Source organism: Lytechinus variegatus, chromosome 10 (assembly GCF_018143015.1).
Source record: "Lytechinus variegatus isolate NC3 chromosome 10, Lvar_3.0, whole genome shotgun sequence".
NCBI lineage: Eukaryota > Metazoa > Echinodermata > Echinoidea > Temnopleuroida > Toxopneustidae > Lytechinus > Lytechinus variegatus.
The window spans coordinates 17,486,908-17,551,721 of NC_054749.1; the positions used below are offsets into that span (position 1 = coordinate 17,486,908).

A 64,814-nucleotide genomic window follows, 5' to 3' on the forward strand; every position below is an offset into this window, starting at 1 on the left:
GCTCTTCGGATTGCGTCAAAAAGCTTGGCTCGTTGGGCAGTAATAGGTGTTCCTCAATGTAGACCCATCTTACTTGGCCGTTCTCTCTTAAGCGTCGCTTACTCCTCAGTAGCTCAACTTTTCCGCTCCCGTCTGACAAACTTCACGATAATGTCGCTCTTGCTTGTTAGAGTTGGGAGTAGAAGGTCCTCGTCGCTTCGTTGTGGGCAGACGATGATTCACACTGATGTCGTCTGTGAGATATTAACGTTGATCTTCTTCGCCAAAGCTACTATCTTCTTGGTGGTATTTTCCCGATCTGTTTGTTTCCGGCAAGCCTAAACCTGTACATTTTCCCGCTGATCGTACTGCTCTAAGCGTTCGATGTCATTTCCCTGCTTCACCTGTTGAAGTCGGTGAGATAACAGGGTGTTGGTTTCATCTGTTCTATGACAGTTGTCACGGCTACCTTGACAGCTTGCGTCACTTCCTGTATGATGACCGGTTGTGTGGCCATCAAACCCTTCGTGATGATTTTTTTTGGGGCACATCGCTATCAGAAAGATCAGAGCATTTCCACAATGGCCTCTCCTAACCATCAGTGGTGGCAGCTTCTGCATAAGTGACGGTCCCCTCTATATTTGGGGACGATGCTTTCATAGTGGAGCGTTGTGGCCCAGTGGATTAGTCTTCGGACTTTGAAACAGAGGGTCGTGGGTTCGAATCCAAGCCATAGCGTAATTTCCTTCAGCAAGAAATTTATCCACACTGTGCTGCGCTCAACGCAGGTGAGATGAATGGGTACCCGGTAGGAAGAAATTCCTTGAATGCTTTGAGCGCCTAGGCAGCCCACCTAAAGCCGGGGTAATAATAATAGCAGGGCCCGCAGGGAGAACAGTTTTCGGAACTGAAGCGGCTTCCCTGGGTAAATATACCTATATTATTATTATTATTATAGCCACTTGACGATTGATGCACCTGTTGCTGTGACTTGTCAGTATTCTTTTGCTGTCCAAATTTTAGATGAAAAATCGATAAAAGAAGGTGGTAATTCAGAAGTAAATCCAGTATTCACAGGAGATTATATGTATTTAGCTCATGAAGATGATATGAGTATGACGTAAAAGAAGTCTCAGAAAATAAGTGAATGATCTGTGTTTCTGGGATGTACCCTACCAACACACGTCATGTCATATGGTGGATGGTTCAAAAGTTCTTAAAATACGCAAGCAAGCTCAATGAATATTCAGAAAAAAAATATAATTCACTCTTTCCCTACCTCTTCTTTCTTTTTCCTCCTTTTTTTTATTTGCGTGAAACTTTATATTTTTTGGAGGGGGGGCATCTGTATAGCGCAAATTAAGGTCATACCATCAGCTGTTGAGCGAAACAAATATGGATTTACTTTATCGAAATATGATCTAATTGCTCCCTCCATTGAAGTTGCTGCTGTTGGCAGTCTTTATGTCCGTCTGTGTCCGGTTGATGTGTAGGTGTCTTTTGTGGTGCTACAAAATGTCTGACCATTGATTGGTACTATACTCGGTTCGATATCATCCTTTAATAGCGTTATTACAAGTCTTGACAGGATTACATATTCCTTTCCCGCAGAGTGGACACGTGTAGGCTCTTAGTATTGGGCAGGTAGTGATGCCTGTCTTCTTCGTCCTGGTGGCTGCCATGGATCACCTTGCTTTCCTCCCCGATAAAATTTTAATTTGTGTAGCAGATATCGTGATTTTGTTTGGATTACAAGTCTTGACAGGATTACATATTCCCTTCCTGCAGAGTGGACACGTGTACGCTCTTAGCATTGGGCAGGTAGTGATGCCTGTCTTCTTCGTCCTGGTGGCTGCCATGGATCACCTTGCTTTCCTCCCCGATAAAATTTCATTTTGTGTAGCAGATATCGTGATTTTGTTTGGATGTTGAGGTCCCTAGAAGGCGAATAATTAATTTGTAAAATATTCCGAGGCTTATTATTTTTTTTTTTTTTAGCTCAACAGACAAAATCTGCTACACTGTATTACGGTACCGTTTACGATGGACCAATTGGTAATTTCAAGGAATCTTTGTTTTCCAGTTTCATGGCTCTTTAGAGACATTTCGGAGGCAACTTATAGCCCCGAGACCATTTTCAGGCACCTCGGCAAGTAAAGGCATCCTCCCATTTATCCATTAAAAGTTTGCACAAATTGCCATCTCTCCTCATCAATCTGGCTAGCTTACAGATATCGCCACCTCACGTTTTTCGCATGAGACTTGATAGAATGCATTGAAATTACAGTACCAGACCCCTTTGTATTTGGTTGGTTTAACTTTCCTAATAAAATTCTTTGCGTCTCTTCTAAAACGAGTATAAATGTACATCATCTTTTAATGACCAGAGCCTACACAGATAACCAACAAAATACGTGATGAATTTTATTTGTATTTTTTTGGGTTAGATCCTGAATTAGGAATGACAGTTTTGCCGTTCGCCATCAGTCTCTTCGTCTCTTCTTTGCTTCAGATATCTTCAGGTAGGTCCTTGTCAATAATGATAATAATAATAATGATAATAATGATAATAATAATAATGAGAAAGAAAGTTCAAATTGAAAATCACCTCCCTCTGAAGATTATAGCAATCCTCAAGATCGACGTACTTTCATGATTATATATACACGTGTACAGGATTAACCTACATGTATAATTCTAGGCCTGCCCTTGATTTACTACTAGTAGGCCTACATGTATACTGTATGCCATTTTTTTAAATATGAAAATGATATGTTTTATTTCAAGCAGTGTTGTTGCTATAGGAGAGGGGAAAGGGAATTGAAGTTGTAAAATATAGATTTTATAATGCTATTCATTGGTGATAACCAGGAACCGATGTTGCTAGTAGTACACCTCTACTTTACGATGCGGGTGGACCAAGAATGGAAAGCGCCCTCCTACTCCTGAAATCTCAAGAAAGGGATGACTTCTCTGCCAAGTGCATGACTCCTGAAAAGCTATGCTCAAGAGAAGAGGTAGCAGATTTTATATGGCACACCGAACACGCAAAAAGTATTGGAGAGGTGAGGACAAAATTTATAGAGGCACATTGCATTCTCTTAAATTTTCTTAATTGTTTATATTATTATCATCATACAAATTCTTATTACTATAATTCTTGTTACTGTTATCATCAATATATTTGTATTTTTTCAAAACTTTCCTTAATTATATGTAATATACAATATATGTAAATTGAAATTTCTTGATTTATTTCACCAGTAGTATTGCAATGTACATGTATGATTTACAAGTATTTGATGAAACGTGTGTATTTGAATTACAATTTCTGGTGGGGGTGGGGGGGGGGGGTAAATGAGGGAGTAGAACTACCAAAGCATATTCCAAAATTGTAGAATTATCATTCATTTTGAAAAAAAAATCAAGAACGGGAAAAAAAACAACCAGCTTACCCCAAGATAAAAAAAAGTTGGAATAATCAAATTTTACCCTGTGACTAGACACTCTCCAATTTTCTTTCAGGAATGGTTCTGGCATACGTACGTGTGTCTAAGACGAGAAGATGCCCAGCTTTGTCCAGGTTTGTAATATGATATGATATCAGTAAATATTAGACTGCTTAAAGACTTGCTGATTGCTTTATTAGTTAATTTGTAACTTTCCTAAAAAGAAAGAATGAAAAAGAAATTGCAAAAATTGTGAGGCCATTTTATTTTCCCTTTCCTTCTTTCTTCCTCCTCTTGATCAATAGCCATATCGTATTATATTATTATCATATAGCCATGTATATCTGTTGCCAGTCTTACAAAGAATTGCGATTGATCTTTATATCAATCGTAACTAATCGCAACTATGGATGGCCAGCAACGTCAACATATAAAATGCATGTTTGTTCAAAATTATTTTCTAGATATGATGCATATCTATAAATTCATCGATTTCTTGACAATTTGGTGTGTTCTCTTTTGTAACTTACAAAGGACATATTGCAAATTTCCTGTAGAATATTAAGACACTTTTGGATTTCCTTAGAGCTACGATTAATTGGATCAATCGTATCACTTTGTAAGCTGGAGCCAAGGAATGTTTCACATAACTAGGTATGACAACGATTATGATATTCATGCATGATGTATGTCTTATAATCAATACACCGTTCTGAATGGATAAAAAAGGATTAATATTTCCCGAGTAGTATGCGCAATATAAACTTGATGGTAAAATCACATTCACCATGATATACCGACCACTCTCTTTTATGTGCCTATACAGTTGACGGTGGTTGGGCCTCGTGGGGAGCATGGGGCAACTGCTCGGCTAGCTGTGGGAGGGGTACCATGTCCCGTCATCGACACTGTTCCCACCCCACCCCTCAGCATGGTGGGAGGGGGTGCAGTGGGACTTCGGCACAGGTATCCGACTGCGAAACTCACCTACCATGTTTGCACGACCGTGAGTGTTATTTCATGTATCTTTATGTCACTATAGCAGTCCATGATAAAGATGAAATGTCATACACCTAGTTAGTTCCTTCCAACATTAAAAAAAACAGGCGCATTTACTTCCACTTTTTGGTTACAGTCACCTCAGCGAAATATACTCTAGAATGACACAAGGTATTTACGTAAAGTGTAGTACCAAATTATAACATACCGTCGGACGTTTTGGAGTCATACCAGGTATTCGTTGGTGTGACTACATTACGTGATGAAAAGTAGGCAAAACGGGAATATGTACCGGTATTACCATCGATCTCTCCTTTGTTTCGAGTTCTCTCTTTCTTTCGAGTTCTCATTTATAAAGACAGTTCCGTTCAGGAAATACTTAACACGTGGTGCCCCACCAGTAAATGCTGTGATTCTCTTGGAATTCAGTTACCAAAAATATGTGATGTCGTCGACAAAATAGAGGAGAAAGACTAGCCGACTAAGGTGATTGATTCAAATTAACCCATAAATTTTGTATTCCTTTTTTGGTAGAAGTGGACAAAATATTTTCGATGTACATGCATTATTATTTCTTTCATCGATAGATGAAGCATCAACCAACGTAACAGAGACACTTCTCATGGACATGTTGGCCTTTCTTCGACCATTTCATCAGGAAGATCTTCATCTTGAGAGGGCGTGCTTGAGAGGCCATTGCAGTTATCAGCAAGTTCTGGACATGATACAACCTGTTGAGCTTGCGGTATGAACATATGTTGTCGATTGGAGATTTCCTTTGGTGTGTGTGTGTTGGGGCGTGTGGGTGTGTGTGTTTTATAGTTATAAAGTCAACATCGTATATTTCACTCCTTACCGTATATCTTGAAGTAAAAACTGACTTGCCTATTAAAAGTGAGAATCCTTTGCTACGATGTCCAAAGGCCAATCATCAAGACATTTATTTTGTTTAATAATCTAGTTCTGGTGCCATATTTTTTAATTCAGAGAAATATTGATTCAAAGGGCAACCATCAAATCTAACCAATCCAAATGTAAGGAACTGTAAATGGTTCCGTATTCCGAAAACTTTCTGTACTCTGTACAGTTGTCGAACCTTTCTTACCATTATTATCCTCTTAGACATAAGTATACCATTTCTGCGCCGGGATGCAGATATTTAAACACACAGGTGGGCAAAATTTTAGAGTCTCTATAAGGGGAAGGTAGACGCATACATCTCTAAGAAAAAATCTTTGTTTTGAAACAAACATTTTTTTCTCTCCCTTTAATTTCACAACAGAATCGTTATTGGTCACGTCTGAATTGCTACAAATACTTTGAAGGATGCCCAGGTAATGTTTGCTTTATAAATAATGTTTCATAAAAACTTGTTTTCTCCAGGAACACCGTCATTCAGCATACATGTACAGTACATATATTCACTTTAAATCTGATCTTAATATGAATACCCACATGTGTCGCTTTTTCGAGAAATAAGCATCCTTGTGAATTTTAAAGGCCCAATGAACACGAACATCTCCATTATATGAAAATAAAGATGAGCACTAAACAGAGGTTGGTATGTTTTAAAAATTAAGGTCGTCTGGATCAAGTGCAAATCTTTGAAAGATGGGGCCCGCCACTGAAATGCATGTAGGTCATAAGTAATCAAAAAAATAAGCTTCGTTTTCGTTAGTCTAGGTATAGAACCTTTCTACACTATTACTTTATTATGAGCTGACAGCAGAATGTGCTCTCATTCTTTAAAAGCCTTTTGAAAAGTGTTATTTCATATCACCATCTAATGTTTATCCTAACAAAATATCATATATTTGGAATTTTCATTTACCTTAAGGAAATTAAAAAAAACTCACCTCTAAAGATTCGTAAATGTACTTGCTTATGTATGGCGCAGGACATTACTTTGTAAGAAGTCTCTAGCGCTAATCAGTAATGCAGCACAATCACCCTGGCTTTAGCAGAGCAACTGTTACGTAGGATGTTGCGTCACATCTTATTTTGTTTCACAAGTTATACATTAGATTTGGCGACCAATTTGTCCCCCAAATTAAATAAAACAATGAAGGAAAACTAAATGGGGTGTGTGTATGGGGGGGGGGGGTCAGCGAATATCAATGCATTCGTTATAAAAGTTAAAGACAAACTTACTTTGGAAAAAAATCAAGTGTTCCTTGATATTCTTTCAGTGACTGGTGGATGGTCATCGTGGGGTGAATGGAGTCCGTGTACCTCACAGTGCGGTACAGGTCAGTCCTTCCGTACCCGACATTGTAATAATCCATATCCCAGCAACGATGGTCAACCATGCCTTGGGCAGCCGGTGGAAGAGAAGGACTGTTTTCAAGATATCTGTACCAGTGCAAGTATGTAACACCCGTTGCATAAAAACAGTCAACAAATTTAAAGTTTCTGATACTACATGTTCATAGTTAGCATCTGGAAGTAATACATATAGAGGTAGTAGTGTAGAGGTAGTAGTAGAAGTGTAGTAGACATATAAATCATCATCATAAAAGCATCAGCATGATCTACTACAACTTGTATTCTACTGCTGTATAATAAAAACTAACCTATCTCAAACTACTGCTACTGCTGCTCCTACCACAACTATCACTACTACTTCTGCTTTTCTACTTTTATTTTACAAACGCAAATTGACATGATTGATGCAGATTGATGGAGTCCCTTAGGAGGCCTTTGGATAAACAAAGTATACTCTTTTTATGCATTCATAGTAGACATTGTGGTTCTTGAATTGGGAAGGGGAGGAGGTGCCTGATACCCAAAGAAAAATTTCTACAAAAAATAGATATATAAAGGAAGTGTAAATTTTTATTTCGATTTGTCTGTGCTCCTTCGGAATCATCCTTTCATCCATTTAAGATGGAAAAACTCGGTCTTCAGAACGGTTATTCTTTTTATAAGGATCACGACGGTTGACACATTTACCTGCTTGTTAATTCCTTCTTTAAAGTTGGTACATTCCTAACGCCCTGGTCGCCCTGGTCTTCGTGTTCTGATGGATGTGGTCAAGGAACGAAAGTATCGACCCGACGTTGCCATGGCAGCGATACTTGTACCGTTGGGTTGGAAGATAAAAAGCGAGATGTACGGACTCTGACGAGACGGGCGCCCTGTATGCTAAAGGAGTGCCCAAGTAAGTTGATGAAATAATTCTAGCATTTATCCATTTAGTTGTTCCTTTCATCTAATTTGCATTTGTTAAACAGGGTACTCCCATCAGTAGTAAGGCAAAGCTCGCAACTTTGCGTAAAGATGACTTTTACAAATGACTGCGCATTTTAATTATATAGCAAACAGTTGTACTAGTATTTGTAGGCCTTATAGCTAAACTCAATTAAATCTTTTTTAGCTTATTCCCCAAACGACGACAAAGGTTTCAACAGTTGAATATGCTACTTTTTAAAACTTTTTGTTTTACACAATTATCCACTTGATAATGTAACAAACGTTGTATTGCGATGGTGATTGAAATGTGATTTTTTTTTTTTTTTGGGGGGGGGTGTATATAAATAAACTTGAAGCTTGAAACCTGTCATGTAGATTTAAATGATCTCTATTTCAGTTCTCGGTGGGTGGAATGCTTGGGGTGAATGGAGTACGTGCAGTACCGTCTGCGGCGCCGGATATCACATACGGGTACGTGCGTGCAGCAATCCTTTACCCATCGGCCCACAGAACGAGTGTCCTGGCGATAGGTACGAAAAAGAGGCGTGCGTGCATGAATCGGACGATTGTGACCAGGCACCGGAAGTTCGAGGTATTATTGACCACCATCTCTCATACTGCTATCTACGGTAGATATGAAAATGTTATAGAAGTTTTGAGTTAATAGTCATTAAAATATTTTGTTTGTGACTACATGGTTGAATTGGATGGCACATTTATATTCACATAAAGAAATGTTGGAAATCATTTTTTAGCATTCAACTGGCCATTTTCCCAGTTTACTATCTACGGAAGATGTGAAGATGCTATAGGTGAGATCATTATTGTTTAAATCAAATCAGTTTCCATCTTCATTAATCATGTATTATTGTAGTATCATCATTTTAAAATCCAAGTCCATAATGTGCACATTTGATTGATTTAAATACTTTCTGCAGCGTACGGGCCCCTGCTATTGGAATGTATCCCATACCAACAATTTCATCATATAATTTTTCCTTGGAAGGGACAGAATATGGATTGTGTGAAACGATTAAAGTGCCATGGAGGATGTTAAAAATGTGTTATTTCTGATAAACTGGCATCGTTCTTTATCTGTACTTCGATTCGTTTTTCAAATCCTAATTTCTTGTAATGAATCGACAGAGTATGGATTGTGGAGTACGTGGTCTCAATGTAGCGCATCATGTGGAGCTGGGACTAAGATGAGACACCGGTCGTGCTCGGATCATCAGACCATTGAATGCACTGGACCTGTCTATAACACCTGGCCATGTAATATGAAATTGCCATGTCCAGGTATGGATCCTATCGAAGATTGGCCCTGTAGTTATACACACTTTACACATATACTACTACTACTACTACTACTTCTACTACTACTTCTACTACTATGGCTTCTTCTTCTACTACTACTACTAATACTACATGTAGTACTGCTACTACTACTTTTTACTACTACTACTACTTTTACTACTACTACTACTACTACTTCTACTATTACTACTACTGCTACTACTACTACTACTACTACTTCTACTACTACTGCTACTGCCATCACTACTACTATTACTGCTACTCCTATTTCTACTACTACTACTACTACTACTACTACTACTACTACTACTACTAAGTGTACCTACATCTTCTACTACCAGTACTTTTAAAAAATGACGAATTTGAAATTGCAAAGATGAAATAAATATCCATTTTTTGTTTTCAACATTTCACGTTGCATTTATGTCTTCAAAATATGATAATAAATTGACAATAGCCAAATGAATGTTGATAATCAATGATAAAGAGAACAAACATGTGAATAATGCCTAAGTTTCTTGGCAAAAAGTACTTGAGCAATCAATTGATTTGCAGAAGTAGTACATTTGAGTGGACAATACATATAGCTGACCTTTTTTTTCGTGTGTTACTTCCTTTGCTTGAAAGTGGACGGTGATTGGTCAGAATGGTCTTCTTGGACCACGTGCTCGGTCACATGTGGTGTCGGTGAGACAGTGAGGTACAGGTTATGTGCTAACCCGTCACCAAGTCATGGAGGAAAGGAATGCGAGGGAGACAACCAGGAAGCCAAGAAGTGTAGAATTGTCAAATGCCCACGTAAGTATCTCCCTATTATTACCTATATTTGAATATACAGTCCTATATCAAAGATGCATTGTCATGAAACCTGCAAGCAGGATCACATGTCGTATTCACAGGAGCAAAATATATAGGCCTACATATTATAAAACAGCCTATACATGATAGTAAACTCGAACTAAGTAGAAAAATAAAATAGCCTAGTTACTTAATGAATATACCCTTTTGCGCTAAATATGGTTAAACATTGTTACTGTATAGATACACATGATATAAAGTGTGTATGTCTTCAAGAAGTAAATACAATTCCACAAAGGAGAGCATGCGTGAGCAAAGTAGCATAAATGCAGATCCATAATAGCTTCCAGAATAACAAAATAGTATAATTACCCTCTTCACTTTCCCGTTGGCAGCATTGACCCCTCTATGGGGTTCATGGGGAGCGTGGAGTGAGTGTTCCGAGTCTTGTGAAGGTGGGACCAGGTCCCGACAGCGATGGTGTCTGGTCCGTAAACCGGCATTAAAACGGATGGTTAGGGTCAAGATGACTAACAAATGTGCCGGAGAGTTTCAGCAGTTTGCGGTCTGCAATGCACAAACATGCCCAGGTGAGCTTGTACATTAAAGTAGACCTTCATCTCAAATTCATGAAATCCTTTTCTTTTTTTTCTTTTGTATTGCCGTGAATCAATTTGGGATCTATTAAAACCAATAAAAATGATTGTTAGGGTACAATATTCGAAGCGGCAAGGAAACTGCGTAAAAAATGACATTTTGATGACTGAGATTTTCTTTGAAAATGCATAACCTCAGAAATTTATAAAGGAACGCGCGCAATGTTCTTCTTATCCTCAATTTCTTTGGAGGTTATTCCGTTTTCATTTTTTTGTCAATAATAGTTCTAATCAGTCATAGGGGGTGTTGCAAGAAAATATTTGCAATCAATCGCAAATATTCTGTTTCAATTTTACAGTTGATTGATCACTTTTAACTTAAGCAAATCAGATTACGCTTCTTGTTTCATGGAGCAGATTAGCAATTAATTGCATAGCATATGCTTGATTTTGGGAGCGAAAATAGACTTGCAATTGATCGCAAGTTTCTTGCAACGCCCCAATAGAGTAGGACGAGCTTACTTTTACCCATTGCTTACAAAAAAAAAACATGGTCTTTGTATTAAGCTGATGGGAATTAGTGAATTGAGAAGTTAATATTTCGGTTACATTTCGTAATTCCGAAGGTTCTTAATTCCGAAACACGTAAATTGCCGTTACCTCGCTGTTCGTTAATCCGAAAACGTAAAAGGGTTCGTTAATCCGAGCATTTGTGGCGTTATTCCGAAGGTTCGATAATCCGAAAACGAAATAAGGTTCGTTGATCCGAAGGTTTGTTAGTCCGAAAACGAAATAAAGTTCGTTAATCGAACTATAACGACTAACGAACCTTCGGAATTACGAACCTCACTTTGTTTTCGGAATTACGAACCTCATTTCGTTTTCGGACTTATGAACCTTCGGAATTATGAGCCTTCGGAATATCCGAACCTTCGGAATAACGAAGCTTCGGAATTACGAATGTATGCGACTTTTCTATGTTCTCCACAGTTGACGGTTCTTGGGCCAACTGGGGAGCGTGGACATCTTGTTCATCTACCTGCGGGGAGGGTGTGATGAGAAGAGACCGTAGCTGTACCGACCCCGCTCCCGTGGGCAAGGGAGACGTCTGCGGTGGATACGGCACCGAGACCAGGCACTGCTTTTATAGACCTTGTGCAAGTACGAAATAATTGTATAGTGACACCCACGTCCCAAAACGAATATTGAATTGAACTGAGTTTATTACATTTAAATGTCAATTGATGTTTCATTTTCTAAAGGTGTTGACGTTGTATATATTCAATACACTACTCGGACTACATGTATATCATATCGTAGAATTAAATTTTCATAACATAATCGTCGTAACACAATTTCGCAATCTACATTTTATCCCAAAAGTTTTATTGCTCCGATTCCATACGCTCTCAATACGTTTTACCGTATCAGGTTCCCAGGTTCTCATCAATGAACATACCAACAGAGTAGTATTGATTGATTCCACAGTATCTAATACGGTTTCGTAAAGTGACAATTGTCCTAATATGAAATGATTTTTCGCATATTTTTAACAAATTAATTCAGTTTTATATACAGTCAGTGGGCATTGTAGCATGCTATTATATATAATGCTGATTATTTGTATACATCAAGATATTCCCACATAACCTTATCCTGTTGATGCAGTCGTCATATTCTCCAAGTACTGACAAGATAGAATCAAGAAGGCATAAGTTTCGAAGTTCTATACCAGACGATGTCAAAAGCATTCTGTAAACCAGTGGTACCAATGTCAAATTCGTTGTCTTTTTATTTTTAATTTGCGTTTTCAAAGAACGAGGCAAAGTCCTACTACGATTCGATGGCTCCTCTTTCTTGATCTACCGTCGTGCGGCTCATCCCGCCCGTCATCTTCTCGTGTTCCTTTCATTTATTCCCGCTGATCCCCATGGCCTTCTCGTACTTCGTCGTGAAGAGGAATGGACACAAGTGATTCTGATGGCTCGCTTGATCGATGCCCGTGTACAGCTCTATGCCGAGATCGGACCTGAGATCGTAGTCCAGTTCGAAGGTGATGCGGTCAAGGTAGGTAGGCAGGCTTGAATTTGGATCACATTGAAATGTCTAAACTAAGAGTTAATGTATCAAATTTACAAGATTGATAAAGCTCTTATTACATGTAACAATTACATTTTACCTATACTATACGACAAGAGAGTAGCGGCACCCAAAACGAAATTACCCAAAGTCAAATGTGATGTCACTTTGTACATTGCAATAACAAGCATTGGCATCGGAAACAGGGGGGGGGGGGGGTGCACACTGCGCCAACCTTTTCATAACTCGGTTGTTGCCACCTTAAGGGCTTAGCTATGATAATGAGGATAATGATAATTGAGTGTATGGGAAATGCAAATTTATGTCAGATAAATTAAAACAACAAAGATACTGCAAACTATTCCAGATTTATCACTATTCAACTTGAAAATAGAATGTGTCAAACAAATTTATTTAAAAATATATATATCTGACTACATTAATGCACAGCTTGATAAGTGGAATACATTGGAAATCGGATTTGACGGAAGGGATGCGTGGCTTCGTGTCAATGATGGTGACGTCACAGTATACGAGGTTGACGGACCAATTCCAGACGACTTGGACTGGGACCTGCCCATGTATGTCGGCGGGGCTTTACCAAATCTCTTTCCTGGGCATTTCGATAAAATAGGAGGTGAGGAGAATCCCCTAAACATATTATTTTGTTTTTCTCATGCTTTAGACTACCTGGTTTGCATAAAGATGATCAACATGGTAGAAGCTTTTGAATTTAATGCAATGAGAGATAGAAAAAGATTTTATCTCTTCCACTTTGAAATTTCTCAGCCAACGAGAATGAGCCTACGGCGCACGGATTAATTAATGCTATTCGTTCATGTCGCTGTACGTACTTTACCGTTTGTTTTGTTTTATCGGCAGGTTTTACGGGTAAAATCGCAAAGCTGCGAGTAAACTACCGTGAATACAGCTTGCATGAGTCAGACGAATGGGTAGGCGGTGGATTGCCCTATGTTAGCCTGAACGTAGAAGAGGAACAAGTCACAGGTATTATTCTTTGGAATGCATCCTTTGAAATTTTCGTCTTTCATCTATCGAACAGCTGGAATGTTTTGATATTGTTGTGTGAATCATATTTTGTAAAGGAGCTTAAGTACATAGGACCAACATCCCCTATGTCAACATTTTATTTTTAACTATATTTTATTTTCTCCCTTTCTGTGGTTAGCAGGGAGGAGGGGGGGGGGGGTGGGTAATGTAATATTTCCCAATAATATTATATAAGAAGAACTCATATTCGTATTAACCGACATTTTTAGCTGGGCTGTTGAACATTTCATTTTATTTGAAATGCAAAATATCGACTTACATATAGTTTTTTAAATTTCTTTCATTAGACATCGACTCCGATGTTCCAGCTTTCACGGGGAAGGAGTACGCCCTTCTCCCAATCCCGCCCTCTTTAAACATGAGCGATTCAACAAACCATTTACTGCTTAGTATGACTGTGCGCGCTGCTGAAGGGGAAGGTATTCTCCTGTACGTCCAAGGCAGATTCCCCGGGTCTTTCTTCGCTCTTAGCCTCGAAGATGACAAACTCCTGATCACGCTGTGTCTAGGGCATGACCAAGAGGTCTTTCAGCGGCTTGCCGATCCAGTTGAGGTCAGTCAATTTACCAAGTCTTCTAAAACATCTATTCTTATTTTTTTGTACATAATTTGATTAATGTACATCTAGGAAGTGTTTCATGAAAATATTAATATTTGGTGCGAATTTACTTTGAAAACAAATGCTTTCGTTTAAGAGCTTTGGAATATTAGGAATACCGGTAGTGTTCATTGCCTTTCGTTACTTTGAAGTTTAACTGTCTGTAGACTTAATTCATAAAGCTGAATGAAATCATGTGTATCAAAATCTAAGAATACATCTATGCATATATTATCTATTGCAAGATCCCTTGGAATTGATGCCCCAGAAATGTATTTTGATTTGTTTTGAACAGTTTGGAAAGTGGTCATTGCTCGACGTCAAAGTCACAGATTTCAACGTCGAGTTGCGTGTTGGAAAAGGTCCTGCAACACAACTTACCTCCATTGGACATGCCCCTTTCAAGCCGACCTCAGAACTATATGTAGGCGGGGTCAGTCAGCTAGACCAGCTGGATGTTGAATTGAATACGGGGGCCAAGCATGGGTTCTGTGGCGAGATCTTGGAGGTGTCGGTCAATTGGGTAGATTTTGAGATGTACGAGACTGCCCTCTCTACCGACGTATTGGTCAACTCAGCGTCAGCTACTGTTGGAGGTAGGCTAACACCCAATCCTTCCCTTTCAACCGAAACTTGAAAGTAACTATTATGATTTTACCGAGACATTTCTTAGGAGTATCATAATGTCGAGTGTAGTGGGTTCACGGTAGACCACATTATTTCGAGGGCATATGTTGGTCCTGAAAATGACACGCAAACTCGACGTTTCGACAAGTGTGTTCTTGTCTTCAGGACCAACATATGCTCACGAAAGAAAACACAGTGTACCACTACACTCTTCTTGTTCGCTATGGGAATCCTTTATCATCATGTAATATAGAAAGTGTAGGTAGACGAGGTGACAAGGTACCTTCCCAATATTTCATCTGAGAACTAGACTTCTTAAGATTATGTCATCAATTCATGGCGATATAAGGTAGTTGGCCAAGTTGCCACGAGAACATGTAACTTTTGGGTAGTCGAATCGGCAAGTACCTTTGCTCGTGTTATCGACTCAGAAAATTATAAATCGACTTGACATGACGTAATATTTAAGAATTGTAGACCAAGAAACATAAAAAAAGAGCAAAAGGGTGACATTTTATATCCATGTGTAAACGCGGCCCAACAATTCGAATTGATTTACTTGACATCTACATTAAAAAAAAATTGTTTAACTTTACCTCGAGTCCTACATGTACATGTAAGTGCACAAGCATGGGAACATCCATCATACTGTATAGTAGGTCAAGTTACATCTATAGACCTATGATGTATCAATTAAATTCTGATCAATCAAAGTTACCTTCTTCTTCGCTTCAGATAACCTTATGTTATCTCGAATAATATGAACGTTTCTCCTTCTCCAGCACACTTTCGTGACATCCATGCACCCGCCGAAGCGTCACTCCTCTTACGATGTCAATTCGGCCATCTTTTAGACCAGGTCGAGGAAGCCTACCGATGGACCCACGCGACGTGGCTCTACAAAGGAGATAGGCTCCTTGAGTTTACCCCACATTGCAAGATAGTCCCGAGTGTACGTTAAAAAATATCCATTGGTGTGACGATTCAATCGTATCACTGAAACGGACTCCTGGGCCCCGTTGCATAAAACTTTTGCCATAAAAAACTCTTTTTAATGTGACTTTTAATGTGTAATTTTCAATGATGTAATTTGTTTGCCAGAGTTTTTTGTTTATTTGCCAGACAGTGACAGAGTTGTTTTTTTATGGCAAAAGTTTTATGCTACGGGCCCTTGGGGAGAGTTTCATGAAAGGACTCGTCGAAGGTTTTATCCGACCAATCCCGTTTTTATGTGACAGTTACCATTGTAACAGTGACTCACAGCCAATCAATATCAAGGAAAGTTATCAGATCTTACAACTTGTCAGACGAAAATGTTGATGAAATGATCCCCAGACCGACCAAATCTGTTGCAATATTTCCAAAGTCAGACTAACAAACAGTCGATTTTGAGTCTCTTTTGTTATTGCGATTGCAGCGTTATCAATAAAAAAAACAAGTTGATTTTGGCAATGGCAATAGTCATGGTGGCACCTGAATTGGAAACCTTAAATTCCAGAAGGGGGCTGAAATTTCTGTTTAACTCTAGATTTTCGAAGTTAAATCTGGGGATTACCATCCGAAATCTTTTATTCTGGCTATAGGATCCGGATTATCCCTACAGTGCCTCTCTCTTGTTGAGCTCAATATCCAAGGAAACGGAAGGCTTCTACGCATGTCAGGTGCACTTTAGAGGTCTGAGTGTCATTACGCATGCGTTCTCCGTCACTGTCAATGAAACATACGGTGAGTCTACAATTTTTCGGACCGTCGGTTAACACCTAAAGAAATCTTCAGGGAAAAAAGATGTTACATAATATAGGCCTGCATGTATACGCCGTATACAAACTGTTTATAGAAACCATGTTTAAATTGTACAGTATGCTTTTGCTGTACATGTAGGCTTATATGACGAACTGAGGTCGAAACGTGCTTTTTCCCTGAAAAAGTTTTAATCCATTTCGCAAAAGCAGCAAGGACTAATGAGGTTGAATGAGAAAAATTAATCTCTCCCTTTCCTTTTCAAACTTTTAATCTCTTTGTCAGGATTGGATAAAGGAATGAAATACATATACATGTATAACATATTGAGAGCATCTGACATTGTTATTTGAATATCCAATTTTATATATTCCCTCTATCATGTCCATGTAAAAAAAAAACACGAAAACATAAAAAATTATTCTAAATATACGATTGGTGAACATTAATAATTAAATACGCACCCCTCATACTAAGTGTAAGAGCTAGGGTGTTCGAATTACACTCCCAACACCAACAATAGAAGATATTTCGAAGCTGAAATAACTGTAAATAAGTTGTATGTCTTTATATTATCTTTTACGTAATACCTATGAACGTAATGGATACTACAATTATCAACAGAATTTCGCTTAATGATAACGAAGAATTTGATCCATTTCAAATAACAACAGCATCACTTTCTCCTGAAAATTTTTCCTCGACAAAAGCTCTTTCTCAGTCATTCTCCATTTCGCACGTGAATGTGAGATCTTTGAATCGCAATTTTGAAATGTTGAAAGAAGTATATGAAGATGAATTTAAATCATTTTTTGATATAGTCGCATTATCAGAAGTTTGGAATGTTAAAGACATAAATCAGTTTTCAATGCCAGGGTATAATCTTGAATTACAATGTAGAAATATTACAAGAGGAGGAGGAGTTGGTGCCTATATTCATTCAGGACTTAATTACAAATGAATGCCTAATTTGTCCTTGCACAATGCTGAATCATTATGGCTGAAAATTCTCATTCAGGATGTATCATATTTGGGGTACTTTATAGGAAACCAGACAGTAACTTTGAAGAATTTAGTCTTGATCTCGATGAGCAATTGCACAACTTGAATCTAGACAGAAACCATTGCATTATTGTAGGAGATTTCAATATAAATCTTTTATCTCCAACTGAAAGTTGTCGTGATTTTATTCACATGACAGAATGTTATGGATTACGTCAGTTGATAACAAGTCCAACAAGAATAACAAGTTCTAGCATATCTCTCATTGACCATTTTATACTAATATATATGCCTATCCTATTCAAGCAGGGTGTATTGACGTAGATATTTCTGACCATCTGCCAGTTTACTCCATTTTTAAGAACTTCAAGTGTGTTAAACAAAGAAAAAATAGTGTAACACGGAGAAACTTTCATAATTTTTCAATAGATTCATTTTGTAATGATCTTTATGTCACTACTGATTTTTGGAAAAGCGTTTTAGAATGTATGGATCCTAATGAAGCTTATAATATTTTCCAAAGACAGTTCTTATTTGTTTGTAATAAACATGCTCCTATTGAGACAAAATGTGTTAAACAGAAAAAGAAAAATAAACCCTGGATAACACGATGTATTAAGCGTTCAATATCGACAAAGCACAAACTTTTTTCTAAAGTTATAAAATCAAATTATAATAAAGATTGTTTGAATAAATATAAAAAATATAGAAATCAGTTAACAACCGTCTTAAGGAAAGCAAAGCAAATGCATTATGAACATAAGTTTGAAGCAGACAAAAAAGATTCAAAGAAAACTTGGAGTCATATCAATGAACTTTTGAATAAAAATAGTGGCTCGAATCTGAAATCAAAAATTAACAAATTAGTTGTAAACCAAGAAAATGAACCTTCCGAGATTACTTCATCTGTTGATATAGCAAATTCACTCAACAATTATTTCTCTACTATTGGGAAAAATCTAGCTGAGAAAATTGAGGAGCCAAATGTTAATTACCGAGAGTTCATGGGTCCATACATTAGTGAAACATTTTTCTTCCTACCAATAACAAGTTCAGAAGTTAAAGAAATGTTATATACGCTTGATCAATCTCAAGCAAGTGGCTATGATGATATATCAGTTCGACTGTTGATATACGCTATGAATTGTATTTGCAAACCTCTTTCGCATATATTCAATCTATCATTTACCACAGGCATTTTTCCAGATAAATTAAAAGTTGCAAGAGTTATACCAGTTTTCAAAAAGGGAGATAAAGAATTACCTGGAAATTATAGACCAATATCAATTTTACCAGCGATTAGCAAAATATTTGAAAAACTAGTGAATGCACGATTGATGAAATTCATAGAAAATAATGAAATATTATATGAACACCAATATGGTTTTAGAAATGGATACAGTACGAAACTTTCACTGATAAATCTTATTAATCAAATTACAAGATATACTGATGAAGGAAAGGTGACAGTAGGAATATTCATCGATTTTGCTAAAGCTTTTGATACGATTAATCATTCTATTCTCATTAAGAAACTAGAACACTATGGCATTCGTGGTAAGGCAGTAGAATGGTTTAATGATTATTTACGAAACAGAAAGCAATTCGTTAATTATGATGGTGTAAATTCCGAATACAGATCGATTTCATGCGGTATCCCACAAGGATCAGTTTTGGGTCCAACTTTGTTCTTTTTGTATATAAACTATTTAGCAAACTCATCAAATTATTTCAATTTCCGACTTTTTGCGGATGACTCAAATTTATTTCACACTTTCAATTGTGATGAACAACACATTGATTTATCAGAAATTAGTCTCAATTTAAACAATATAATAGCATGGTGCAATGCCAACAAATTGACAATCAATGTTACGAAAACTAAATATATGCTGTTTAAAAATAGACGAAAAAATATTTTGATATCAGGACAATTGTCACTGAAAGGAACTTTATTAGAGTGTGTTGAATCAACATTATTTCTTGGTATATGTATCGACAAAAACCTTACATGGAAGAAACAGGTTGACATTGTCTGCAATGTGCTAAGCAAAAAAATTGGAATACTTTATAGAGGAATTATGTAACAAAGAGAATCTTAGTTATGTTATACAACTCATTTATTTTACCACATATAACGTATGGTCTGGAAGTATGGGGTGGGACGTGCAAAACAACCCTGAACCCTATATTATTACTACAAAAACGAATAGCTAGAATAATGACGTTCAACCATCATACTTACCACTCTGCTCCTTTATTTTATGATCTAAATATTCTCGATATTTTCAAACACTACCAATATTTGATAGGAGTATTTATGCACGATTTAATTAATAATCGGTTGCCACATAGTTTTAATGATTATTTTTCATTTATAGATCATCCTTACAATACAAGAAATAGAGAAAAGCGAAATGTTAATCTTGAGAAAAATAATACCAATTTGGGAAAACAATCAATTTCATTTTCTGGTCCTACTTTATGGAATCTCCTGCCAAGTAATATTAGAAACACCCCCAGTCGTAAGACATTTAGCAAATCGTTAAAATTAATGCTACTGGAGGATTATAATTAATTTGATATGGTAAAATACTGCCTGAAAACAAATAATTCTATGTAAAGATTTTGTGAATAATGAAGATTTTTTCTTCTTGTAAATAGTGTAAATATGTTCACTGAAAATAATCGAAACTTTCTGCAACAGTAATAAGTAGAATTAGTATTGAATTTGTTGTACAATATTGAGATTTAGTTAAATTTATTGTTTAAACTATGATAATGACATTATTTGGGGCTAACCTCGATTAGCATCTTGCTATTATGTTAGCTCCAATTACCAAATGTTTTGTTTATATGTGATGTACTATTCCTTGTAATTGTACCTGACAGTAATATTTGGTAATAAATTCAATTCAATTCAATAGAACATCCATACTCGATTTTTCCCCCCACATATTTGTGAATATCTGTGCAGATGGAGGACCTGCTCTCGATAAAGCTGTAGACATCATCATCGTCGCCGGTGTTGGATCATTTATGGTGGTCGTTTTTCTGGTCGTGATCATGTCGTTCTGTGCACCGTGTCGAAGATGGTATGGGCCTTCTTTTTCTGTTTTTTGCTATAGATTCTACAGAATAATGTAAGAAATCTGTGCCAGCTCTTAATTTCCTTTTCTCCTCTCTGTGTATGTTTATCCGCCTCTCTCTATATTTGTTTGTCTTTATTTTTCATATATTCCTGGTGAGATTTAATTATGCCAAAACTATTGCAGGATTTTTTCCCCTAAGAAACAAAGAGGAGGGGGGAGGGGTCATAAGATAACTTTTCCCCAAGAAATTAAAAGATTATTTTATCTGCGAGTTCCCTTGCCGAGCTCATCAGCTATTCAGGTAATTTTAATATCAACAAAATAAATTTACCAGAACGTTACTAAAGCTGTGGTGAGGTAAAGGTGCAACTTGTTTTCTAGTTCTTGTTTAAGTGTCAGTTTTAGTGTCTACTAATTTCAAAATATTTCCTTTTCAGGTCATACTTTTTAGATCGTCTTCATGACTCACTGACCTTCTGCTGTGGGTGCGAGCCAGGAGGTGGCTTACCCCCGGGACTGACTTACGCTCATCTGGCCGAAGTAGATGATTCATACGGTCCGGACTTTTCAGCTCGGAGAGAGAAGGCGAAGTTGGACGCCAGGATGAGGGACTGGGGATACGAAGATAACTGGATGAGATTGAGGAGCGAGAATGAGGAGAGTGTTGAGGATGATCAAGAATCGGGAGAGGACTCTGATGATTCTGTTGAAGTAGACGAGGAAGATGGCTTGTCTGCACCAACAAGCTCAAAATCATCACCCGAACGTGAGGGTGACAGGCGTCGTGGTGGCAGATCCCGGCGTGACGACCAAATAAACTCGGTGGTCCGAACCGACAATGTTAGAAGTGTCAAAGAATCACCTGATCAAAAAGAAGTGCCAACAAATAAGAGAGCAAACGAACAAAAATTGAATGAAACAGCTAAACAGACTTCCTCGAAAAGAGAAGCAAAATCAATTGAATTGCTACGTGGGAGATCGTTTAACGATGATGTCGACCAAGTAAGAAAGGGGACTGATGACATTGCAAGGGTCAGAAGAAATATCGCAGAGACATTCGATGAGGAGGAAACAGCAATTAAGCGTTCTGATTACCAAAAGGATGAAACTGTATCTGGTCCTCCAACAGAGAAGAATGTGAAATCAGATGATGAACCATGGTTTCTGACATCAGAACCAGCCGTAGATGCTGAACATCAGACATTACCCACGGTTCCTGCCTCTACGGGTCTGTCTTTAGAAGCCAATTCATCCTATACGCAGCAACAAACACAAGCGTTATCTTTAACATCGCAAGTACAAGATGCACCACCTCAACCTTCAGCCAAAAGAGAATCAGTTTCTTCACCCCATCAGTCAATGACCACGTTTTCGCTGAACCAAATTCCCATGGATAAATCGAGGATGAGTAGAATGAATTCAGTAGTTCTTGAATCGAATCAAGATCAACCGCTCGAAACACGTGAGTCCATTCTTCCTGATTTCCCCGATTCGTTTGATTCTATGCATCATTTACTGAAAGATAGTTACCATTCTGCACTCGCTCCACCACCACCTCCATTGGGGCTTTCAAGACCACCTTTGCCACCGTCTTTAGCAGGAGATCATCTTACACATGTACCCCCACCTCCATTGCATACACCACCTCCTCCTGACTTGGGTAATGTACCCCCTCCGCCTGCACAGGATGTAAATCCGTCCTTTGCTCTGCCACAAAACATGCCTCCACCACCACCAGATCTGCAGAACACCACTGTACCCCCACCACCACCATCGATATCCATGCAGAATAGTGCTCTTCCACCTCCACCACCACCAGCATTGCAGAACACCACTCTACCCCCACCACCACCACCACTAGTCCAGCCTAACAACCTGACACCAATGCCACCGCTAGGTCAGTCAGATGCTCTTCCCCCGCAGCCACCCTTAAATCCAATCAGCATCTCTCGGGAAAAACTAGAACTAAACCGGCAGCGTCGCAAAAGCACGGGTGCTCGATTCGAAAGAGGGCACCAAGCAGTTGACCAACTAAACGCTAATCAAAACTCAAGACGATCTGCTGGTGTCCATGGTGGTGATACAGTGACAACGTACCTTGCGACATTGGGTGCTAGCCCCTTCCGGTCAGATACAACCCCCAAAGAACTGTCTTCACCGGGTGGCGATTCGAGTTTCCTTAAAGTGCGGAACAACAGGAACGACTCCAAGGAAAGGGAGAAACTCGACCACACTCTTGGACTCGTGTCAGAGCTCTTGGACAGTTTGAAGCGAGCTGAGCATAGGCCTACCTCTGAATCACATGCTGAAGAGCTTGGTGAAGGACGCTGTGTGGATGACCAAGGTGACACCTACCTCTGTGAAGATTGTGAAAGAGCTATGGAAGAAAAGAACGGCAGCTTAAAACTCGTGAGTGTAGATGACTTGTTGTCGAACGAAGATGATTTCCAGTCGTGCGCTGATAACTCACCAGATATCTAAACACAGCATTGTAAATAGTATTACAGTTTTTATTTATTCATGTCCAATGTGGAGTAATTTTGTATCAATAATTTAATACCCTATTAAAAACGGGCATTATGTATCATAGGTTATATCATATTAACCAGCTGCACTGCGGGGGGGGGGGGGGGCAGCAAAGACGGCACCCACTTTTATTGTCAACGTGACCCCCTATTCAATTCTCCTTCTGAACCATGCAAACTGATAGTCGTTTATGCCAACGCCAACCTTTTGTTTTGGGGTTGTCCGACCGTTCGTCCCGTTTTCGTGCTCGCGATAATATAATAATAAAAACATTTAAAGAATCATCTTTAACATTCTATGTATAATAGTTGATCTTATAAATATTTATGTTGAGGGTAAATTTCAAAATTGACTATAGAAAAGGGGCTAGTAATTTTTTTTATAAATGAAGATCCGTTTGACAAAACAACTTTAGACTTAATTAGACTCGGATATCTGGTCAGACCCTCTTTGTAATATAGTTCCTCGCTCTTCCCCCTAATTATAGATGCAATACAAAAATCAGAATTGAACTCACAGGAGTTAACAATCTGTTACATTATTACTATTGTTAAAAAATTTAGAATGTAAGTGCAATATGTATATTTACAGATCTGTCGATGGCGGAGACATACATTTCCAACCTCCAAATTATATATTTTTTAAAACTACATGGAGTTATAATTTCCTTTTGCAAAAAAGCACATCAGTATAGTAAAATTTAAAATTTGTTTGAGGTCCTGAACGATTTTCAACGAGCTGCATTTTGTTTGTTGTTGTTGCTATAATGGCCCTTTTGTTCGTGTTAAAATAATTGATTCTCGATCAAGTTGTTTTATTGGTTGCATGTCGGAGAAGAAATGAATTTTGAAGAAAGGAGTATAATAAAAATGGAATATTATACTGCAGCGTATGTCACAGTGTACTATATGAAATGTTCTCATAAAATAAATGTAATACATTGGTATGTGAAATTGAACTACAGTAATCCTAATGTAATTTTATGTCTATACCATTTAATTCAATTTGAATTCTATTTTATGAAAGATATAATGATAAAAATGACAACTCGTATAGTGATAATACCGTATAACAAAGGAACCATTTAATTCAATTTAAATGTAAATATAAAGATTTATTAATTATGGGTTATGAGGTAGCATCTTCACATGCAACATTCTACCTTTGAAATACATACGATGCGTTATTTTATTGATAACAAATTATCCTGCAAATCTTATGACACCCATCATTGGGAATTCCCTAACAAGCGGGCAGGACCTTATGGACGATGTTTTACAGGGGGTGCTGATGTAAATATGACAAGCAAGCAAAAAAACCCCATAAAATACAAAAGGGGGTTTCACTACAAAATGTAGGTCACTTTAGTCACGACAAATTTGACAAGCAAATAATGTAGGTCATTTTTTCCCAAATTGATTTAACAAGCAAAAAAAAAAAGAAAAAGAAAAAAAAGGTTTCACCACATTTAACTATATTTTTCGATTTTGCCAATTTTTCGAAGGCTTGGTTGATCTACCGACATCGGCTTCGTAATTATTATGTGTTTATCTTTCCCCAGTTGCAATCCAAAGACATCACACAAAACCACTTAAACTGTTACTGTAGCACATAGAAGAGACCACACACAAAATAGGAAGTTGGAAATGAGATTTCTTCGAGCAAAATGCAACCGATATTTATTCAAATTAGCCTTACGTATCAAAATACTCGTAAAAATGAATTGAGATACACAAAATACATGTTTTGTCGTGAATACTTTTGAGTTGTAGTAAATCCAAGATACAGACATTTTCTTCACACATCTGAAGAGTGCCATAATGTTTGAATATTTTCAGGAAGCAAGCAATAAACCGTGTGTATTAAAAACAATTCCATGAAATTATGATGTTAAAACGTATAAACAATTATTTAGTCTATAGGTCTACATGTACAACCAACCAAGGCAATTTTACTCGCACAAAATCTCATTTCAGTCTTTTTGAGGAACTTGTATCAATGTATAATAAAGTTTCCTTTAGAACGACGGGGTCTCTGACGTCAGAGCTTTATCTTTGTGATGTCAAAGTTCCTCAATACGATGCCATTGCTTTCTCATTATGACGTCACAGCTTTCTCTTTGTGATGTAATTTCTGCAGCCATCTTTTGGTTTGAGAGTGATGGTTTCTGTGAACTTGAAGTTTTGGTTTGGTACAAGCTGGAATTCTAACTGCTTGATCAGCTTACACATGATCACCTTGGCTTCCATCTAAATAATCGATAAATAATCGAACCCAAAAAGGAAAATTAAATAAAATGAAACGATTGCAATGTGTACCTTGAATTTGATCAAAATAATGACTACGAACTGAGATAGAAAATTAGTTATTGCAGGCCTGCTAAGACATTATGCATCACATGGACTCCTTTCCCTTCTCGGTTCTTCATTTCTTTGTTGTAAGTTTATGAAGAAAAGAAATCTATTGCCACCCTCAAATGTATTTACCGGCAGACATCTTGTGAAGGGGTTTTTATTTAGTTGGCCAATATACAACCGTCTTGATCTCAACTAGAATATTGACAGCTTTCGTAACGGGTGGTCAAGTTTACCCCAGAAAATTGTTGATTTGACTCAATAGAAAAAATCAATAAAGCAAAGCACAGAAAATTTCATCAAAATCGGATGTAAAAATTAGAAAGTTATGACAATTTGAACTTTTGTTTATTTTTCACATAACAGTTATGTATACAGTAATATGCAAACGAGAGAGTCGATGATGTCCCTCACCATTTCTTTTGTTTTTTTTTGTTTGAATTATATAATATTTCAATTTGTACACATTTTACAATAAGGAACAACTTGATTTATCCATAAATTGTTAAATGATGATTCAAAATGTTCAGGGATGAATTAAATTTTGTTTCGCATGACAATGAGGAAAAAATTAGAATTGTTCATATTTTATAGAATAAGATACAAAAGAAATAGTGAATGCATGACATCAACCGTCTGCTCACTTGCATACCGACCAGAATGTGTATATCACTGTTTTGTAAAAAAAATTAAGCAAAACATTCAAATGTCATGATTTTCTTATTTTACATCCGATTTTGATGAAATTTTCAGTGTAATGCTTGTTGGATTTTTCTCCTTTCATTCAAATGATTTTTTGTTGGGGTGGACTTGTCCTTTAAAAGAGAGTGTGACATTCGCAGTGATTAGAGGATTGGGAATGAGGCAACTCATTGTTGACTTGCACTTATTTCTCACACACGAAATTGGATGAAATCGTTACCAGACTCTCCCTTTCCTTTCTTTTTTCTTGTTCTTCATCCTCTGAAAAAATTCTTACACGGATGGTAGCGGCAATGTCTAGCCCCCTCTAGTGACAAGCATGGTACATGTACGTGTTAATAATATAGATCACTAGATTATTCATTCACTTACCATAGCAAATGTCTGACCAATGCAGGACCGACTACCCATTGAAAATGGTACGTAGGCAAACAATGGGCTGTAATATATGACAAGAAAAGAATAAAACAAAACTATTTCAGCTCCCATAATGACCCATCTGTTCAAAATAAGGTTACAACTTATAATATCACTGGATCGCAGTTGCCACTCGGAATCACCACAGATAGAATTCGTCAAATTATCCAACATTATCATTTTTTTGTATTATTACAGGAAAGGAGTGAGAGTTCATTTTAACTGATGGAAAAAGAAGGGAATATAAAAAAATATGATTATTATTTATTTATTCATTCATTTATTCATCTATTTTTTTTTCAAATTTATTATCACTAGTACTATTTTTTTTGTAGGGAGCATTTTTCAGGGGGGGGGGTGAAGCAATAGATCATCCCTCCCCCTAAACAATAAGTTCATCGATTAGATTTACGGCAGGGGGGGAACATGTATATAGGAACCTGTAGTTAAGGGCTTGTCGTGTGAGTGACTGGCAGACGCCAATCCAAGCATCTTAACCAAACTTTCACCAGACTTTAATAGAATTAATGCAAGATCATTATTGAAAAGAATGATTAAGTGGTACTTGTATAAAGGCATTTACAAATCCTATTAAAGGCCAAGATTTTACAATCCACTAAACCTATTGACTGTCTACACTGGGCTTACTAGAGCATGCGGTGTCCCCGAGATGTACATGTATGTACCTTTTTTGATGGCAGTGCGAATCTTATACATGTATAGCCAATACCAAACACCAACATTACACCGGTAGATTAAGCCGTAAATCACATGTCTTAAAAGTTCTCAAGTTTTATATACATGGTACAAAACACGTAAAATAAATTAAAATCATTCACAGGGGAAAATAAACATCCATTATGATTGTCTAGAGAATGTTGACCACCACAACACAAATGTTAAAATATCTAACTTCTAAAGGTTTCTTTGGATTTGATTATAAAACGGGGAAAATGTAGCAATGAAAGAACATAAAATGAGAATGTGAACACTTTATTGAGGTGAAATAAGATAGATCAAATACCTTCAGACAACTGTCATGAAAGATTTATAACTACGATCCAAAATAATAAGTAGCAATTTATCAGCCCTTATGACAATAATCAATTTTTCAAATTGATTAATTAATTAATACATTCATTCATTCATGTATGTATGTATGTGTGTATGTATGTATGTATGTATGTATGTATGTATGTATGTATGTATGAATGTATGTATGTATGTATGCATTTATTTATCTATTTATTTATTCATCTATTTATTTATTGTTTTTTTTTTAGTCTTACCTGTCTTCATCTCTTGTGAATCTCTCTGGATCAAATGTATCTGGATTTTTGAAGTACTTTTCGTTTCTACCTATTCCATAAATTGGCAACTGAATGAAAAAAAATATAATTTTTTATTATTTTATATGAAATGAAGATCTAAATATTGTCTTGCAGATATAGCTTGTTTTATCTCACACACTGCTGAGTAATATCAACATAATTATGGAAACCTATGGAAAAACGCGTAGCAAATTTTCTTGCTGCTTTATGTCTATAAAGCGCCATGAGAATCTGACTGGCAATATCTGTTCTGAGTTTAAAAAAGTACAGTATACAGGTATACGCCTGTATTACATTGCATTACCATAATCATTGCCTCTTTTACAATGGTGAAGGCTGGTTTGAGCCCCGTTTGAGCATGGGGAGGTTCACATCCTGGGGATGTGGAAATAAAGTTTGGAAAATCAGCTGTTTGAAAGCAGAAGGGGTACAAATTTCGTGTTGCTTGCCAGTGTCTGAACTCCTCTTCCTCAGCTGGAGGGTGAACGTGCACCCAGCGCAGCCTAATTATGCATCAATTGTGTTGCTAACCAGCTTTCCTCGTGAAGCATATTTTTTCATCTTTATTTCCACATTAAAAACCATTAGATTACGATGATATACAGTATATGAAATGCATCAACAACAATAAATATAATTATATAAGCAAGGTTGATCGGGATTACTACTACTACTACTACTACTACTACTACTACTACTACTACTACTACTACTACTACTACTACTACTACTATTACTACCACCACCACCACCCCCACCACCACCACTAATACTAGTATAGCGCCTTTTCTTGGATAGGTACAAACTGCATTACATATAAATCATTTCAATGAAACAAACCATAAACGTATATATAAATGCGAATGAAAAAATAACATTGAAAGACCAATGCTTTTTACAAAAGTCGTAACTTTTTAACAAAACTTGAAATATTTTTAGTACTTAATAACGATTATTAACGTGATTAATAAAATGATTATTTCCCTAAAATAAAGTGCAGAAATTTGAAGAGATGTTTTCGATAGAAAGTATGTGATTTGTTATATTTTTGCTCTTTTATATTTCTGAAATTGATGTTATATGATATAATTTTCGTGAACTTGAGAAAACATGCCAACACCGCAAAGAATCAAATAAGTGAAGTAGGAAATATTCAATTTCCTTGGCAACAACTTGTACACATTTTCTTAAAGGATGTTATTATAATAGCAATTGAAATGAACCCCCCCAAAAAAAAAAACAAGAAAAAACACAATTGTATAATTCTGTTAACTTCAGTTTTGACACAATTGCTTATTTATTTTTTATGCTGTGTTTGATTGTATATAATAATGATAATGATAATAATGATTTAAGATTTATATATTGCACATATCTGTCAATAATGTGTAATCGGCAGATATATTAATATATTTATATACTTACAAGGACTATTGTGTCTTTAGGAACCTTATATCCACAGAGATCCATTTCATGGGGTAAAATTCTGTTTAACATACTTCCAGGAGGAGTTATTCGTAGGGACTCCTTCAAAACCTGTAAATAAGGTGGTTGTATAAATGGAAAATACCTAGATAATTCCAAATACATTTCCATGTAAGTATCAATCACACTTTTGTTTAATTTTTTTTTTAGATATTTTGTTTTGAATACCAAGTGAAACACAATCTTATTATATTTTTTGTATTTCCTATTCTCGTTTCAGGGCTCAATTATTTTTTAACAACTTTTTGCAACAGGATATAAGAATGTTTTAATTGGTGAATTGGTTAACAACCGGCACTACCTAAAAATGTGGTGTACGTTAAGCATGGTTTAACTAAACCCTGGCTATTGGAGTACCACTCAACATGTCTACCACGCATTAAAATGATTACAGTATATTTCTATGAGATGTGTAGATCCCAATGGTCGTTTCATTGTTTCTAAATCTTCCCCTGAGTAATGCACGCGTGGACTTTTCTTCAGCGCCTCGCACAGTGGTCTTGGATGAACGATCCTCTCCGTGATTTCGCACGTGTATGTGCACTCTATTTTTTTTTGCGCCTCGGAAAAGTTTACTGGCGCATTATAAATACCGGTAATGTGTTTATTATTACTACTTTTCTGGCCAATGAAAAATATATCATCTATTTCATCTTTTGTTTAGTTATTATCCTTCAAGATGAGCTAAAACCTCCTGTCTTGCTACCAAAATTGAAAAATAAGAAACTCATTTCTTTTAAAATATATATTTTTTTAATTTCATACCCAAACTTAGCCTAAGCTTTATTTAAGAGTCATAAAAACAAAGAATTCTTACCAGTGTAAGATACTGCATCTGGGTTATATCTGAGTACTCAACATAGTCCTTTCCTTTTAATATCGCATCCACTTCATCACGGAGTCTGGGTTATAAAAATAGATCAAAATGATTTGTAAATGAATTAAAGTATGTAATGTTGTGTTACTTCTGTTCTATTTTGTTAATAGAAATTAATCAATCTTTCTCGACTCTTCTTGGTAGCACGATAATTCCGTATGAAAAAATCAATAATAATAATAATAATAATAATAATAATAGTACATTTCTTAAATACGCATAACACCTACAGGTCTCTATGCGCGAGTGACTAAATCAAACATTCTGAAAAAGGTGGGTTTTTAATTGAACTTTGAATTTCTCAAGCTGGGTAATATTTCTTAATGTCGATGGAAGAGAATTCCATTGTGCTGGTGCAGCTTTCTGGAAAGCCCGATCCCCATATGATTTGGTCTTGACAGTAATTTCAGAGAGATTTTGTGAGCCAGAACGGAGATTACGCTTAGGTTTATGAATCTGGACAAGTTCTTGAAGATAAGCAGGGGCAATCCCATTGCTTTATAGTTTAAATAAGAACAATTATACGGATTGCCCACATTATCTTAACACTTGGAAGAATAAAGATGAATACATAAAGTAATTATGCTACATGATATTTCAGGCAAACGATTCAAATTTCAGTCTCATAAAATAAATAAGCTAAATAAGCTAAAAAGAACGCATATTGTAAATGTTTGCTTACGTGGAACTGCCCAGCTACATAAATGATACGCAGTAATGAACAATTCACACGCTTTACTGGGTATGCTAGGGGTTGTGTGCAGATTTTATTAAAAGTATAATTCTTGTAATTATTATCATTATTATTATCATCATCGTTATTATCAGAAACATTACTAGTATTTCTGTTGTTATGATGGAACGTAACTATATCAGTTATCAGCTATAAAGAAATTCTAGCCCATAGATATACAACATAGCTTTAGGTCATACATGTATCCATAAGTTTGGTAGTTTTATGATTATATTTCGCTAACAGCAGGTTAATATTTCCACTAAATCAGAAAAAATAACACACTTAATTCTGATAATCTTACTCAATCATACAACGTTGTTATCATCACCGATTATCAAAGGGGAAAAAGGGTGCACTGAACTTACTTTTTCATAATTTCAGGGTTTCTTCCAAGATGGAGAAAGGTGAAAGAAAGCAGATTGGAAGTCGTGTCTTCTCCTACAGAAAGGATAAAAATAATAATGATGAGTTAATCTATTGCCTTTGCAAACATTCTGATTCAAGATTCTGTTACAGCGTATTGTCAGTTATTCATTAGCATCACCATCGTTTTAACAAAGGAGTTATCTAAAGAAGTGGGGTGATAAAACGTTTCCCTGAGGGAGGTAGAAGTTCGGTGACTCGAGAGCCGATTCAATGAAATAGAGAAAATGAACATCAATGACAAAGATGTACTGACCTCTAAAAACAAGTAACAATATGTGTTGTGCAAGTCAAAGGAGGATATAAAATTTCCTGTAATTTTCTATAACAATCTACTGATATTCAACAGGGCAATTCTTACCAGCTGCGAAGAAAGTCAAGAACTGATCAATCATATCTTCTATGTCGAAGTTTTCAATTCCCTTAAGATTGTTCGACTCCTGCAGAATGTAGGTTAGAATGTTCTGCGGAACTTCATCGCCTTGGTTAAGAGCGTCCATACGGGCCTGAATGCATCTCCGAGCCATTTCTCGCAAGTCTTTCATCGCTTCTCTGACTTCTCTTCTGTATTTGATGTCTTTTGGTAAAATGCTGTACTGTATACAATAAAATCCGACTGATTTGATTTGTATTGGTACTAATTTATTTATTAAGTTGTATAACACAATATTTTGTTTCCACATTTTTAAAAACATTGCTAATTCACCAATGAATTAAAGAGGAAGTTGTTCAGTGTTATTGTTATTAGTATCACGTAGTTTGTTCACATTCCGAGCACATTAATGTTTATCTGACGGGACGTTTATGATTCGACAAAACATATGACAAGGCATTCTACTAACACTTCATTTTACGAGAGCTATGTGTAGCTATCGAAAGTAAAATTCAAATAACATCCAACGCCCGGATCCAACGAAACGAAGTTAAGGGGTGGCAATTTTAAATGTTAAACCTCTCATTTCTTGATCTCCTGAAAGACATGTAAATTCTTTTTTTCATTCGACAGCTCTCCTCTCATTTTTTTCACTATTACTCACCCTCATCCTTCCCCTGAAGTTGGTATTTGTATCCCACTTTGTGAATTCATTAAAATGGTAAGTTCTTAATTGGTTCCGATTTCTCAGTGTTTGTCAATCCGATAGGCCTCGAATTAATAAACAAATTTAGGGCTTAACAGACCCAACTTGGCAAGCTAATTGGGTCAATCATCAGAATGACATGACTATTTTCGGAAGCAAGTGGACTCAACTTTGCCTGAAAGGACACGGGTCTTTTAAGGTCTCATTCTTTGTGAGTTTTATATGTCAAACTTGATTTGGTCTGGACAGTAAGGTGATGAGCCCGGAGGTCTGAAGTCTTGAAGGGTCCTTGGGCTTGGTATTATTCTTGACCTCTGACAGACTTGTCTCGATTTTGGCCTTGATCTACGCTTCTCGGCCTCGCGAGCAACAATGACTGACACTGATCAAGTAAGAATTGAATATTGCTGAGCTATAGACCGACCAAGCCACAAAATGCACATGATCGAATTAAAGAATAAGCCCTCAAGAAGGATCGGCATGAAAAAACAACGCGTTGGTGCAGAATGATCGATCTGTCCGACCGACAGAAATTGTCGAAATCCACAATTTTCCTTGTTGGAATCTACTAGAATTTTGGTAGATATTGACTATTGTTATGAACAGATTGGTTACTCTAACCTAACTCTAACTCTAATCGTTTTTAAGAGTGAAAAAACCAACAATCCCGAGATGTACAAACCTTGAGGAGCGGGGCATTGTAAACTGATTGCATGCCATGAAGAATCTTTGGAAAGAGTTGACAAAGAGGAGAATCCGGGTTCCCAATGATGTCATCGTCCATTCCAAATCCAACCTATAAACATAATGCACGAGATATATTAAGAAACACTAGACAGGACAACGGATAGAAACATGAATTATGTGTCCAACCAACATTGGGCATTTTAATTTTTCCAGTGTGGTGAAAATTTTGCTCATTCGATAGTAATTGCTGCTTATAGATAATATTATGTTTCCCGCATTTAGTAAAATACTGCCCCAAATTGGTTGGACACATAATTCCCCTCGCGATGTGGTAAAAAAATTACCTAATATTTTTTAAAGTGTATATATAATATTGATAAAATATGGTCAAATCGGTAACCCCCCCCCCCAAAAAAAAAGATGGAACGCAGTCTAAATAACAAATGAGATAATAGGTATAAAGCTGGGTCAAGAAGTCTAATAAGTGCTGGGCTCATAGTCGGATTACTTGAAGACTTTAGGTTGGAGAAGCAGTTCAGAGGCTTCATCTAGGATACGACTCTGGGAGCGTTTTATGAAAGGACTTGTCAGACGTTTTACCCGACAAGTCCTGTTTTATTCGACAGTTACTATAGTAACAGTGCTTCTCAACCATTCAGAATCCAGGAAAGTTGTCAGATCTGACAACTTGTCGGACAAAAATATTGATGAAACACCCCCCTGGTGCTAGCTATAATAAGATCGTATACTCATACCGTTCAAATTTACGTGACCTGGAAATCCGGGGGGCGTTTCATGAAAGGACTTGTCGGACGTTTTATCCGACAAGTCCCATTTTATCCGACAGTTACCATAGGAACAGTGCCTCTCAGCCAATCAAAATCATGGAAAGATGTCAGATCTGACAACTTGTCGGATGAAAATATTGATGAAACGCTCCCCAGGTCTAGATACGGAGATTGTACAGAAATTATGTACAATTCGTGGAATGTCTACTATAGTAAAGGGTCCTGGGGGCAGTTTCATGAAGCTGTTTGTTAAGAACGACTGGTGATTCTGAAACACATACCAGCATTCAAATGCTAAATACGATGATTGTTAGATAGAGGGGGGATACTAGATCCCCTTTCTCTATGACTGAGAACTCAAATTTGTACCAAGTAGAACGATTACCTATTCAAAGATAAATTTTACCCTTGCAATAATTTCCATTGTGACTCTTGCAAATTCCTCGGACATGGCGACTTCTGTTCTACCGTCACTTGACGGGATCAAATGGTTGACCAGTTTATCCCCACAGATATTGAATTCATTCATCAAACCCATTAGATATCTGTATAAAAAAGGAAATCAAGATTTGATTGAGAAAATGTAGCAGTGCAAAATAAAGAATGAAGAAGAGGGATATGTGCACCACAAATAGGAATGGTAAACATGGCTCTTCTTGATAACATGATTGTTACAGACAACATTAAAACTACTATATTTGTTGTACAAAATGAGGGCCATAAATCGATTACGCAGCGGAATAGCAAGGCTGGTATTCGTAATGGTAATGAATACTTTCGTATTTTTGACTAATAGTTTGTCTAAACTCGCCTTTAAATGTGTTATTTGCAGTGGGACGTTCCCAAGTTCATCGCTGCCATTGTGCCATTGCATAATGCAATGGCAGCGAGCGATTCTGGGGTCCCCCGGCCTTGATATTCGGATTTCCCACAGCAGCCTATGGTAGGGGTAGCCCCCACCCATGGCAAATAGAAACATACATTATTTGTAAGTCACTAACGACTTTAAGCTCTACTGGTAATCAGTACCTCTGCTTAATGAAATACCCCCCAAATCTGCCTGTTTCAAGAAATTGCAATTAGTGTACCATAAGCCTTGTCAAATTTAACGATAATCTTGCTTTTAAACACTTGATATCGCTGAAAAATTTGAAAGGAAATTCTTCAGCAGATGGAAAGCAAAATGATTGAAAATCTGATTTTACACCCAAGAACAGTGGCGTGCCGTGGGTCATGGCATGGCGGGGGGGGGGGGGGTGGCACCAGCAAAAATTTTGAGTCACTTAGGAGAGATAAGTGCCATTCAACGGATACGTATCTCACTGATAATGCGAGCGCGAAGTGCGAGCTTAAAATTTTTGATATTCAGACCTAAAAAGGGACATTATAATTAATTTTTTGTAATCATGATACGTACCTGTCCCGCTAAACAATGCGAACGCGAAGCGTGAGTTTAAATTTTTGTATATACTGAGACCAAACGGAGATTTTAAGGACTATATTGAGGAATCCATCAAGAGGTTACATATCTCACCATAGTCATCTAATGCGAGAGCCAAGCGCTTGCTGATTTTGTTAGAATTACATCTAAACACATGTAGCACTTTGTAGTCATTGTAATCATGATTATTAACATTCGCATCTCACTAATTAAATATTGCGAGCGCAAAGCGCGAGCTGAAAAATTCGGAAATTCAGACCTGAAGAGAGGCATTTTAAGGCTTGTTTGTAGGAATTCACGAAGACCATACGTATTTCTCTAACAAAATGATGTGAGCACGAGCTTAAAATTTTTGATATTCAGATCAGAAAAGGGGACACTTTAACAACTGATTCTACGAATTCATGGAGAGCATTTCTCACCAATCCACTAATGCGAACGTAAACACGGACATGAAACATTATATATTAAGACCCTAAAATAGGGCAATCACTTTAAGTAATCATGAAAAAGAATAATACTATTTTACATAAAACAATAATAAATAGAAGTGCGAGGAAATATATTTGGTGTATATTGACTTGAAAACGGGAGGTTTTTGTACAACAGGATAATATATATCGTTAAACAGACAGTGCGAGCACCGGGAACAGTGAAGATATAGGCCCTGAGCAAATTATGTTTCATAAAGTATGAAAAAATGTTTCTTATGTAATGTAACATAACATAATTATAGTATAATATAACATAATGAACAATAGTTTATTTTTTCCCACTACGTTTCTCTTCCTCTCTCCCTCTTTTCTCCTTTTCCCCGTTTTTTTTTGATCAGCTGATTGGAGGGGGGGACGTGCCCCCATGCCCCCAGTAGTTACGCCACTGCTCAAGAAATATATTGCGTTAATCAGTGCTGAACTTATGAAAGATCTCCATTTTTAAACAGAAATCTTACCTCCGATGGAATGCATGGTTAAAGATAGCACGTTTTTTCATCCAGGCCTCGTGGTTCGTTTCACAAAGAAGACCATTTCCAAATGCCCTGGCTCCGTACAAAAACCTAAAGGCACGGTACATATCCGGTGCCTTTAAATACTTACTTTTCGAAAGAAGTTCCTAAAAGAATGAGAAAACCACCATGAGTGAAAAAATCAAATAGTATTCGTTGGTTTGTGTTATGAATTATAAGCAGTCTGTGGCGGATATCCATATAGATATAAAAAAAACACAAATAGCATGAATAGGCCTACATGTATTAAAGTTAACAATAAGGTGATGATAAAGATAATGGTTGATAAAAGACCAGGCTTTGTTGCAGATATGCTATTGAATAAATATGAGGAAATCTAATAAAAAAAAACAGGCTTGTATTTATTTTATGCCTTTCAGAATCTTTTAAGTGCAATAAGGAAAGTGTTATTGGAGAAATCCCACTCTCCCAATTCAGTAAAATGATTGTCAAAGTGAAGCCCACTCTCAATCCAACCCAAATCGAATGTCACGAACTTATGATATTATAATAATAATTATATAGGTATATTTACCCAGGGAGGCCACTTTATTTTCGAAAACTGTTCTACCAGCGGGCCCTGCTATTATTATTACCCCGGCTTTAGCTGAACTACCTCGGCTACCTAGGCGCTCAAGCATTCCAGCCTCCTACTTCTTGTTCTATTTCGTCGCAAAAATCAACGAACTAATTAACCCTAACATGAAAACCTAACACATTGTTAGAAATATCCGAACATTTCCACAAATTATTTTGCATTAAAAAAAAAAACTTTTTAAACGACTAATTGGGCTAGATTTATGCATCTTCAGGCATTTTTGTTACATGGGAACACTGACATGACTGATGGCATTATTATCAAAATCAAGTTACCTTGAACACTGACGAGTCTTCACAAATAATGACAGTACTGGTATAGGTATGAAGACAGTACACTGGACCGAGTTTCTTGCTCCTACATGATTCAGATATTAATGTTGACAAAAATACGAATAATTGCAAGTAATATCACAAGAAACTAGAATAGATGTAGATAAGAGTCCCGGAGGGGGGGGGGGGCAGTCAAATATATTGCTGTACACACGCGTGACCAAGTAATTTCCAAACACCCCCTAAACGAGTTTTTCTCTGCGTGCAAAATAACCCCCTAAACAAGTTTTTCGCGGGCTTTATTTACACATTTTGGCCCCTAAACAAGTTGTCGCCAAAATATGACCTCGGGGAAGAGCTTGGGGGAAAACATACTCTAAACACGTTTGGCTAGTCTTTAAAAAAAGCCGGGGGGTATACCCTAAATACGTTTGACCCAGCGATTGACCAGTTACAGGAGAGGGACCCTATATAGGTGTGGCCTTTTAAACTGACATATTTCTTTCTCAATTGACTAATAGAATCTCAGGGTAATGTAGGGTACACGACCTGAATCTCTCTTTTTGATGCTACAATATCTGATATTTTTCTTCTTTTCCCTGTCCCTTCCTTCCCCTTTCGATCTTGACCAACCATAGAGTGTTGGGGGGGGGGGGCGTAGCCAACATGCCCGTCATCCTGCTTATCATCAGACCGGATTCTTTCACGATTCGTTGAACCTGTTCAGTCTGTTCTATAAGTTCTGTAAAATTCTCACACCCCTTACATTCATTCATTCATTCATTCATTTAGTAATACATAAAATTGACTCTTTCTAATCACAAATGTATGGATATAGCTTGCCCGACGATTAGGAGCCGAACGACCGTTTTCATTATATAAATGATAAAACATATAAACTTGCAGAACTCCGTTCCTGATAGATATTAGGAATCTATAATGACATAACATACATCTTGTATTGTAAGAGTAACAGTGACACATGAACCGACCTCTATATATCATGCAACAAGTCAGACCAGTTGAGAATTTAAGAATTTGAACACTTTCACTTTGAAAATTTTAAATTCTGTAAATTTGTCGTGACAAAGAGAACAGCCAACGTATCCTTACCGCACATTATTCTTTCTTTCCGCGCTCCAATGCAGCAATGCACTTTTAACTATATTCCACGGAGGCTTCGAACCCCATTGACCATGCATTCCTGCAAAGTTTAGTAGGATTTAGTAGAAATCGAACGATGATCAATACCATATTCACCCTTAATTAATACCGTAGTGATACCTACAGATCCCGCAATGAAAACTTGAAAGCTTACCAGTCAGATAAGACTGTACACCATGTCTCACCATCACCAACATCCTTCAATAGCTGGAGATTACCACTGAAAAAACTGAATTAATGATAAAAAATAATAATGATGATAATAATAAAAGTATTGACAATAATAATGATAATATATACACAGTAAAATTTATAAAACGCTGTTTAGTATATGAACCTTACGGTAATTGTTTCAAACAGTTTAAACAGGTGTTTAAATCTTAAGCAACAAAGTTTAATTTTCAATATCTAAACTTCAATAAATTTAACATGATTGTTTAAACGGTTAAACAAAATGTAAGGTTCATAATTATAGTAAACAGCGTTGAAAAAAATCTTAAACAGCGTTTTTACTGCATTTGCAAGTTTGTCGAAACATTTAGGATTAGGCTAAAAACTTATCTCTATAACACTGACTATTTACCCTTGTGTACTTGACTTAACCATCAAGTGTACTTGAAATTTGCACACAAAAAACCAACAAAAATATGAGTGGTTCAGCCCCAAATGTTTGGAATGCAAAAATTAGATTGCTCCTCAGAAGCTAGTTTATATCCATGTAGCGCAATATAAAAGAAGAATGTCGAACCGTGGGCTATAAAAAATAACAACCCCCCCCCAAAAAAAAAGGATCTTCACTCCCAGTTAATGGTGATTCATGTCAGGGAAAAAAAATTGACAAGATAAAAAAGGGTCATTACTTGCGTATACACGGCATATTTCCTTAACAAAATGTGTTATGAATCCCAAAGGGGGAGGGGCATGGGCTGGAGGTGCCACAACCTGGATCCGCCACTGTGTGGAAGGATCATTACCACACTTTCATTATGTGGCATTTGAGTGTGACTGAGGGCAACACCTTACGGCCCAAGCAGTGGCGAACCGTGACCCGGAGGAGACAAAGCATTGGAAGGGCAGTGTATTGTTTGTGAACAATGCTGTGCCCCTCCAATGCTTTGTCTCTTCAGGGTCACGGTCCGCCACTGGGCCCAAGCACATACCGTATACATAGGTCATTACTTACTAAAGAGGTTCTGGGTGAGGAATGTGACTGTATCTCTTCCGACTGTAGGCAATGTACAAGGAAAGTCCTAGGAAAGCGACCCAAAATGCCAAGGCAAGAACAGAGCAAGAAACAAATATCAAGTTTGCAGCCATTTTCTCACCAATGTACGTACGATCTTGTGATATTCCTGTGATGGACGAATCGAAAATGGCAAAACAAAACGTTACTACCATGCAGGTTCAAATGTCAGTTTTGAACTGGGAAGTTAGTTAGTTCTCTTATATAAAAAAAGACCGAAAGCTCTCTGTGAGCGAACTGCACTTTGTAGGAGACAAGATAATCTCTGATTTATATTCAGAAAAAACCCAGCACAATGCGATTGATGTAAGTGCCGATTGTACATGACGTCAAGACGGAGATCCTGTAATCGGCCAATGATAAAAGAAAATCATCTTTTCTGAATGCATTATAACAATGCAGTAATCTTATCAAGTACTTCACTAGAGTAAGGGAGATTAAAGAGAGGATTCAAACCATTACATTTTTTTTTTTGGGGGGGGGGGAGGATGTGGTTCAAAAGTGAACTTTGTTGCGCCTCTTCCCTTCCGATTTCTACTTCGATTTTGACTCCCTAGGGTCCACTTCTTTCCTTTCCCTCTTCTGCCTCTGACCGTACACGCTCCTCTGCTGGTGCTAGACTCGATTTTCTTTCTAATCCAACAGCCACATAATATACCCAAGTGACTCAATATTTTGTACGTTCGGTTTTCCTGTTATTTTTCATATTACAATTATTTATTTGTCATTGTTTGTATTTCTGTTATCTTATGTGATTTTTTTAAAGTGTGGAATAGATAAAATAAAGACTTGGTCGAAAAATGGTACTCGTCAACGAACGCAGTAACCCATGAATGTAGGATGGGTCGAAAATTTGGCTCCTCGAGAAATCAAATTACCCCTCCCCCCGCAAAAAGGGAGGGAGATAAAACTCAAACACCCCCCTTTCCCTGTTGACGAGGGTCGCATAAGCAGAATAATAGCGGATCTATATACGGAAGGAGGAAAATAGTGAGTGGTGATTTTTATTCATTTTTTTCTATTTGCTTATTATTTTTCTGGAGAACAAACGCCCTGAAATTTTTTAATAATGCCCTTTTTGGTCTTTTTTGATTTGAATAAAATACACCAATTCAGAAAAATCATGGACGCCCCCCCCCTCCTAGCAAAAACAAGATCCGCTAATGATGACTGAGTTCAAAATAATCCACAAGGATTTTGAATCTATAATCAGCGGCGGACCGTGACCTGGAGGAGACAAAGCATTGGAGGGGCGCAGCATTGTTCACAAACAATACAGTGCCCCTCCAACGCTTTGTCTCCTCCGGGTCACGGTCCGCCACTGCTTAAGGGAAAGTTTTTGACTGCGTGGCTCTGGTTTTCTCCCTTCTATTCATTCCGACATAATCAAAATCGCTTGAAGCCGATTCACGACCTGCATAAGAAACACGATACAATGATACAGTTCATAGGTGAAACTTACACCTAATCGATCAAAGATATTACGTAATTTCCAGTGACGTACCACAGGCAATTTGTGATCGGTTTCCTTAGTATGACTGAGGCATAATTCAGCTTTATTTGAATGAAAAACCCAAGAACATATAAGTGCAAGCTTCGCTTCACATTGACAAGCAACAAACAAAAGGAATTGGACAATGTATATTACCTGGTTGATACGGGGCGCCATGGATTTACGGATGACTGGGTTAATTCGTATTATGAAGGATCTCCAACGCCTTTTTTAGGAGGGTACAAGTCTTAAGTTTGATTAACAGCCACCCTGATATGGCTTATCTAGGCATAATGACGGCAGGGAATAGAATGTTATAAAAAAAGGAGGCAAAAGCCAGATTATCTTGATAGGACAAGGGCGAGACAACTTTTTTTTCTAAAAAAAAAATCATAGCGAATGTAATGGCAAGGTCACATCGCCCGAGCGTTGTTGGAGCGGTCGTGGAGCGGAAAGAAAAAAATCATCACTGCTCGCTACCGTTCACCATTTTCGATTTCGATTTTTTTTTTGTTTTCGATTTATGTTTTCGATTTTTCCCCCAATTTTGTGAGCGAAATTCGGCCCTCTCTCCCTACCGCTCCACGACCGCTCCAACAACGCTCGGGCGGTGTGACCATGCCTTTAATTTACAAGGCGATTACTCATCTTTCTGACGGTCTTCCTTCTTTTTTCCCGTTTTTTTCATGTCCTCTTTTCTCATTATTTTCACTATTTGAAAAATCACACTTCGTCGTCAGTTTATCACGAGCGCCAACCCTATAGGATTATGCATTAATAATTGCTGAAACATGGTTAAAAAAAATTCATCCTACCATCTTCTTGTTAACAGCAATTAAAAAATAACCTTTCCAATCAAAGCAATCTGCTTTAAATTTTGCTTCATCTAACATCTCTATCTAACAGTAGTGCGCCCTCACTGAAACATGTCAGTTATTGGGAATTAACATTTGCTCCGACTTTCAGCACGGAGAAATGTTATCAAAGTGTACTTGCTTGTCATAATAATACGCACTTCAGGCGTACTGCAAAATATAGATGAATGAAGGTGAGTGGATGTAATATTATTACCGATTCCGGGCAACGATTTTTTCCCTGATCTTCGTGATATCTTTTTAACCTAAAATCTATTATAAGTAATATTTAGTTTATTGTTCAATCCAATCAGGGAGTTGGGAGTAGAATGTTGGAAAAGGAAATTACACAATAAACAACATTTTTTGATAGACCTCATTCCTTAAACCTTCTCTTACTTTTGGCACATCTACTAAATATTCCATTAAAATATCTTAGCACATGCGAAGTTAATGATACAACAACAACAACAACAACAACAACAACAACAACAACTACTACTACTACTACTACTACTACTACTAATGATGACAATAATGATAATGATAAATAATAATACTTATATTAAAATTTATAATAATAGTGATAATAATGATAGTATTGATACTAATGGTAGAGCCACAGATGTATATTATATTTGATATATTAGACATAATATCTCTATTTTCGAGGCGCACTATTAATTACCCCCACCATACAGGGGAGAAAATACTTGTAAAAATATTATTTTTGAAATAAACTAGTTAAACACAATTCTTGTGAATCTTCCCCTTATATGACCACAACTTTTTTGAATGCCAAGTCCTCACCACCATCACGTTAATTTAAACTAGTAGGACCAAAAATAAAACCCCGATACAAGCATAAAAATAAAAAAAGTATTGAACTTAGAATATGAAAATTATAACATTTGTAAGTTTCGCATAATTCTCAACAAGGGAAATACAAACATGGTTAAGGATTACGTTCCATGTTCCATTAGGAATCGTGTCAATTTTGACTTCTCGTCAGTTTATTGGTTGAAAAATGAAATATTTCATATTTTATTAATAATAATGAAATAAGCCTACGAAATAAATTGTGAGTGTGTGACGTCATAATTTTACAAGATGTATATAACTATCACTGTTTTGTTAAAATATGCGGAATGATAGAAATGTCAATACGTTCTTGATTTACTAACTTTCTCGATGAAAACAAATCTTATTTTATTTAATTGGTCTCTATTTGTTGGGAGACAAATCCTTCGTTATATCAATTATATTCTAAAGAAGCGAATAGCAATGCCAAGAAAATGATATGACGGGTCTTATTTATTTTTCCTAAGGATTTTTACACCCAGCTTAGTTATGTCACAACAAATATGATGAATAATGGAATTAAACAAAATGTGTATGACGCATACATCAACCTTGCAGCATACTGATAACCCATTAAGCATAAGTAATTTTACCCGATGAAACCTTTAGATGCATTATTATATGATCAAATAATTACAAGCTATTGTATTGGCTGTATATTTTCCACACCATAATGGCCTTGCCATACTATAAATGTTAGTACATGGTCGGTTTATTTATAAAGATCTGCATGTCAATGAAGCGTTAGTGCTTCTATTCTTACTTGCGAGTGACATTGCTCTCCCATATCACTCGCTCTCCGTTTCCTCCTTTCCTTTCTGTGCTCTATCAAAACCATGGCTTTTTCTATCTGGGTGTGTTTATTTGTTTATTTAATTATTTATTATTATTTAGTGTACAAATAGAGATTAGTATAGGGCCTATCAAAGGTCGAGTCCACCCTAGAAAAATGTTGAGTTGAATCAATAGAAAACAAATCCAAGAAGTTAGTATAACGCTGGAAATTTCATCAAAACCGGATGTAAACTAAGAAAGTTATGACATTTCAAAGATTTTCATATTTTTCACAACACAGTAACACGTCCAACCCTGCATGTGACATGTAAAATGGGAGAGCCGATAATGTCCATTTTCTTTTGTTTTCGATTGCTTAAATTACGCAACATTTCATTTTTTTGAAAATTTGCAATAAGAACCACCTTATTGATTATACTTTGATTATTTTTATGACGAATAAAAACTGCAACGATAAAAAAAATAAGGACCACCTTGACTGAACCCTTAAGATTTTAAAACTGTAGTAATTCCACAAGGTTCAGGGAAGAATAAAACTTTGTTTTACAGGGCAATGAGGAGTAAATTAGAATATATCATATTTCGTGTATTATAGAAAAAAATACAAAAGAAATAGTGATGAGAGACGTCTTGCATACAGACCGGGATTTGCTTATATTTTTTTTTGCGAAATTGGGCAAAATTTTAAATTTTCATAACTTTAGTATTTTACATCCAATTTCGATGAAATCTTATGTACATTGCTTAGTGGATTTTTATCTCTTGATTGAAATTAAATCTATGCCGAGGTGAAATTTAAGAACATCTACTAAGTCATTTAAGAAAGAATGACGATGAGAGTCAAACCACAGAGATGCAGGTACAATAAAAAAAACCCGATGAGATAAGTTATTGACATCTGTGAAGATTTCAGTTGTTTCAATACCATCTATATGGAAATTTTGCTCATACTCATAAACCATGATGCCAATGAATAATGCCCAATATGATAATTGATGTGCGGAAGCACATATATTATGAAGTATGTATATGACACTACACAATTTTCAGACTTTCAGATAATTTTCCGGTAAAATATTTCCACATGCTATGCTTTACACCCTAAGCACGCACCCACTGGGTTTGAGGCATTGGGTTAGATGTGATAGCAATTGCTTTGCTATAGGATTTGGCTTGGCTTTGAGGCACTGTGTCAGGTACAGCAATTGATTTGTTTATAGGCTTTTGCTTGGCTTTGAAGCATTATGTCAGATACAGCAATTGCTTCGCTGTAGGTTTTTGTTTGGCTTTAAGGCATTGTGTCAGATACAGAAAATACTTTGCTATAGGCTTTTGATTTGCTTTTGCTTGATTCCGTATGCATAAAGATGAGCAATATTGCTTTAATACGAACAAATGCTTTTCATATTACGCTCAAGCAGTTGTTGAAGGTCGTATGTATAAAGTGAGCCTTTTGCTTGTGCGTTTATGCATTTGCTTTTGTGTGTTTAAGCATTTGCATGGGTTTTTTCAAAATCTATATCAGAGCAGCTTTGGTGTTTGCTTGACGAAGACGTTTGTGTTAAGTAATGTTTATGCACGTGAGAGAGAACCTCGATGTGTACAGTAGCTAACATGTAAATGTTTTCTTCCTAGTAAGTGCAAACCGAATGCTAACTATGTAAATTAATTAATTAGAAAAAGGTAAGAGGAATAATTTGACACCACGTCTAAGGAAAAAAAGGGTTACATGAGAGAAGAGGTGTATTTTGCACTGCCATGTCAGGAAACTCCCTAGCATACTGGGCCCAGCATTTGTTCTGTGAGTCGCGTTCGCACCAGCGCAGCGTGACGTCACTAATTGTTTTTGATTTGATTTATTTTATTTCCACATTTCAAAACAAAAACAAAGTATACACAAGTATAATAATTTTTTCAATATTACATTATAGGCAAATATTTTTCAAACATAATGAATAATGTACATAAATCATTATAAATTATCAACTGTACTGTGAAAATTATATCTATACATACATTTTTCTTTAATTACTGAACATATATATATATAGAAATGTGGGAGACCTCTATCTTAAGCTTGGAGCTTGAAAGTGATGGAGGCCTCGAAAGGAAAGGGGATAGAAAACCAGACTATATAGTGCAACCAGACTGAAACCATAGCAATTGTATAGAAAATGGTTTTAGCACAATCGAAGTGTTATATGTACGAAATAAAGCAATTGCTACTTTTTTGCATTTTACCCAATACGGGAATCAGCGGTCGGGACAATAATAATAGAAAAGTGCTTTCAATACTATGAAGTGAGCAAGAAAAGCTTATCTGGTTGGAATCACAATAGCATTGAAAGTAATAAGTATAATACAGATTGTCATTACAGGTTTATTTTCCACATTGGAAAGTGTGAAAGGATGGGGGGGGGGTATTGTACAGCATGTATTGTACAGTATCTGCATACTGTATGAAGGTTGGTGCCATAATAATTATGAAAATGCTTAAGTTGGTATTTCTGTTTTCTTTGCTCCTCTCATAATGATGATACATGAAAATATACCAGCAATCCAGGGGCGGAAATCTCTCCCAAAAGGTAAGGGGGGGGGGGGGGACAGGGCCTGGAAAATTTGACAAGCAAAAAGAAAAAAAGATTATCACCCTAAATTTCAGGACGAAAATTTCAGGCGAAAATACATTTGACAAGCAAAAAGAAAAGAAAAAAAGGTTTTGTTTCTTCCTATTTTGAGTAGGGGGACACGCCCCTCCCCCTGTTCCCACTGGGATTTCCGCCCACGCAGCAATCCAAAGCCTATGCCAAAAGGCAGATCTGCAAAATCGTGTCCAGACTGACTACATTATTATCATCGTTTATTTCCAACATACCATCGTTTGGTTTGAACTTGGCATCATTAATCAGACTGTGTTAACCAGTACCTATATCTGGTGCTGCGCGTTAAATCGTACTGAATGAATACTGGCGGTAATTTATGAAAATGAACACGGAAAATGTTCCTAATTATGTCAAAAGCCCTCCAAAAGGTCTGCAGCTCTCTCTTTTTTGAAAAGGTCTAGGCTGTGTGGCCAGCATAAAACATGACTTGCGCAATTGCATCCAGCTGTTCACTATTCAACGGAACGTAATTCAACAAACCTCTAATAATCGATAAGTTATTTGGAGTAGTGTATATCGCATAACGTATATAGGGACCTATGATAGAAAAGGATTTCTTAACATACGGTGCGTTCATATCTACTTCTGAAGTACATGACCCACAGGACAACAGCATACAGATCTTTTCTTAAATCTTTCCTCCTGAATGGTCGTGAACTCATCGCTTATTGAAAATTATGTCGTGATGACTATGACGTATGGAAGAGAGTAGCATTTCTTTGTGTTAACAATGGCAGGAACCTTGCTTTGTTGCCACCTGAATGCTCTAATGAGGCGCAGACACGAGCGAGAACAGCAGAAGAAATCGGGTAAGAAATACGCGTTAAGGCAACTGCAACTTGAACGAATGCACAGCACTGGAGAAGAAGAGATACATTGTGCACGCAACGTTTCACCGAGAGAGGGTAGTGTAAGCGTGGAAACGGGAAACACTGGGCGGGAAAACGCAGATGACCCAACGAAAGCGCGGGTATGCGATGTTAACATAGAAATAAACGGACCGTCCGGCTCGGATACGTCAGAACGACACTAGTCGCAAGATTGCGAGTCGGTGAGAGATTGTCAAGAGCAAGCAAAGTCGGTAATTATCGTCATCGTCTGTCATTCATCGCGCTGGGAGAATTCATTACCCCCACCCCCTCCTCTCCGCTGTTGCTGCAGTCTAGCGTAAGCCCCTTTATATTCCAACATCATTTCGATTTGTTGATAACAAAGAATAACTATTTATTAACTACAGGGGCGCGCTTCCTCTCGCCTTCCAATATCTCGCTCACCCTTTCTTTACTGGTATTTAATCATCGTCAACCAGTCTCCCCCTCTCTCACCCCTTATCTGTTCCCCCAATAGTGCATTTATTTATGTAGGATTTTTCTTCAAAAATACTCGTTAGAGCTCGATTCCCAATCGTGTCGTCGTGTGGTTGATTCGCATGTTTTGGCGCACATCACAAATTCTGTTGCAGACGACATAGAGAGAGTTAGAACAAGCTGATGGGGGTGATGCACTTTGTACTCATACCAACTTACTGTCTAAACGTCATCACATGAAACCTCGAAAGCTGTTTAATATCTATTCTGGAAACCAAAATAATATATGAACCGACCGAATGTTTGGCCTGAAAGATTGAGTGCAACGCTATATCAATGATACAACCAGAGGAAAATATATTCTGTACACAATAATTAAGATGCATGCAGCCGGTTTACTGTTCGGTATGTCAGCGGTCTGGTGAGGATAGAGGAACGGGGGAGCTCAGGACTAGATTTGCAGCTGTGGCCAGGAGTGTTAAACGGATAGAAAACATTTGAGGAGCATGATGAATTCTTATTACAAGGTACGTGGGGAATTAATTCATGACATTAATAATCATGATGACTCTTTTTTGTGTGTTAAACGAGCAGCAGAGAGTAATTTCTTAGGTAACAAAATTCTTTATTTCCGGCAGTGGTAGGCATTTATGTTTACAAAATATTGAAACAGAAATAGAAAAAAACAAGTCATTTATAGAAAGTTTAACGAAAATCCTTTTAATGTATGGATTTTTTAGGACTTGAGAAATGCGAGTAGCCCCTCCCGAATCTATTCATAGAAATGGACAATCATTTCACGTGACCATATCTGGGTCTTATCTGTCCATACTTCGTCACATAATGGGCCCCGTTGCACAAAACTTACCATTATATACGGGATGGTATAGCTTTGCTATCCAATGGCAACTTACATGGAATACTTGATTTTGATAGGCTGTTGATCAGCGTTACCACGGCAGTTACCATTGAATGGCAAAGTTATACCATAATAGTAAATTTTATGCCGCAACTGGGCCCGGATCTTATTCTTGGTCTGTTTTCCAACGGAACTGGGTCTGGCCCTGGAGGCTAGGCCTAATTTTCGTCTCGGTCTCATCCGGGATTGAAAACATAAGAATGAGGAAATCTTTCAAAGAAATGTTATCATACGTATTGACAAAAATCGAGAAACATTAATTTTAAAAAATGATAAAATCCTTTTTTTTTCTTTAGATTACCCCAAAAGAAGACAGTATATAGCAACCCAAGGCACATAAACCATATTTAGTTTTTAATGTTTGCCTATACATATAGGGTATTGCGAATGAGTGTCGTTAACGTACATATTTCGACTAAATGCAGGCCACTCCCTCCATTTGAATTCAATGTACTGCAATGGGCCATCAAACTATGTGTCTTTTTAAAAGGCATCTGGTAATGGTTTTGTACTTGTGATTCATTACAGTAGTACATTTATATGTTATTTTCTTGATCTACTTACGTATTTATTTTTTTATGTCTTTTTCTTCGCGCTTTCCCTGCTTTACTTCATGTCAGGTTTTCTTGTATATTTCTTTGTTTTACTTTGTATTTATTTTATTCTCTGATTCAATGTTTTAGGCCATAGTAATGATTTTGATATAGAATTAATTCACACAATTTTCTCTGTTGATATTGAATGTAGTTGCTTGCTATAATTGTGTTGATTTTCATTTTTAAATCATTGTATGTAATGACTCTTGTAAAGTAGACATATTGAACTAAGAAAACACCCTGCTTTTAAATAAAACTTAAAAGACAAATTACTAAAGCATATTTATGACCAACCACTTATAAATGTTATGTAAGTCAGAAAGCTGAAAACAATTCTATCCATGGACCGAGGTCAAGGGCAGCTCCACGATATTCTGATGGATGGAGAGGGCAAGACGACGTAAAATGTGACGTCATATTTTTTTAATAAAAAAGGGGATATTATACTGTAAAGGCCACCGCACACCTTACGACTGTTTGCGATCCGATTTTGGAACAAATCGCCCTTGCTCCTTTTCTGAAAATGGGAATGGAACATGTAATTTTATTTGAGGTTGAAATTAATTGAAAGAATACTAATATAACCATTTTGAAAGATTGCAGGACTTTATTTTGGAGTAAAGGCCAAATTAGTTTCAAATCGTAGCCAATCGCACGACTGCTATGACGTCATTACGACTAGATATTAAATTCGATTTTATTCTAAGAAGGATGATAGCATAGTCACAAATTTGAACATAGGTATTCGTGCGATGATTTAAAACATTACATAGTATAGATATTCCATGTCTAAATATTAGCATCAAATTCTACTACATTTTATTCTCAAATCGGGTCGCAGACCAATCGTAAGGCATGGTAAGGTGTGCGGTCGCCTTAACACGGCTGGCGCTGTGATTTAAATACTCCTTTCTTCCTTTCTTCCCTTGTCTTTCAATATTTCATTTCATTCTGTTTTCGCAATTTTTCCACTACTTGAAAATTCATACTGGGAGGTCGCTTCCTGCCCCCCCCCCTCTTGTGCCATCGCCCCTGACCGCTGAGTGGTTTTGTGGCATGTTAAAGGAACGACATGGCTCAATATAAAGAGGTGGCGAATTGGTATCTTTGCGTACGTCATCATTACCACTTTATCAGCTTCATCGGCCACGTGACCCGAATATGTCTCTCCAATTCCCACATTTGTCATTCAAAGGAGAAGAAGCAACCCACACACGAACCCTTGGTATAAGAAAATAGGGATTTTTAAAGGGGGAACCCCACATTTTTCCATCAACGTCACTTGCGCCAAGAACTCGGGATTGTATTCTCACAAAATAGCGCCATTAAAGTTAGTAAATAAAGAGGCTGTATGGGAGGAAATTATAATTTGTTAACCAATTTTCGGCATTACTCCTATTTGTTTAAGATTGCTATGCTCGAACTGTAATGAAAATCAAAAGTCAGAAAAAATTGGAACCAGTGGGATTCGAACTTGCCATCTTCTGTTTTTCGGTTAGCCATTAAAGTTGTAAGCATTATTTTGTGTTTAGCGTTTTCATTTGACCAGGGTCCCATTTCAAATTATTATTTTTGTCAGCCTCAATTCTGACTTTCAAAACCACTTGGGTGTTTGTCAAGAAATCATGCCACTCTAATAGATTTATCAATCACAATCGTAACATAATTCATGGTAAATTCCCTATACTTAACAAAAATACTAGCTAAACATAAAAGAAATAATCTAGAATGTACTGCAAATTATCTGCCTCGGCTCCCCTTTTGTAAATGAAAATTAAACAAATTAATATTTTTATTTCTTTTCTATAACTCAAGAGTTAATCAAAATTAATATAATCCCATTGAACCTGCAATAAGCATGAAGTAAATTCTGTTATAGAAGGAAATACTCATATATTATGCAGTACATTTAAAAAATATACATTCGTTGTATTCTCTTCTTGAATCTCTTACAAGATCCGTGTGCACAGAATATACTCTATAATTGGGAGGAATATAATGCTTTTGATGATATAGTAATATTTATTTAGTTGTGAATTACAACATATAAGAGCCAGATATTAAGCATTTTGTGAGATATGATGTACTTTACACAATTTGAAATATAAACTTTATGTGTAATGTCTATACATCTTGACTATACGAACCTTCAGTTGTACTATGAGGGTTTGAAGAGACCCCTTGTCAAAAAGTTAAACAACAATGTTCAACCCTTCGCTGTTTAAATTATTAAAACATATTGTAAATAATGAAACAATCCAGGATCAATTTCTACCAGCAACCGTGTTTTTACAGCGGAAAACTAACAGACATACATTTTCTTGTAAATTTTACGAGCAGAACCAACTGCCTGCCTCGAAGTATGCTATATTTTGAGATATCATCTTACATGCATGAACCCCATTGCAACGTTTAAGTTGTCCATTCTTGTCACGTCGTCATAACAACTAACCATGATTTTCATATGGCCTCTTTCTATATCTTTCCAACAATAAGCCATCATTGATTTTTTATTTTTTAAAGCGCTGCTGTCGATATTCATAATTTTCTTTCAGAGGCATTTCAAATTTCGTGAGGTATGATGATTGTTAGTTCAGAAGAGCGATCTCTTCCTTTTTAATATTTTTATACCATTGAAATAAGTTTTCAAATTGTTATTCCATTATAATTTTGAAAATCCGATCTAGGTTAACCCCCATACAGTTTGACTACAGCTAAATATCTGGTCTAAACAAACAAAATAAATCATTTATTTGCATTACAAAATGTAAGAGAGAGAGAGAGAGAAGGGGGGGGGGGTTATTGAATTATTTTTTTTATCTTTGCAGTTTTTATTCATCAAATATAATCAAAGTATACAAAACATATCGTTGCACTTCAATCAAGTGATTATTGAATTATGGGCTTGTGAACGCAGCAGTGAGAGGGTTAGAAATTCTACATGAGAAATGAATGAAAACAAATCTAACAATTGGTATGAAACTGTGTAGCCCGCATTTACCGAGTGAGTTGTCGAATCGATGTAGGACATCTGAACATTGTGACGTATGGAAAAAGGACATCTGACCATTTTGGAAGCAGGACACCTGAACATTATGTCGTATGGATCTAGAACGTCCGAACATAGAATGTATGGATATAGGACGTGTCAAGGTAGGACGTATGGATATATAAACAGAATGTATGGATGTAGGACGTCTGACCATAGCACCTACGGATAAAGAACGTCTCAACATAGGACAGATGGATATTAGACGTCTCAACATAGGACTTATGGATATAGGACGTCTAAACATTGGACGTCTAAACTTCGGACCATGAATGTAGGACGTCTTAACATAGAACGTACGGGTGTAGGATGTCTAAACATAGGATGTATGGATATGGGATGTAGATGCACTGTACATAAGACACCTAAACATATGATATATATGACGTCTATAAGGCGTCTAAACGTAGGCCATGTGAATATAGAAACTTTTTTTAAACAAACAACTTTTGATTGATAATTATTGATACTTCGATTCTGTTTCCGGTGACTGTTCCCATTATTATGCCGTGTGAATGCACGATATTTATTTGATGCATCTGGAAGCGGAATGTATTCACTAAGATATTATGGCCATAATGGTGGTACATTTAAGGTACGACATAACAACCAATGCTGCGCTAAAGCTGGAGTAATTATACTACATAATTGATCGCTTAGGGACTTCTGATACAGAGTGTTAGACGCTACAAAAATTATAAACAAGCGTAATATAATTAATTACCATCTCTAGATAGCTTCAGAGCTAATGAAAAGGGATTATTTTCAAGATTCAGGGAGAAAATCATGTCAAAGCATTTCTCATGAAAGATCGTACTTCAAGGGAGATGAAACCTTTGGAACAAATAGGCTTGTGTCGAAACAGAAAAATCAAAGAATGAGAACATAGAAAGTTTGAGAAAAATTGGACAAACAATGAGAAAGTTATGAGCATTTCAATATTGCAATCACTAGTGCTATGGAGATCCTCCCATTGGCAATGTGACAAGGATGTGTGATGTCACATGTTAACAACTTTCCCTTTGATGGACAAAATACCCTCAAAATGTCTCCTTTTGCTTTTTCTTATGATGATACAAACTCTTTATCCATGATGTATTCTTTAAAAATCTGTATTACATGCCCTCCTATAGAAAGAACACATGATCTACTGATAGATGTGATAACAGAGGCAATTTAAGTGAAAAATATACTAAAGTAATGGGGAGAGTTGTTCACAAGTGACATCACACATCTTTGTCGCATTGCCACTTTGAGGATCTCCATAGCATTAGTGATCGCATTATTCAAATGCTCATAACTTTCTCATTATTTGTCCGATTTTTCTCAAACTTCCGTTGATCTATTTCTTTGATTTGTCTGTTTTCACACAAGCTATCTTGTTCGAAAGGTTTCATTCTCCTTTAAATAATTTCCCACATAACTCATCTCCCCAAAACAACAATTATATTCATCCATCCTTGAGGATGCATGTCGTATAGAGAAAAAAAGGGTTTCAAATATAGCCTCGGCATCTCGCTTGCATGTTTTGGGCTAAAATTTCTTCTATATTCTGGCACCTGTCCACGAGAAAAACTTACTACCCTTGCACCCCATGGCCCTGTCTTGCCAAATTTCTGTGGACCAAAAATCACCTTCATTTTGTAGTGAAGACCTTTTTTATTTGCTTGTCAAATTTACATCGGCTTCCACAGTAAAAGAAATCGTTCCAAGGACTATGGTGCACCATCTAAAGTCTTGGATACACACCACTTTTGTCTAATTTGAGATAAAATGGGTCAAAGTCAACGAAAAACTTAATGGTTATATATTTAAGTAAACAGTACATGTTACAGCGAATGATCCTAACGCCACTGCACTCCAGATATTAAAAAAGGGGGGGGGGACCCTTCTATAATACAGCAAAATACAAGTGGGTTTTGCACTTGGTCCTTTTTTTTTTGGGGGGGGGGGCAAAATTGTAACTGTTTGGGCCTTGCATGAGAAAATGGATAATTCTGATACACATTACGGATGAAAATTTTCCCCCTTTTCACTCTTTCTCCTTTTTTTCATAGGAAGATTTATAAAACGAGACACCTGACTTATCAAGTGTGAAGATATATTGTGACTACCCATGCCATGATCACACCCCGTTTTGTATGACGTGTTGATGGTGAAAGTTCGTTGCTAGTCCCTTAGGGGTGAACTATCTTCCGAATTCTTTGGCGATAAAGATCACGAAAGCCCGAAGAAGTCGACCATTTCTCCATATTTGATGACTGCTCAGAGTCTGTGTGGAGGATGCGAAATCGAGACACCGGTTTTCGTCTCCCAACATTTAACTCTTGTTTAATCTTCACGGGATAAGGAGACACGACTGTTCAAACCGTTTTACTTCTGGAAGATGAAACAGATAATTACTCACTTTTTTGCTGTTAATTTACAATTAAAATGAATATTCAAATTAACTTCAAGGGAAATTCTTCAGGAAAGTTTATGGAAAAAGCACATAACTAACATGGAAAGAGAGAAAAAAAAGAAAGATAAGAGTTAGTGAAGAGAGAGAGAGTTAGAGGGAGAGAGAGAGACAGATGGAGAGAGGGGAAAGGACAGACACCGAGGAGAAAGGGGGAGGGGGTAGGTCTTGGAAGCGGATACGATTAGCAGGAGAAACCATGAAGTCTCACGTTCGATGTTTTATCAAGGGTCATGTTGCTTTGGTGACGACACGATTTTTTCCCTTCCACCACTCAGTTTTTCCTCACACGTCGAAAGCACACTAATAAAATTGTAATTATTGCTAATTGTGTCCATGTACAATACCCCATGGACAAAAATAAAATAAAGAAATAGAAAGAGCATAGAAACCTCCATTAGTGGTTGAACGTATAAGAATAGTCCAGGAATATTACATATTCAACATTTTCAACGTAAAACCCAAGTTGGGTATTACATATTAACAACTATATCCATTTTCATGTACATCTCTTGACATCACAAAGCATGGGTTTGATATTTGAGTTGTTATGTGTCGCCAAGAGCAATTCCAAGAGCAGTATTTAGTATACAAGCCCATAATTGCAATTTTTAGATTTGTGTTTTTTTTACGCATGCATTTGTAAGTTCAAGTTAAAATGTGGAGAAAAGACACATGAAATTCAAGAGATTATAAAGTAGTTTAGATTCAGGCACAGATCGTTGTTACTATTTTCCAGTGCAGTAATACACGGTTATACTGAGTCCTCGGTAGGTTTAAAATTCAGACCACTTTACCGTTTCGGAATACCTGCAAGCTATAGGGTTGGTGGTGATTCTCTCTGAAGGTTTAAACATAGTCACGTGACTTCTGATACCAAACATCGATTGGCCAAACACGGTGGTGGTGTCGTGCGCGTTACGGTTCTTTCATTCCAAAACAGAGCCAAACTTCATTTATCAATATCTCGACTACCAAACCAAATAGCCTTACAACTACTACTCAAACCTTGTGATGATGATATCATAAATACGATATACAATGCCCTGTATGGTGCAGTGGTCAATCCAGAGGCTATTTACACACATAAATGTGTGGAGATTATTCGTCCACCTACATTCCATAACTAACACTTGATAATACCTCTCTGCAATTAGAGCAGAGTTAAAACAAAACACTTAGAAATGTCAACAAGCCCTATTTTTTTTGGTATAACCCAATTATTGGGTGAAGAGGAACATGAGGTCTTGATTGAAATTTTGCGGAGGACGGGCGTTTTTGACGCAGTGTTATGTAATATTTAAGTTGTTATAGTAATTCCAAGCCAAGGTCTAAACAATGATGACAACGGCGATGAAGTTGGCGATGGTAGTAGTTATAGTAGTTGTAGTAGTAGTAGCATTAGTAGTAGTAATAATTATGATAATGATATTAATTATAATAATGATGATACTACTACTACTACTACTACTACTAATAATAATAATAATAGTAATTCAATTCAATTCAAAGTCTACTTTATTCGCACAAGAAATGCATATACATGTAGTAACAGATTAAAAAACACAATATTTTCCAGTTTACAAAACAAACATAAAATCTGAATGACAGCATATTCAATATATATATATATATATATATATATATATATATATATATATATATATATATATATATATACATATATTTATAATTATTAATAATAATGATCTAAGCTGGCACATAATTATCTAAGGATCCATAATTAAAACTAAAATGGCGTAAATGACCTCGGAAAACATAACCCAGTTTTTGCGCGAGGCTCTTTCCACTGCAGGATTTCTATTTTCCTATATTTCATACGAGTATATAAGAATCACGGTCCATGATGGTTTAGAACATAGTGTACGTTGAAAACGAGCTCTCCACTTATCGGCTCGTTCTCACTCACAAGATAAACACTTGTTCAGGGAGATACCAAACTTGAGATTGCATTCAGCGAAAAGATGGCCAATTCACATGCCAAATAATGAAGAGAAGGCGGAGATATTGGGCATTTTGGATGGCTATGAATATGATGTCGTTGTTGAAGGTGATGGTGATGTTGTTGGTGATGGTGTGATGATGGTGACGATGATGATGATGATGATGATGATGATGATGATGATGATGATGATGCTGTTAATTACAAGCTATTAAGGCTTTGGATGATATTGAAATTTCAGTTTCAGGTCAGTCGATGATGAGGCCTCTCGAAGATGATATAGGATTAGAATGTGAATTCACATGGGAAACAATGAGTGAGGATAAGGCGAAGGAAAGGTTGGCAATGAAGATGTTGTTGATGATGGTGGTATTGATGACAGGAAGAGGATGGTGATAATGCTAATGATTTTAGGCCCTGATAGTTCTTTCTAGCTGATACTGAAATCCAGTTTCAGGTCATTCAATGTAGTCTTACGAAGATATAGACTTACAGGGGAAATATTGAGTTGAATCAGCAGAAGGCCGAGAGAATGGGAGGCGATGAAGACGATGTTGTTAATTATGAAGATAGTGATGATGATTATGGTGATGGTATTTACGGTGGTGATGGTGATGATAGTGATAATCATTATAGACATAGTAGTTTCGGCTGATCTGTGCAAGATGATACTCTAGGAATTCACATGGAAACAATGTGTGGAAAGAGTAGAAGGCGAATGGAAGGGATGGCGATGAAGATGATAATACTGATGATAATGACAAATATTACTAACGATATGAAATGAATATGAGTGCATATTTGTGGGTAAGCTTACATTTATAGAATAAACATGGATCATAACAACATAAATGATTGTTTAATAACGGTATAAAAGCCATATCTAGGCTCCGTAACACAAAGGTTTGCGATGAATAGCAAATATGAAAGAATACTTCTGATTGGTTCCTATTCAGTATCTTGCGGACAAATGCGCGTGTAACATTGCTCTTGATTGGTCAATTCATTTAGCGATTGATTGCTAATCTTTGTGTTACGGAGCCCTGATTATTATATTCTCTCGAATATGAAATCACCATTGCATCGTCAAAAAGATCACTATCATCTTCTTTCGCATTTTAAGTTCTACGGTTATATCATGAATATACCAATAAGAGTTCACTCATGCATGATATCAATATTCTACCCCTATCATATTCGGGAATAGCGATTATTGGTTACAAATTGTTTATGATGGGAAAACTTTTAAACTCGAGGGGTTTCCAGCCCTCTAGACCCCCTCCCCCATCGACCAGTACGTCAGAGAGTTTGACAACACTTACGCCAACGGTAAACCCCGAAATCACCCCTTTGGCTGGGCCTCTTATGACCCGTCTGCTCGCACAGGCTTTCTTGTTTTATCCTAAATGGGAATCGAATTTGTGCGATGCATTCTGCCTGAGTGCATGCATAATCTTTTCTTTGATCACAATCGCGCGGTTGATCGCCGTCGAGCATGTGTTCATCGCTCGTCCAAATTTAGAAGCAATTTGTCCCTGTTTCCCCCGTAGCGCGTGTATAGTCTGCATCTTTTTCTTTACATTCTCTTTTCAATCTTATCATTACTGTATTTTTTTTCTACGTTTCCTCTATCCTTGACCTATGTTATCACAAAAAAGGTCAAAAGAAATATCTCTCTGTAGGTTTGGAGTCGAAGTAGATATTTCTCCTTGATCTTTCTATCAAATTCCTATCCAACCCCTGGGAAGCGGGGTTGCTTGGGGTGGATGTGTCAATTTGGAGAAACGTATTGAAAATGACCACCATCTTGTTTAGAAACCACTTTTTCGAAACAATCGTCATTTTCAATTTTGGTTTGGCTTGTCAAATTCACTTCAGCATGCCCAGCCCCCCCCCCCAAGTCATTCCCAGGGCCTTGGGTATCTGTTACTATTTTCAATGAATAATTCGGTAATTGGTGCACGAATACCAATTTTGAAAAAAATCACATCCAAGGATGAAAGTATTAATAATGAAATGAATTTGCCAATCAATGAAAACCACTTGTTTGTATGTATGAATAATATCATTTTGCGAAATTATTCTTTTAGAATACGTACAAAATGTATTTTGTTTACTCTTTACATATTGTTCTGCCACGTGCTATGATTTCAAAATAAAAAAAAATCACTTTACACTAGGAGTCAAACTACAAACTACTATCATAATTAGTATTATTATTTATTATTATTACTGTTGTTGTCATTATTATGTTCATCACCATCATCATCATTATTGGTATCATGATCGATGAAATTAGCTACATTATTGCGTATGAAATATGGAGAAAAAAGGTTTTGAAACCCCCTTTATAACCGGCTAGCACTTTCTACCAAAAGAAAGGACAGAAAAACAGTATAATTCGGTAGTTTGACATTTTTGAAGTAAAAATATCGGTAATATACATATTCATCTACGACATACGCTACATCTCTTCTGTAATTTTGCATTTTGGACGACTGATCTATTTCCCAAATTATACGCTCCCTTGACGTGTGCGGTCATGCACGCAACTTTCAACCCGAGTTTCATCTGTAACTCTTCGTGGTTGGCTAATTCCAATGTACAAATTGATACCATAAAGCTTATGCCCCTAGTCAGTGTGCTTTCCTCAAAATGTATTGAAATATTTATTGGCTCGTGAATAAATGCAATATGATCGAGAGGTTTGCTCTTTACAACAAATTTTCTGTGGCTGACCCTAATTTTCATTCACTCATTGACGTTAGCGATGGAACGCTTCCATTTGGTTTATCAATCAGTATGAAATATGCATAGCATACAGTTTTACTGATATGCATCATAATATTTACCTTTTGATTATAGAAATCTGAGAAAAGGTCTCCACGGCGAACTTTATGACAGACCACTTGGAATTGCCCGATCTTAATTCAATGGAAATTATTTTCGATATCGAAGTTTTACGCAGACGATTTGATAATTTGATCCAAGTATCCGTGTGATATCTAAACCAGGAAAAATATATTTGAACATAAACTAAACACTATTAAAATCGCTTGATTTTTTTAGTAATAAATTTGCATAGGGAGAGCCCGATCCGATTGACCGTCAGACGGTCAATCGGATCGGGCTCTCCCCAGCCACTAACCCGTCTCTGTGGTCTAGTGGTTAAGGCACCGGCGTTCAAAGCTGGGGACCCGGGTTCGATTCCGGGCTGAAACATTTTTTCGGCATCACCAATTTTTCAAAAGGGTAGATAGCTCTGGGGAACCTTGATTTAAGCTACGCCTACTATTGATCTCTTCATCCATTTCTTTACAATATATATATATATATATATATATATATATATATATATATATATATATATATATATATATATATATATATATCGATATCTTTGCTAATTCTAATATGCCCTACACAAATTTGCAGTGATGATATCAGGGTAAGATGTGAAGTTACTACCTCTAAAATTTCAAACAAAAATATCTGTCAGTATAGTGTTCATCAAATCGAAATACTCTACAAAATTTAATCATTCCACAACAAATCTATATGAGCAAGGTTACATAGTGAGTTAATACTTTTGCTATTAAAAAAAATCTGTCAGTAGTTTTCATCGACTCGAATAATTGTACAACATTTAATCATTATAATAACAAGGCTGGAATGTGAGTTAACGCAATATAGAGATTTACAGTGTATTTTTAAAAGCAATATCAGGGTAAGATTAAGACTATTTCTGTCATTTTGAATAGAATGTATTTTGTGTTAATATTTTGTCACTGCTAAGCATATCTTACAACATATTCCTCCAAATATTTACAGGCAAGTTGAGTTGAATAGGAAGGTTCACCTTTTCAAGGCATTAAGTAGCTATGAAGCCATCTCTCTCGCTCTTTGAAACAGTTCTTTGAAATCTGTGGAACCGTTTTATATGAGTCTACATATAATGATGAGCTTATTTTTTTTACATGGTCCTAATTTATTTTACCATCCAAAAGACCTTATGGCTTGGCTCAACTGCACTTGCGGGTGCAGAGAGGATGGAAAACGGAAAAAAATTGCAATCCGTTGGAAAACGTTATATGAAGTCGTTGTGTATTCTTTGCATACGTGTTTCATACGCTCTATATCCATTGAGCATCCGTCCACTGTCATGACTGTGATTACATTGTCCGCCCATTTTTTCCATTGCCTGGAGCGGATGAAAACGGATGGAGCCAGCCCGAAATTTTGCTTGTCCGCTGTATTCGTTATTTGTGTGTCAGTATAAGACCAGGCCTTTAGTGCCCGAAGGGTTTTGAACCTTGTATCTCACGAGTCGTTTTCTGTAGACCTATACTCTGATATGTTGCCAGTTATTGAGATCGTAATCCAAGGTTAATCCCATTCAAACATTTGCTGAATGTCAAAATTCTGTCCAAATTATAATGGTTTGGCATATCCTTTGAAAATAATTTTGGATACATATTGAATTAATCAGATTTAATTGCGAGATAGTGCTTGCAAATATCAATTCTGCGAAAAACTGCCTGGGGGGGTAGCAAAAAACTATTCATGCCTTTGTCTTCAATCAATGACTGAATCAAAATAACATAGCATTCTATACAGGAATTTAGTCCATTCAAATCTAACACAGTCTCCGAGTTATCTACCCTTTTCAGAGAGCTGGGTTTATGCACTCAAATCTATCCTTTATTTCCCGCTCCTTTTGATGGCAATTCATTAAGTTCTCCCGGAAAAGGTTTGTATAATAGGTCGAGACGGTCGCCTATTTCCTTGCAGCTGCTTAGGCCACAGCAGTCTACAGGCAAGGAATTACCAAGAACATGATAAAGTAAGAGTTAGAGTAAGCGAGTAGAAACAGAGGGAGAAAGAGGAAGGAAATGAGGAAAGAGCAAAGAGGCACATAAAGAGAGAGTGATGTGATAAGGCAAAGTGGTGAAGAGAAGGGGAGTGAGGGAAATATATAGAGATATTAGGGAGTGGAGAGGAAGCAAGAGAGAGAAGGGGGGGGGGGTAAAGACAGAAAGAGACAGGTATAAAGTGAAAAACGTGTTTTATGTAGACATGATTAGAATATCTGAGTGTATACGTTTTGTAAACAATTAGTAATGAAACGATATAAGAGGAGAGATTTAAAGGTAACGCAACATGGGGGGGGGGACTAGGCGACAGCCAATAAGATATAAGAAAAAACAAAAGAAAGTGGAAAGATGGGAGATAGACAAAGGTATTAAATTACAGGGACATTAACGTCGAACTAAATTTGCATGGCGTGTATATAGCGACAAAAAAAGGAAACCAATCTTTTAAGATTACGTTGATTGCCTGTGAGAATTTTTTTCCAATGGATGATTAATGTTTAATTGATCAGCCTTTCAAAGATACTTGAAGTTGCGTTCAAGGTCCATGTATCACTAAACACCATTATTTGAAGAAAAAAAAATGAAGTGGAAGCCGTAGCAGGTGGTTAAGTTCCGCTGTAAATTGAATTAGGCTAATTATGCATAATGTGCCCGAGTGTGAACAATTTGTTAAAGCATTTGCACTGGTTACCAGTTGACAAAAGAATTGCACTGTTAGTTTTCAAGTGTTCGCATAAAATGGCACCTGAATACCTCTATAGTTTACTTAGATCCCCACACCGGCCCATTATAGACTTCGTTCTAGTGAAGACACTACAATTTTACACATTCCTAGATTTGTTTAAAGGGGGGGGGAGCTAATTTTCATATTTGCGGTCCCAAATTATTGAATAGTTTATCAATTTACCTTCGATCATATACTTCTGTTAAATCTTTTAAAAGAAATTTGAAAACATATTTATTTTGGTTGAAGTGTAACTAATATTGGAGAGCAATTTGTAAAAAGCGCATACAGCAATTTCAATTGATTATGCGCTATATAAGTACCAATTTATTATTATTATTAATTTATCAACAATGCTGTTATGCTCTTTGCTTTAAATCCACATGGATTCACAAAGTTATTTTTATGACTTTTATCGAATTTTGTTCAGTTTGACTAAAACAGGGTTTCCTTTGATAAGCACAAAACATAGATCACGAGACAGAAAGCAGTGGTGAGATTTTGTCACCTCCCTGTCACGTTTTGTTGTTTGATGTGTTTATATATTCAAGTCATGTTCAGCGCACTTTAATAATGTGCAACCTTGCATGCCATTTGATAAACCATTTTGTTCAGTGATGAGCGTTACTACCATCTACGTCATCATCATAATCGTAATCATAATCATCATCATCATCATCATCATCACCACCATCATCATCATAATCATCATCACCATCATCATCACCATCATCATCATCACCACCACCACCATCATCATCATCACCATCACCATCATCATCACCATCATCATCATCACCACCACCACCATCATCATCATCACCATCATCATCATCACCATCATCATCATCATCATCACCATCACCATCATCATCATCATCATCATCATCATCACCATCATCATCACCATCACCACCATCATCATTATCATCATCATCATCATCATAATCATCATCATCATCACCATCACCATCATCATCAGGGTTTCATTGAATGCTGTACTATTTTGATATAACTATAAAAGTAAAAATGTAGTTCGTAGGAAGTCCGGTAACCAATTGCCTGTGACAAATAAGTGTGAACGTAATCCATGGTTTTAGATAAAGCACAGAACAGAACAAAGTATTTTCATAGTTTTTCTAGTTTAATTTTTACCCACACGTGCAAGGCAAAGTGTCCTTTTAAAATTTTCTGACTAGTTACCTTTTACTCAAGTGCGGTGTAAAGTGTATTCTTTTACCCATATTCATTCACGTGGGTATTGAACTAACTTCACAACAACTTCAGGTTCTTATTTCTGATACACCGATTTTTAAACTGGTGAAAAGTTCGAGTCACCTTTTTTGTCAGACTGTCGCAAACCAAATACCCCCCCTTATGAATAGCAACGCTATAACAAATTTTTATATGAATTTGGATAATATATACTTAAAAGATGTGGTAACTATAGACTGAATATACAAGGATGGTGTAAGTAAGTGTAAAATCCATTTCTGAAAGAAGCACTCATATGATTAACGGTATAAGAGACAGAAACTTGGTATAAATTTCCTTAAAGAGTAACTAACCATGGTAACAAGTGATTAAAATCCACTTTATATTGGAATCCCAGTCTACTTCTATTTTCTATCCCCGCATCATAAAACGGAATTCCTGATTATCGTCAAAGATGATTACTTTCAAGCTTAGAAAAAAGGAAATCTTTTCGAGGTAGTTTTGCTCACTCGTAAAATTATCTACTCTGAAACAAATTAAAGAAAAGGTTTATTTTTGTTCAAATCTATTAAATACATTTGAATTTAAATCATCTGTGATATAAAATATATCTTTAGGATCAACTAAAAGTGGAATTGATGGGTCTTTACAACCAAAACCGATTTGGATTAATCTTGACCTATTTTGGTGTAATATTTTACATAACATTCTTCGCAACAATGTTTTCGGTTAGAGATACTTGCATTTGGATGAAAAAAATAGACAAAATAAGATTATATCGACTTGACACATTCGATTTAATACGATGCATTTGGACATTTTCGAAAAATACCTTCATTCCCATATGGCTGTTGATATTGAAGCGAAAAAGAGAAAGAAAATCTCAGCTCTTGCATAGAGTTGAGAGTCGGAGTCATCGCCGCGCTTGTCTTGTAAACTCATCAGAGTTAATTTGTTGTTTTTAGACGTGATGTCACAAGAACTAATTTCCAGCTTATTGTGCGGGTCGTCTCGGCGTGTAATGACCGTCAGACTCGCTTAGCGGTCTAATCAGTCACATGGATAGGTTTTTTTGCCCATGCCTTGCAAGCGAAAACACACATGGCATTGGGTAGAATTCATCAGGAATATATGCGATCTTACTCTAACTAGTTAGTAGTTCAATGTTGCACCTTTTGTGGCGCCAGTATAATCTTGCAAAGTAGATCAATTCAGACATAATAAAATAAATAACAAATAATTATAACTCTCTATTAATCATAATAATGATAACTTCTGATTTACCCCGGACAGCCACTTCAGCTTTTATACTGCTTTATATATCTTTTTCTTGCTCAAATGAAGTGATTTTCTTTATTGCATCAAGTGCCGACTTT

The 64,814-nt window shown here is 36.6% G+C and overlaps 2 protein-coding genes across 3 annotated transcripts; one reads left to right on the forward strand and one right to left on the reverse strand.

Annotated features, from left to right (window-relative positions):
* The first annotated feature begins 2,869 nt into the window (after positions 1 to 2,869).
* LOC121423148 lies at positions 2,870 to 23,140 on the forward strand. Its single transcript, XM_041618452.1, has 21 exons — positions 2,870 to 3,044; positions 3,505 to 3,562; positions 4,255 to 4,434; positions 5,015 to 5,172; positions 5,710 to 5,761; positions 6,617 to 6,793; positions 7,405 to 7,587; positions 8,017 to 8,211; positions 8,766 to 8,918; positions 9,564 to 9,734; positions 10,130 to 10,324; positions 11,321 to 11,491; positions 12,147 to 12,397; positions 12,860 to 13,046; positions 13,292 to 13,417; positions 13,768 to 14,033; positions 14,374 to 14,674; positions 15,488 to 15,657; positions 16,289 to 16,430; positions 20,425 to 20,542; positions 20,977 to 23,140. The coding sequence occupies exons 1-21, from the start codon at positions 2,904 to 2,906 to the stop codon at positions 23,018 to 23,020; spliced, it is 5,439 nt and encodes a 1,812-aa protein (XP_041474386.1). The 5' UTR covers positions 2,870 to 2,903; the 3' UTR covers positions 23,021 to 23,140.
* Positions 23,141 to 24,538: 1,398 nt separating this feature from the next.
* Positions 24,539 to 39,932, reverse strand: LOC121422912 (cholesterol 24-hydroxylase-like). Of its 2 annotated transcripts, none has more exons than XM_041618153.1 (13): positions 39,609 to 39,932; positions 38,580 to 38,654; positions 37,265 to 37,346; positions 36,338 to 36,498; positions 34,351 to 34,489; positions 33,152 to 33,265; positions 31,752 to 31,986; positions 31,333 to 31,405; positions 30,172 to 30,256; positions 29,295 to 29,405; positions 27,828 to 27,916; positions 26,494 to 26,560; positions 24,539 to 25,314 (listed from the first exon to the last, which is right to left on the reverse strand). In XM_041618153.1, exons 1-13 carry the CDS (start codon positions 39,821 to 39,823, stop codon positions 25,171 to 25,173), a joined length of 1,590 nt encoding a protein of 529 aa, XP_041474087.1. In that variant the 5' UTR covers positions 39,824 to 39,932; the 3' UTR covers positions 24,539 to 25,170. The 2 variants fall into 2 exon arrangements, with proteins under 2 accessions (XP_041474087.1, XP_041474088.1); XM_041618154.1 differs by lacking the exon at positions 39,609 to 39,932 and adding an exon at positions 39,286 to 39,390.
* Between the last annotated feature and the right edge of the window lie 24,882 nt (positions 39,933 to 64,814).

Excerpts from the sequence above, each read along its gene's own strand:
- LOC121423148 (XM_041618452.1), top strand. The coding sequence starts at position 2,904 with ATGGAAAGCGCCCTCCTACTCCTGAAATCTCAAGAAAGGGATGACTTC. Across the intron at positions 12,398-12,859 it reads TCGAAGGTGATGCGGTCAAG|CTTGATAAGTGGAATACATT; the intron begins GTAGGTAGGCAG and ends ATTAATGCACAG. Across the intron at positions 14,675-15,487 it reads AGCGTCAGCTACTGTTGGAG|CACACTTTCGTGACATCCAT; the intron begins GTAGGCTAACAC and ends CTCCTTCTCCAG.
- LOC121422912 (XM_041618153.1), bottom strand. The coding sequence starts at position 39,823 with ATGGTAGTAACGTTTTGTTTTGCCATTTTCGATTCGTCCATCACAGGA. Across the intron at positions 31,406-31,751 it reads CTTGACTTTCTTCGCAGCTG|GAGAAGACACGACTTCCAAT; the intron begins GTAAGAATTGCC and ends TCCTTTCTGTAG. Across the intron at positions 29,406-30,171 it reads AGATGCAGTATCTTACACTG|GTTTTGAAGGAGTCCCTACG; the intron begins GTAAGAATTCTT and ends CCTTATTTACAG.